This window comes from Rhinolophus ferrumequinum, chromosome 2 (assembly GCF_004115265.2).
Source record: "Rhinolophus ferrumequinum isolate MPI-CBG mRhiFer1 chromosome 2, mRhiFer1_v1.p, whole genome shotgun sequence".
In the NCBI taxonomy this organism is placed as follows: domain Eukaryota; kingdom Metazoa; phylum Chordata; class Mammalia; order Chiroptera; family Rhinolophidae; genus Rhinolophus; species Rhinolophus ferrumequinum.
The window spans coordinates 39,649,580-39,721,668 of NC_046285.1; the positions used below are offsets into that span (position 1 = coordinate 39,649,580).

The window sequence follows — 72,089 nt, forward strand, 5'->3', positions numbered from 1 at the left end:
AGGGGAAATATCTGCCGTGCCATTCTCCAAAAATATTGCTTTATTATATTATTTTTTCTTTCACAAAACAACAGATAGTTCCTCAAGGTTTAATGCAGTGTCCAATTTCCTCTATTTAGCTATGAAGGACCATCGAAATTCCAGCCTTATTTCTTCTGATTATATAACACACAATTCCTGTTCCATCAAGCTAGAATTCTGTCTCTCCCCAAACCACCTTGCCTTTGTTCATGCTGCACGTCCAGTTTGTATCTCTGCCTTTCCTCATGGATCCAAACCTATCATTCAAGGCCCAGCTCAAGATCCACCTCCTTCATAAAGCCTTCAACAATTCCAACCACTGCAATTTTTCCCATTTTTGGATTTTTCCTAGATTCATAGACAGTTTCAAGACTGACTGATTTAAAAATGTTCTCTTAAGTTGTCATCTTAACTGGATTTCCCTAATTTAGATTGCTAATAACTTTTAGGCACTTTTCACATACACACACGTACCACTTCCATACATACTCAACGTTCTTAATGAAGATTTTTGATTATTTATAAATTGCTTAAGCGTGGATATACAGAGAAAACACACCTAAAACTTATAATATGTAAATTCACAACTATCACAAACTACGTAGAAAAGGAAGGTAGGACAGAAATTAATCAGGACAAACCCCTTCTTTGCTTCAATTACTTTTAACCTCTTTTTCTATATTTTGCAAACCGGCTGTAACTACCAAACAGCCCTGTCTTGATTTTTATCTCCTCTTCTTTTTACTGCCTGCCCCCTAGTGGAAGATACTGATAAATGATCAAATTAGCCAAAGAAAAAAAAGTGGAGGATTTCTTTTCAGTAACTCATAATCTCAATAACAGGGACTGTTATAAAAGGTAGAATATTGATTGGAATAGAAAAATATAATTTGAACACACAAAAAAAACTATAAGATAATTGGCTAAAATAAGGAGGAAGAAGTGGTGTGGAGTGAAGGGAATGCGGAGAAAGGAGAGCAGGGTGGGGAATTTACTCTGCAATAGACGACTTAGGATGTTTTAATTTTTCCCCTCAGGTATTTTCTGAATGAACTTTGTCTACCAACTACCACATTGCTTGAATTTATAAGCAAATGAGTAAAGAAAACAGTAAGAAGAATTTTTTAAATGCTATGTTTCCCATTGAGGTCATTAGCTCCCTTGCTCCTTTGTGAATTTATCTTGTATATTAAAGTGAGTTATTTCTGTTTGGCAGTATTAATAACAATGCAGTACTAGTAGTAAAGACGTAAATTCATGTCCCAAGTGATTTGTTTCTCATTATTCTAAATGACTTCATGGTGAATTTAGCATGCCAAATCACTGCACATAATGTAATCTGCTTTTATATATCTTGATTCTAAATATTTAGATAACTTTATATGCAAGCACAGACTTCAGAGGTTTGGTATATGTAGTATCCCCTAGTTGTGTTTAGAAATAGTTTTAAAATTTAAAACTTTACACTGCTAAAATTCAAAATTATCAATTATGTTTTACTCTTTCTTGGAGTGAAATCTTTATTTAATGTACAGTTGGCATACAATATTATATTAGTTTCAGGTGTACAAAATACTGATTCAACATTTACATATCTTACAATATGTTTACCACACTGTGTAGTAACTGTCTGTCACCGTGCAAAGTTCACAAACTAACATTGACTTTACTATGTTTTAACCTTGATTTTTTTTTTCCTTTACTGAAAAGTCATAGTACAACTTGACATGCATGACTCCTTGCCTAGCTGGCTTCCCTGACAAGTTGGGCCCTGCACGGGTTTCTGTAAGAGCTTTCAACAACAAGGCCTCAACTATTGAAAGATTCAGATCATATGATTTTTTAAATGAGCAGTCCACTAAGTTTATAACCAAGCATTGGCTTAACTTTTTTTTCAGTGGAGTTATAAATAATAGTGCTCTTCTGTGAAAAGTGTAATGGCTAAATATAGAGGAAAATTGCCGGTTCAAATGTTTAGTGATGCTTCCAGAGGTGATGGGGTGTGACTGCCATTTACTAGTGGTGCTGGACAAATCATTTCACCTCTCTAAGCCTCAGTTTCTACCTTCATAAAGAAATGTCTTCCGTGTCTACTTCACTGACTTGCTGTGCAGATCTAAGGGAAAAAAATATGTGAAAATTCTGCATAGAAAATACAGTCATGTAGTATGGTAATTTTGTGTCTGCTCACCAGTAGGATTATCGTGTGGAAAACAGATTATTTTTCTGGAGAGGTAGGCAATATTTTCAAGTCATTCATATAAGGAAAAAGAAACCCTTTTATTCTTTCAATTACAAAATTATAAAATTTAAAACCAACTACACTATTTCCTTGCCACTGCTCCCATCTACTAAAAGTGAAACCTGAAAACTCCCTCCCACATCGACTCCTACCAACCTTCTGTAGTGAAACCAGGACACCCCCACAATAGTCTAAATTATCTACAGCACCTACAGCAACCTAGATGTTGAAGAGTGTGTCTTCTAGCACAGAAAGTGTCTTTTATAGCCTACACATCTTAAAAATAAATACAGATATACATCACAGATGCACCACTAAACCATGAGTATGTTATATTTTAACAAGCACCTGGTCACAGAAAGTGGTAGAAAGCTATAAACTCCCCTAATTTATACTGTTCACAATATTGACCTAAATGAATTGGGATCATTATTTAAATTTTTTCCATAAGTGGAGAAGAAGAGAAAGAGAACCCAAATTATTTGGATTGTGACCAGAAATTATGTAATTTATTCTGCCTCATTCAAAAAAGGGGGAGGAGGGAATAAGGAAGTGGGCAGTGCGGCAAATCATAGAGATGTGTATACTGTAGTAGGATACAAAGCAAAATAAGTAAGACAAAGAGGAAAATAAGGATAATAAAGTGAAACAAATCTGGGAGTAGCCCCTTTCCCCATATCTATGATTGCATTTATGTCATATTACTCAATACAAAAGGTAAAAAAAGCTCAGGAAAAGCTGAGATTAAGTTTCTCACCAGTCATTCTCCTGTCACTCTCCCAAAGAGAATTCGAACTTACCAGCCACTAAGAAAACAGTCAAAATCAGTAGTAACTGTAGATCAGAAGTTTTCCAAGTGCAGAGCATTTCTGTTCTATTGTTTTCTGCCCTTCACTCAGTACTTCTCCTCCACACAGGTATAAAAGGAGCTGTGGACATGGTGAGGCTCTCTCTGGTTGATTTCTCCGTGCTGAATCCTCTTAGCCCATCATCAGTGGACACTCCTTTCCTCCTAGCGCCTTCCTTCGACTCTCTGTGTTTTAGCCTGATTAGTAACTTGGAGCAGAAGAAACTCTCCTCTGGAGCTTGACACAGCAATAGATTTCCTGTATGAAGCACTGAAGCAAAGACGGAGGAAGCAGAGTGATTATCTTTCAGCTCATTGGTCCTTCTCTCACTTCTGCTGTAGACAGATAAACTTTACAGTAACGCATTGAACGTGCCCATGATAAAAGGATTTGTCTAAACTTGGACGAAATACAAACCAGGATATTTATCTATTTTTGGTCTATCCCTTTAAACTTCACAGTCATGATCATTTTTAGAAGTTTTCTCCAGGTTGAAGAAAGAGGTGAACAGCCTCAGTAATAAAGTTTGTAATAAGATATTTTCCCTTGAAAATTCTTGCATGAAATTACTGTCTATAATATTTACAACTCTAGAAGCATCAATAAGTGTATTACTTTCCTATTGCTACTATAACAAATTACCACAAACTGATTAGCTAAAAACAGCACAGATGCATCTTGGAATTCTAGAGGTCAGAAGTGCACCATGGGGCTAAAATCAAAGCATCGGCAGGGCTGTGTTCTTTCTGGATACATGGAGAGAATCTGTTCATTGATTGTTCCAGCTTCTAGAGGCCGCAGCATTCCTTGGCTTGTAGTGACATCATTCCTACCCCCTGTTCCATTGTCACAGTTTTTGATTGTAACCCTTCTATTTCCCTCTTACAAATACCCTTCTGATTATGAGGCCGGACGATTAAGTTCTCAAACTTTCCACTGTGTAAGTGCATACTGGACCACCAAGATAATTTATCACCCCATCTCAAATTCCTTAACTTAGCCACATCTGCAAAGTCCCTTTTTTCCTGTAAGATTACTATGTACACAAGTTTCAGAGGTTAAGTCATGACATCTTGGGGGGCCATTACTCTATCACAATTTGGTACTTATGTCCATTCATTTTCACTTTTGAAGAGCTAGACTGACCATTTCAACCGAATTGCAAATAAACACTTCTCTTTAGTTGTCACAGAACTGGAATTGAGACCTCAAAAAAAACAAACCCTCTGCCTTAATGCGCTAGTTCATGTAGATTATGTCTGGGAGAAAAGAAATGCTCTATGTGCTAAGAATTTCCTACCCCAATGCAAAACTCTCCAGGAAGGGATAGAAAACATTGAAAACAGGAAAAAGACTAAACAACATGCATTTTTTTCTTTTAAGTTAGCAGTTTCATCTTTCCTCTTGCCAAATAGTAACCCACACAGATTTCCCCCCTTCCGCTTCTCCAGCTTTCCTTCCGGTGAATCAATCTGATTAACACAGTAAAATCAGATGCTTGCGGGCTTCAAGATATGGAATATCTGAAGACATAAGCTATATGACAACGGTGGACTACAGAAAAAAACAACTTCACTGCCCTCTAATATTTTACCAGGTGTCAGAAAATCAGTGATGAAATGTTATTTGAAATGTAACTTTCTGGCTTCTACCACATTAGTGTTAAGGAACATAGTAGTTAAGACCATGAGTTTTGATAACAGGCCTTGGATTGAGTCTCTCCTGGGCAATTACGAGTCCGATGATACCAGGCAAGTTTCTTAATCAAGGCAGTAAATGTTTTTTTCCATTTATATTATACTTACATGAGCATCATCTTGTGTCATCAAAAATGTTTGGTGGTCATTTATTTTAATGCCTGTTCCATGACACAGCCAAAACCAAAGCACAGAAGGGCTACATGGCCTGCTTACTGTCTCAGAGTGACTTGGTGATACAGCTGGGAGTCACACTCCTGTTTCGTGTTTGCTCGTTCTGTGTTCTTTCCACTCAACTCCTCTGGTTTGAAATTTCGGGCAACAGCTTTCATAGACACACTCCCATGCACTCACTCATCTCAGGCCAGACCACAATTTACAATCAGCAGTTTAAGAGTCAAATGAGTGGTGTCAAACACCATAGAATTCTCGAAATAAATTTGGCAGGATGAGACTTTCTCTCCTCACTCTGTTATCCCCTTCACCCCAAACCACACTCCCCAAACTCTCAATTCCCACCTTTACCTCTTATGGAGAGCGGGGGTTTGAAAGAACAATAATGGGACTGCATGTTTGTTAGCATAATCATCCATCGAAGATATGCCATGAAAGCCAATATAATAAGAGAAAAATGTGCTTGTCTAGTAAATGCACATCTCTGAAAAAAATCTAAAGGACCCAGATTCTCCTTAGCTATGCCCCTTGGGCACCAGAACTCAAAAACGAAAGCAGAAGATCAAGACAAGACCAAGAGAAATGTGCAGCTCAAACCAGAAATCTAACACTTTTACTCCACCAGTCTTCCAACTAATAGTCATCAATACTACCAGATAAGAATCAGTGTACACCAAAGGTTAAAAAAAAAAGAAAGAAAGAAAGAAAAAAAACAGAAGAAGAATCAGTGTACACGAGAGATTAACAGAACAATGTGCTGATTAATGTGTTGTGGTGGCCAAAACAAAAAGGCTTAGTAAGCTTTAATAAGTCAGAGCTGCTTTAAGACATAATGCCCCCAAATTTGCATTGTTGGTTTACTCACAAATTGATTTATCGGTCTATAAATGCTTTTGAAGTAAATTTTTCCAGTCAGGTGTATTTCTTTGTATCCAATGTCATAGTCAGACTTAGCCACAACCTGAAACCACTTAGAAGACATTGCTATCTTGCTGTTGGTACCCCTCCACATTATACAGATGCTTTGCGTGGATTTTAAATACTTACTGCACAGGCACTAACGACCTTTTTATTCCGGACCTCTTGTTCTCATCGTCTGATCTTTCACTGCCTGGATTTGAATCTTGACTTCCTAGAACTCAAGTACATGCTTGTTTCTCATACCTTAGCTAAATTCTCTGGATGTGTATTTTGCAAAAATTGCCCAATACCTACTTGCCTTATAATGTTTCCTCCCTGTGAGCTCTCTGACTTAGACATGTGGCCTCGCTTACCCTTCCATAGCGTGCACACACGTGCATACTCACACAAACACACTACTAAACAATTGTCCCAAGTCCCTCAATCTACCCTGTCCTACTGCTGCCCAAGTATTAACGTTACAGTTTCACCCAGGTGAAAGAACAATGCTTAACAGCGTGAAGAATTTCAAGGAACTCACATTCCACAGCACTCTACTCTTTATTTGACTTCCTCTCTGCCCTCATGACACAATGAGTGGAGATATGAGTCTAATGAATTACTGCAGAGGCACTTTAATTCAATGACTGCATAAAATGGCTGCTCATTCCGGCCATATCCTATTTACCTATTCTCTAATTCACGTCTCTACAAACTTCACAGACCCACGTTCTAAAGACTCATCTGAAATCTTGGATCTCCTTCCATGCACAATCACTAAATGTACTAATGAGTAATTTAAAAGAGCCTCACAAAATGCATATTTCTATTTTTTACGTTCTACTACATGATTAATAATTACCTTGAAATTTTTCACTTCCGGTATGCAGTTGATTCTACGTCACCACCAGAATTCTCCTTTCAAAGTTAGACAAAATATATATCAGATGAGAGTTAATCATTATTTTTCAATATAAATTCTCAGATTGTGCAAAAAGAAAAATTTAGAAACAGATGTTGAAAATAAAATGACACATAAAAAGTAAAACCAGGGCAAGAAATTAGTAACCACATTTTATATTTTGTTACCGGTAAATATCAATTTTAAACCTCTGGTTATATCTATAGTAAATAGTCAAGGCTTTAGCTTAACACTCAGGCCCTTCTAAGCACTTTATAAATATGGCCTCATTTAATCATCTCAAGAAACCTATGAAGTAAATATCATTATCACCATTTTACAGCTGAGGACACTGAAGCCAGAGAGGTTCAGTAAATTGTCCAGTCACACAGCTAGTAAGTGATGGAGACAGGAGTCAAGTCCAAGAAATCTTACTCCAAAGTCTATCTCTTATGTAGCTAATTACTTTTTTTTAAACTCTCTGTCTTGTCTCCACACTCCTCTTCCTTCTCCACACTCTTCTTCCACACTCCTCATCCTTCTTAAATCATTCATCTATTCACTCACTCTTTCTTCCAGTTGAGAGCTCTTACAACTTCATAGCTTGTCTGTTTTGAAGAGAGACAGAGAGACAAAGAGAGAAAGATGAAAGTGAACTTTATGCTCCTCTAATCATGTTTGCATTAAGATTACTCTCTGCTGCCCCCTGGAGATAATTTGGAGAAGCCAAAGTTAATGTTTTCATAAATTCATTTAGCATATTCAGTAACTGCTGCACTTTGAGAATTTGGTTGCAATGTATGCTAACATGCTAAACATTGCACATTTATTTGTATCTTTTGAAAACTAGTTAAATATAACAAATGACTACCTGGTGAATAGTATAGATATTACATCCTAAAGAAATATTACTGAATAGAAGAATAATGAATCTTCTGGGATGTCAGGATGGCTTACTAAAAACAGTAAAGATGGATGGATGGATGGATGGATGGATGGATGGATGGATGGATGGATGGATGGATGGATGGATGGATGGTTGGGTGGGTGGGTGGATGGATGGATGATAGATTCAATGCCTCATTTCAGAGAAATTTGAAGTAGATTGTCATAGGTTGGGTTCCCTGAGAAACAAACCCTGAAATGGAGTTTAGTGTGAAGGATGATTATTAAGGAGTAGCCTTGGACCATCTCTTGTATAAATGGTGTGAGCAAAGGGAGAAGTCAAACTATAAAGTAGGCCTGCAACAGGCTCAGGGAACCCCACGGGGAGCACTGGAGCGTGAACTGCCCTTTAGAGATGTCCTCTGTTGAGCTGAAATGACCCTGTCTTAATATTCCTGCATCTATCGATTATTAAGTATAGCTCAGGGAAGGAGCATGACCTGGGTGAGGCAGTCCATAGAGGGGCTGGCTTCTGAACTGTGGACACCACCATCAACACTGGAGCAATCAAGTCTTTCATTGAAGATGATCGAGTGGTACCTCGCAGCATCTGTGATGTAGATAAACATGGGAAAATAAGCTCCTCTAATTCTGGTCTCAAGTACGTACAGTGGTATTCCAGTCAACCAACTGTCTTTCATTCCCAAGAAACCAAATTAATAAATAAAAATCTTGTTGAAAATTTAAACTTGGAGGAGATTCGCATTGAGATACACGTGAAATGAGGGATCCCTGCTTCCACTCCAGCAACTCACCCACACTACACCTCTTCCCACATCCCCCTACCCCACCTCCCCAGAGAGAAACTGGATATGGGAAGTGGGGAGGAGTGCTGGCCAGAGAAGAAACCCTTTCCTGTGGCATTAGAAAGAGGAAGGACAACTGGGAGTCTCACTACACACATTTCCTCTCCCTCTAAACTTATGATCAACTTCTCAATCAGTGTTTGAGCCTCTTCATTCCCCTTATACACCCCTCTGATTATTTGGTGATAATTTTAGCAACTTCAGTAATAAATGACCATTCTCTCTCTCTTCCTTTCTCTCTCCCTTTCTCTCTCTCTCTCTCTCTCTCTCTCTCTCTCTCTCTCACACACACACACACACACACACACACACACACACACACAGATTTTAGAGGCAGTGATGTTATCTTCATCTATAGTGACAACTGGAAAGGGAAAGTCCAGAAAAATACAGAAATGAATTGAAAAGAATAAAAAGCCAAGTTATGTACGTTGGCTAAAAACTAACATCCAGGCAAAGTATTCTGAAAAAGACAGGTATCATCAGATTTTCAAAATGCCCTAATTACTAGAGTCAAAAGCTGTCAGGAAATATTAAAAAGCAACAGCCAAATGAGATCACCTTAAATGTTTCGGACAGTATGAAATTAATAAATAGATTGTTTCTGTGTGACTTTCTAGTAAAAGAATATGAAACGTGCAAATTGAATCAGTCATATCTGCCAGGCATTTCATGCACTTTTTCATGGATGTTTTTCAGGGCAATGACAAATGTTCTTTTGAACCATCATGGTTTTACTCTATCAGTGGCTTAAAATTTTGTTGCCAAATTACATGTTTGACTATGCTATCTCTTTTTTATAAGATGATGTACATTTTCAATAATTAACTGGAAAGTAGTTTAAGTTCATTGAACTCTAGTTAAATTTGGATGTTTAAGAATGTTACACACTTTTTCCTAGTTTGAGAGTAGCTGTTAAGACTATGGTCCCTAAAGTTCAACTTCCTGGGTTCAAACTTCAATTCTGCCACTTAGTTTTTGGATACTATATATGTTTTTTTCTGTTCTAGAATGTTTAATTGATTCTTTTTTCAAATCTCCTGTCATTTTTATAATTTCTAGTTTTCCACCAAAACTTTTGACTTTGTCTTTTGTCTCCTTAAACACAAAAAGGATATTTTAAAGTCTGTCTGATAATTCCAATATTTAGAGTAGCTGTGGATAAATCCCCGTTATTTATTGTTTCTATTGATTCTTTCTGTGAAGTCCGGTTTCCTCATGTGCCAGGCATTCTTTTGTTTGTTTGGCTGTTTGTTTGTTTGTTTTTGAATTGTAAAAATAGTTTGAGGCCTGTATTTTATCTTTCTCCAGAGAGGATTTTCATTTACTTCTGCTGGGAATCTGTGAACATTGCAATCTGGGGTTGTCTTAATTCAATTTTAAGGACAGGTTTCCTAGGCCACCAGGTGCCTGGAAGCTAGGTGTGGTCTATAAGTTTGGACAATTAAGTTGGAGAACTCATCCTAGAAAAAGTGCTACATACCTAATTGCTGAATATCACTACAGTCACCACCACCCCCTTGGGAAGCTATACACTGACACCAGCACCTAGTCCACCCTTCAAAGCAATTTTGGAACTCTTTTTCTGGAATGGCCATCAGAGCTGTCATCGTATTACCCTTGATGTCCTGAATGTCATCAAAATGTCTTCCTTTCAATATTTCCTTTATTTTCAGGTAAAGAAAGAAGTCACTGGGAGCCAGATCAGGTGACTAGGGAGGGTGTTCCAATACAGTTATTTGTTTACTGGCTAAAAACTCCCTCACAGACAGTGCCATGTGAGCTGGTGCATTGTCGTGATGCAAAAGCCATGAATCGTTGGCGAAAAGTTCAGGTCATCTAACTTTTTCACCCAGCCTTTTCAGCACTTCCAAATAGTAAACTAGGTTAACTGTTTGTCCAGTTGGTACAAATTCATAACGAACAATCCGTCTGATATTAAAAAAGGTTAGCAACATCATTGCAACAAGTTCGCGAACTTAATTATCAGACCTTGTATGTGAGGAATGGTTTTATTTTCTGCCCCCATTCCCGTCGCTCCCCGCCCCAAGAAGCTGTCAAAATACTACTTAACCTTTCATCCATCTCTTCTAAATCAACAAATATCCCCAGGGTTCAAGAAGTTCCAAGTGCCAGCCTGGCCGATCTGTATTTCTTTCTTTTTCTGGATGTTGGCCAGGTAATTCTCCATTATCTTGTGAGTTCTCTGATACTTTCCAGCAGACATTATTATATACTTCTAGCTTTTCTATTTGTGTTCAGTGGGAAGGTTGGTTTAAATTTCTGTCTGCGATTCTATGATTTAGAAGTCCCTTCCATTGATTCATCATTACGTTTCCTCATCTCTTACAATCCATCAGCAAATCTTTTGATTCCTCCTTTAAAATACTTCCTAAACTTGAGCATTTCACCAATGTTCACTGTATTGGATTAGCCAAAAAAGTTATGAATTCAAAAACATGTTTTTTTTTTAAGTAAATCACTATGTCATTTAACTTGTGAGCAGCAGCAAAAAGATAAACAAATACTAGAAGCTGAAAAATCCTTGCATTTGGTAGTTGCTCCATTTTATAACAACTTTCTTCCATCTGTTCTATTAAAATTCTTGTTTATTTTAGTCATGTGTAGCATTGACTATGTTAGTGAAACATAAAAGCTCAGATATTCTGTACATTAAATTTAAGAATTTTAAAAGTCAGAAGTCCTGCATTAAGATATTTTTTCTTGAGATAGTTTATGCTGCTTTAATATCTATCTAAATTAGGTTTCTGTGACTATTTTCCTATTGATAATCTTTCTTTCATGTATGCTTTAATTCTTCTTACTTGTTTAATATGCTGCCAATGATTTTGGCGTGGTTTAATATGATATGGAAAGTGTGTCTAGGGGAATTTTTTAAAGAATACTGTTATGATTATTTCACCTTTGGAAAAGAAAGAGGGTTATGAGACTGTTGAAAATGTTTAGATGATCGATTCTCTGTATCAAGAAAAGGAAGTAGATAAGATCATTTTTTGATTTAGTGTTTCTATATTTTACTTGGCTGAACACGATAAAGCAATCAAATCTATAAGACGTGGTGCCCCACTTCTAACAAAAAACGGTTATGAGCTCCTACTGGTGATGTAGCAATCTTGGGGAGAATGAACCAGGGATGAGCGTGTACCACAGGCTAACCTATAAACCCTAATTCTTCAAAATCAGAACTCCGAAAACCAACGGCAGTGGGAACACAGGCAGCCATGCCTCCATTTTCAAAAGTAAATCATTATCACTATTGTGGGACACCTCCATCCAAAGGGAGGACACCCCAACCAATAGAATGTCTTGGGAGACACTTTTGGGAGAAGGGATGTGGGCAGCAATGTGAAGGAAAGATTGCCTTCATCTTTGTCCATTGTACATGGGCTAGATAATCTCTGTTTTAAACTAATGCATTTTATGACTGCTTACATTTGGTTTGCCAATATGAGATGATCAGGAAAAGAGAGAGATAAACTGTTACTACCGCTAAAAAAGTTAAGCTTTCCCAGAAATATGTCATCAGGTATTTAACTTCATATTTATCTTTGGCCCATTTGGAAGCAAATAACAACTTAACTCCTTGACCCCTGGGATATCACTATTAATAAATAAGATAATACACAAACTGGAACTAGCTTGTTGGATGTGACATGCTAAAATACCTCCCAGGTTTTTTTTTTGCCTTATTTACAGTCTTTCATTCCACTATGATGCTTCTTCCAAAAGATATTCCCTTTATTCAAGTAAAAATATTAGATGCTTCTTCCAAAAGATATTCCCTTTATTCAAGTAAAAATATTAGATGCTTCTTCCAAAAGATATTCCCTTTATTCAAGTAAAAATATTAGGTAACTCAATTATGCTCTCTATACACCAATTTGTATCTCTATTAATTGGGATTATTTAAACACAATAACTTTAAAAGGCCATCAAAATAATGGCAAAGAGATGCATTATATAAAATTTGCTTTCTATGATAAGAAATAAAAAATGACTGAGGGGTCAAACTATATTTGTACATACTTATTATAAAAGGAATATCTTCTCAGCAAAAACAATTTAAACAATACTACAAAATGATATTTTTAAAAAGTAAAAATATTCCTCCAAGGGCTCCAATTTCCACCTGCCTCCCCATTCCCACACTCCATTTGTGGTAATGTCCCTGCCCCCCAAAGATGTCCATGTCCTAACCCTTAGAATGTGTGAATACAGTACCTTGTATGGCAAAAGGGACTTGGCCAATGTGATTACGTCAATGAGCTTGAAATGGTGAGAGTATTTTGGATTATTTGGGGCCAATATAAGTGTCCTTATAAAGGAATGAGGGAGGGAGGAGACTCAGAGTCAGAGAGAGAGCTGGAAGATGCTACACAGCTGTCTTTGAAAATGGAGGAAGAAGCCATGAACCAAGGAATGCAGATTGCCTCTAGAAGCTGGAAAAGGCAAGTAAGAAGTTTCTCCTCTAGAGCTTCCGGAAGGAACACAGCATTGCAAATACCTTGAGTTTGAGCCCAGTTAAAGCCATTTTGGACTTCTGATCTCCAGAATTGTAGGACAGTAAATTTGTGTTGTTATAAGCCACAAGACTGTGGTACTTTGTTACAGCAGCAATAGGAAATCAATACACCATTTAACCACTGCTGTACTTGTGTAGTCTTCCACAATATGTACAAAGGCCTGTTATGATTTTCTTTTATTATTCATCCACCTTTATGAGGCCAACCCCTTATATTTGTGGGACTCAGGTGAGAGTGCAGATGGAAGCCCACATATCATATGTCTAAATATTTTTCAGTTAACAAGGTAACAAATTGTTAAGTAAAATGTGTTCTATCCTCCTACCTTAACAAATACAACTTCAAAACAAAAAATTTTAATGTGAATCTGGTTTGTGTAAGACCAAATGTTGGCAAAATATCAAAGATGACCAATTTAATTACTATTACATAAGTGTGGGTATTCTCTTGATGGTCCATCTAAGTTTGGAAGAGTCTTACATAATTCATAAGCTATTACATAATTATGCCATAACTCCTTTTCTTTGTTCTACACAATTCAGTTTCCCCTTCAGTGAACTGACTATTCATATGCTTTGCTTAGCCTTTTCTCTTTCTATTTGGGTTAACTATATTTTGGGGTAATATACTCAAGTTCCTTGTATTCTTGGTATTTATCCCCTCAGGTGCCTCCTGCTTCCAATAAATAATTTGAAAGAAAAAGTTAAAAGGCTACATACTTTTAAAGTTTGTCTCAAAGACAACATGTAGAATTATCTGATGGATTTGAACTTTTGTTGTCTTACGTTGGTTTTGTTTTTTACCAATATAAGAATGCTAACATTTTATTGGTTTGTTTAAACGATTCACACTTATTGTATTGCTGTGATACTAGGTCTTATTTCAACCATCTTATTTCCAGTTATCTATTTGCCATACTTTTTAAGTTTATTTACTTATCCTAGTCTAATTCTCCCATTAGAAGAATTCTATTTTCCTATTCTATTTTAAAAGATCTACCTCTTATATTTATTCTTATGATGGATAGCCCAGCTTATTAGGATTCATATTTATGATTATTTTTCATCAGAAAGTTTTAAAGTTTATCAATATCTAAATCTTCTCTCTACCAGAAAACCAAGAATACCTAAGCTTACTATCATATCCCTACAGTCCTGCACACCTCCACCCACACCCACCCCATAATGATTTTATCTCCAACAGTGCTACTTAAATGTGGTCCATGTCTCAGCAATGGTCCACAAACTGATATTAGTTTGTGGAAAGAGAGAGAGAGAGAGAGAGAGAGAGAGAGAGAGAGAGAGAGAGAGAGAGAGAGAAACTTTGTGCCAGTGTAAATCAACCGAATTACTAAGTGCACAGTTTAGTACAGCTGACTTTTTTTTTCTTAGCAAGATTTTCTCAATAAAAGCAGCAGTGTATTGATTTACATTCCTGCATAAACTCCTTATCTCATCTAAATGGATAACAAACTATTCTTGGACTGGCACTTGAGTAGCATCAGGCTAGAGTTTTAGTTCTAGATAGTTAGAATATGCTTTTGTATGTCATTGCTTATTTAGTCAACAATAAAATTAACTAAGCTTGATGTTTATTTTCTTCAATGCTTTAAAAATACTAATTTATCCTTTTCTTTCATCCCGTGCTGCTGCTCAGAAAATTTAGTCTGACTTTTATTGCTTTGTAGTTTACCTGCATGTACCCTCTGGAAACTTTCAGCATTTGTTTTTGATCTTAGTGCTCTAAAATGTTAAGTTAATGTGTCTAGGTGTAGTTTTCTCATCTATTCTGTTGTATGACCCCTTTCAAACTGACGTTTTATATCTTCCATTCTGGAAATTTTCAATAATTATGTTTTCAAGTCTAACTTTCCTTCATTAATTTTACAATTACTCCAATAATGTTGGAGTGGGGGATCCATCTATCCCCCCACAACTTCTTACTTTGTTTTATTTTCCAACTTATTACCTTTTCCTAAAGTTTTCCTAGAATATTCTCCAACCTGATTTTCCAGCTCACTATTTTGTTCTTTGGCTGTATTCACTCTGCTATTCAATTATTAAACTCATCCATTGAGATCTTTACTTCAACAATACTGTATTGATATTCAACATCTCCAGTTGGTTCTTCTTTGAAGCTTTCTGTTTCGTATTTCCCATATTCTCCATTATGACTCTGAGGATATTTACTGCTTTTAAATTCTTTGTCCATCATGTCCATTCACTCCAATTACTTCTATAAAGATGTTTTGTTTGTTTTGTCTTTTTTTATGTTTCTAGATTCGTAATGTGAGCTTGTGAGCTCATATTACCATGGTAAAATCAGTTACCTTTGCAAATAACGGATACTGGGGGAGAAGAGTGAAAATCTGGGCCCTAGCTGTAATAGTTTAGGTAGTAGCGGGACACGAGTATATCACAGCACGAAGACCACGTGGCATTGCACTTTGGGCTCAACCACTCCTTCTGTGACCTCCACCTACGAGATCCTTCCTGCCTACCGGGTGAACTACCTCGTATCTATCCCAGGCATTACTCCTTTCTAAAACTAATCACAAAAAAATCTTTTACAATTTGTTTCCAGCCACAGGGGGTGAGTGAGGAGGTTGGTGGGAATGTTCACGTCCCCATTTGCACTCAACTCCAGCTAAATACCCCACGACTCACCTAGTCGACCTAGGATCTGCTATTCATACCAATTCAATCACTAACATTCATTGAATTGCCCTCTAGAGGCCCTTTACTTCATTACAGGAAGATGCAGCAGCCTTGATTAGAATCTCCTTCAGCATGAAGAGTTCTAGTTTTGCTTCTTCCACTAAAATGACTAAAGCAGGTTTGTCCCACTTTTCTCAAAAATCTCCACAGAAACCATTTTTATGTAGGGCAGAACCTCGAATATAACTTTCCTACAAGTATATAATCTCATAATATAAATATAAATGAGAAACTTCTCATTAAAATATTTTATTTCCTTCCATCACCATATATTTGATCCCCTTTCCCTTTTAATCTATGTGCAGAAAAGAGTTATCATAGCCGGCCTGCAACTGCTATCCTTAAAAAGGCTTGCTAACAAGAGTGGCCCCTGGCTGGCATCTGGAACTTGATTAGAAAACTTTCTCTAAACGATAACATTGGCTCATGTACTTATACTGTTTGTACAAAACAATGTAGCTTATGCTGAACACCTCCTTTTCTTCTGAGAATCTGGAATTTCAGTGATTGTAGTCAGTCACACAGGTACTGTGTGCCGACATGCCAGCCCACAATAAAAACTCTGGAGCCTAGGCTCAGGCAAGTACTCCTGACAGACATTCCTCACATGTTGCTAGAGCTCGTTGCTGGCAGAATTAAGTGCATCCTGTTCGGTTCCACTGGGAGACGACTCAGAAGCTTGTGAGTGGTTTTCTCCAGACGTCACCTGAGTGCTTTTCCCTTTACCAGTTTTGCTTTGTACGTATTCCTTCCTTCAGGGGGATAAACAGCCATGGTATGACCATCCGCTGAGTCCTGTGAGTGCTAGTGAATCACCAAATTTGGGGAGTAGTCTTGGAGACCCCTGACACAATCTACCTGTGAGCATATTAAACAAGCTGAATATATCTCAACATCTCTGCCTCTGGAATGCCTTCTCATCTATGCTGGGTGCCAGAGAGCCCACCTTTCACTTCCAATAAGGCAATGAAGATATAAATTAGAGTCATATGACAAAGTAAACTTGCCTATCTAAATAACCTTGCCTAATGAGTAATAAGAATTAAAATAGTAATGAAGTTGTCAGTGACAACAGCAAAATCCATGCTTTTTTCCTACAAAAAGTACTGCATAAAAACACAAGTTCAAGAGCGTTCAAAAATATTTTAATAGAACATGTATAGCAGAGAGATCAAATACAGTTACAAATGATAAAAACTGACTACATAAAACAATTGTTTTTCTCTCTATTGAGAAAAACCACCTTGAGGGAAGTGAAGCTCTATACTACACCTCCTCCAAACCCAAATTATTCTAAGAACTCACCTCCTACACATGAGCACTGTCTGATATTTAATCTCCAGATCTCTTTAGAGAAATCTGTTAGTACAGCAGGCACAACCGAAAAAAAAAAAAGAAAAGAAAATCTCAAAAAGCTCCTCTGAAGAAAAAAAAAACCCTGAAGTTAGAGATATTCTCTAAAATTATATTATTGAAATATAAAGTGAAACTAATGAGCTCCCAAAGAAGAGTATCATAGGAAATATATCTGTTTGTTTGTTTGTTTTCAGTTTCCAAAGAAAATGTATAAGGACAACTTGTTTTTAGTATACGTGCTGTCGAAGCGAGCACAGGAAAAGTTGTTTTTATGTTGCAGCTTTCCGTGTTAGAAAAAAGACTTCATCTTTATATGTGATATGGCTTTCTTGGCGTCTGCCATCTTCATAGAATTTGACTGGAATTTCCTCATCTTGCAATTGAATGGGAATTTTTTTTCTCTCTCTCCATATGCATGAACTTCACTTCCAGGGGCCCCAGTTTACATAATTTTTGAAATCCCACTCATCCTCATTTAGTTAGTATTTCATATCAGAGGCCCCAAACTGTGTACATGAGCTCTCTTCTTTATCTGTCTTCAGATCTGATGCTCTCCTCATGACTAAGATGTAAAGCACTGATCTCAATGGATGAGCTCATCATGTCTCTTTACTTCTATGGGTTGCAATTTTCACTTTTTTACATGCGTTTCTGGCTACTCCAAACCCGTGCTGTTTCTTGAATGATGCTAAAATACTAAATTTTAAGAAAAACAATTTATAATCTAATTAGAAATTACACAGAGACGTCATATATCATGTTGCATGTGCCATAAATTTGTGTTGACATGTTAGGTGATATCTAAAATAAATTTTTTAAATGAGCTGTTGTACAGAAAACTTGAGAAAATATAAATGCACTTTAAATGTAAGGCATTCATTCTACAGTAGTTATTATAATTCAAGCAACTGAAGTTACATGTGGTAATTTCTCCTGTGTTACTCTCATTCATAAAATGCCTCTTCCTCTTTCTTTCTCCCAATATTTTCTTCCTAATAGAAGAGTTTAAGGTCCCAATTAAATGGTACCATGACTTTCTCATATTTTATTCCTGGCACCCAGATCAATCCTGGCATAGCAGGCCTCAATAAATGTTATTTACTGTTGTTAAAAGAAGGGGAGAAGTGTAGTATAAAAGAGTCTTCTGTGAATTAAACACAGACCTAATCCATTACCTCTGTCCGCATCTAGAAGTAACCTTTCCTAGGATCTGGCTTCTGTCAGAGCATTCAAACCCTCTCTAGCATAGGATGAGAGTTTATCTGTGTATACTGTGTTTGCTGACTCTCTGATGTCCTTGGTTCTGGCTCCCTATTCATACGCCTACGTTTGCTTTCTTCATGTCTTAGATGGATTCCAGAAACTTGATAACTATAGAATTTGGCTATAAATTGAGATCACTCTGGACCTAATGGCCATTCATTATAGAGACAGACATTACTGAAGGAACAATTGAGATGATCATGCCCTAATGGTAAGATCCCACCACTGTTTTACCTGTGTTCTTCTATGCTCATTAGATGAACATGACAGATTATAACTACGACATTTAGGTCAGACAGATTTTAGCAACAAAAGCTGATTCTGAAGAATGTGTATAAAGAATTTTCCCAAGTCATACTGAATAGTAAAATCTTAACTTTGTGGTGAACTGCCTCCTGAGCTGTCAAACAAAAGGCATTTTTTTCTCAGGAGAAGGACCATAAACACAAATGGAACTCTGCTAATTCTCACAATGTAATCAGATTATTGGATTTCACCAAAGATCATGAATAACCAGCCACTGGAAGAAGAAACATCTTGAGTAGAAGGGAAACTCTTGACCTTCCTGAAGTCCAGCTGTTACATTAAGGGAGGATAGTATTTTAGCCTGCTTAACCTGCAGCCATGGCACTCTGTGCTCCAAAGCTTTACCATGACTCCTCTATTATAGGGTTGAAATTTACTTCCACTATCCTGCATGGTAGTCTGGTAGCTCTGGACTTACACAAGGAACCACACCACATCTTACAACACTGTATTAATCAGGACTGTTGGTTGCAGTCAAATCCAAGTCAAACCAGTTTTAGTAAAAACAAGGAGAGTAACATTGACTTGTGTGATTGGAGAGTAGAGACACAGAGAAGATGATATTCAATATAGGCGATCAGCCCCCCACCCTCACCTCTCAATATTGTTTTTGTATGTTACATTCACTTTCTTAAAGCACGGTAGGCGTCTTCCATGTAGATAGGAAGAACATCTATTGTGAGTGCTGGACTCACATTCCGGCATCATACATGGCAAGAGCCTCAATGACAGATCCAGCTGCCCATTCAGTTTTAACATAACGACTGGCTTGGTTGGGGTCACTTGCACATTATTCAAATAGTCATTATTGTCATAATACATACAAAGTATGGCCAAATCACACCTCCTGTGATCAGAAGAGTGGAGTTCTGTTATTGATAGCCTCAACAGAACCACATAGAGTGGGAACAGATGGTTCCTGTCTATGTAAGGGATGCTGAACAGCTAAGAACATTTGTTTACTTCAAATGTCTATATGCAAAGTAAAGTTTGATAGGAATAGCTAGAGTCACTGGCAGCATCTATCCTTGCTTCCTCCATTCTGGCTCCATTGGCCCCCTTGCTGTTCTTAAACAAGCCATTCATACACCCCACCTCAGAGCCTTTGCACTTCTACCTGGAATGCTTCCCCAGATAATCACATAGTTATTCCCTCATCTCCTGCAAGTCTGTGCTCAAATATCACCCTCTCGGCGAGGACCACACTAAAATGGCAACAGCCTACACCTCTACACACACACACACACACACACACACACACACACACACACACACACACACACCCTACTTCCCTACCCAGCTTTAGTTTTTTCCTAAGCATTTATCATTATTTAATATACTTGGTATTTTATTTATGTATTGTCTCAAGACAATAACATGAGGACAGAAACCTTTTTCTACTTCATTTCCTCACTCATATATCTCCAGCCCCAAGTACAGTGCCCGACATGTAATCGGTGCTCATGAAATACTTGATGAATAAACTACTGATGGACCCTAGCAGGGGTGCCTTATCACTCTCAGTGTTAGCTAATGTACTCACACAGTACAGCATTATACAGAAGAGGGAAAGGAAGTACAGAACAGAACAAGTACACGAATACAATCCTCATTTATTGATCTCCCCTGGCTATCACAGTTTAGCAAAGTACATCCTGACCTCAGTGCTGTGGAACTCGACCAAAGGAAAGGTAGGTTTTCCACAGTTCTCTGAGAGGAGTGCTAAGATGCCCTTAGATCCATTCAAGACCTACCTCTGGCCTTGTTATGTTTGCACAATCTGCAGGACTAAGTAGCTGCTTGGTTTCCTAATCCACACTCCCTTTCCTCACCAGGACTTAAATCCTATTTTTAATCTCAGCCCTAACACCTTACCTAGCCAGGAGGCTACATCCTGACTCCCAATCCAAAGCCACTGGCTAGAGTCCTACTTCACTTAGACAGACCACCTGGAACCAAGATGCTGCCAACAAATCAGAATATTGCCAGAACACAGAGAGTACTGTTGCAACATCCCATCCCCTAGACTGGAACACCTTCAAAAATGATGGGGCCTAATTTTCCTAGACTTGGACAATTCCCTGTGGACCCCATGATTTCTACTGCAGCGCTACAACAGAGTTAGTTCCCCTAAGCTAATTCCTCCTGTTTTTCCCTTTCACTTGTAGGTTTCACTGCTATGTATGCCCCATCTTTGACCCTCTGCCTGCCCTGGAAATTAGGGAAGAGTTTGATCACGGTTACCCAGGGAAAGCATAGTGTATTATTTACTCTAAACTATCTTTCTGAAGTTTTATATGCCTTGTTTACATAGACATATAAAAATATAGAGTGAAGGGGGGAAAAGGATGATTAAATAAATTAAGTGGTTTTCCTTGTCATATTTATGTCCAGTGGATTACTTGTTTGGCCCCCACAACAAACTATGGATGACAAAATAATTTACTTTGCAAAAACTGCTCTGTCAAATTTTTCTGGATTCAGACTATGTAGGATTATGAGTACTGTGGTATCTACTAACCCCTGAACACCTCTAAAATCCCTCTAAGAATTAACAAAAGTCCTTTATGCTCTGGTTTATTTCCAAACTGGGGACCCCAAGGTTTAGAAATGAAATGGCACATTCAAAGCACTTTCAAAGTTCACAGTTGTCTGGAAATGGACCCACATACACCTGGCAATTTGTTACAAATAGTATTATCAATCAATGAAGAAAAGATGAATTATTTAATAAATATCGTTGAAACAACTGGCTAACCATTTGGAAAAAAATTAAGCTGAATTTTTAATGGATTCTTTTCATTAAATCCCAGGTGTATTAAATATTTAACTGTTATAAAAAACCCAGTATACTATGAGATGAAAAGATTGGATAATTTCTTTATAAGCTTAGAAGAATTATCTAAACATAACTCAAAGCTTAGAAGACATAAAAGACTGTTCAGTTTGGTCACGTACAAATTAAAAATCTGTACAGTGAAAAGCACTATTAAAAAGTCAAAAGATAAACAAGTTGGGTAAAATATTTGGAAAAGATGACAGACAAGTGATCAATGTTCTCAATAATTAAAGTTATTATAAGTCATTTTTAAAGATGAATAACCTAATAGAGATCATGTTTACAAAAAAAGAAATACAATGGACAAACAAAATGCCAAAATATGTTCACCCTCCCTAATAATCAGGAAAATATGAATTAAAACAAGAAATAAGATTTTTCATCTGTTAGATTGGCAAGATTATGCAACATTGATAACACCCTAGTTTTATAATGTCTGTTTTGGTACTGTAATACTTTGTTATTAGGGAGTAATTTGGTACAATTTCTTTAGATGGTAATTTTTGAAAAGAGATATGAAAAATGTAAGTGCACATATCCTATGACCCATCAAGTCCCCTTCAAGGAATTTACCCCACTCCCACAAGTGTGCAAAATTATCTACTTATGAGTACTCACTTTAGAATTGTTTGTAATAACAAAAATAATTAAAAAATAATAATCAATAAGAATAATAAATGGAATAATATGCTTCCATTAAAAACATATTGTATGCATTGATATAGAAAGACTTCCAAATATACTGTTAAAAGGGGGGAAAGGGCTGTAAAACAGTTTACAATAAAGAGTTTTATCTTGGGGGAGTGAGAGAAGGGGATGAGGGGAAGTCTCAAAGCCTGATGCAAAGATCAAAAATTAGGCGGCCAGCAGCAGGTCAGGCTATTAGCAAAGTCATTGGTCCTGTTCGTTAATTTTTGTATGACATTCATTCAAGAATTGCCCTGATTAATCACTGAACAACCTGGGGGATCGCTCAAGATGTCTTGCTGAATTAAGCTTGCTCTGCTGTTTGGTGCTGATGTTTCAGACCTATAGTCTTTTAAACGGGAATATCGTTTATTCATTTTATCATGATACTTCTTATCTCCCATTCTCGTGCTGATGGGTTTGAATTGCTTTGAGAACAAACTTTCGAAATAAGTTGTCCTTATGTAACCTCCATGAAACAACTCTAACACCTGTGCAAAACTGTTTTTGCTTTTATCCTATAAGAAATCTCTAAAATTTAATGACATTTCCTGCAGCTATAGAGAAGGCTGAAAATATAAGCTGTCCTTCCAAAAATATAAGCTGTCCCTCCGCGAAATCCAGGTGCTGTTTCAACAATATTTCTCAGCAGCCCTTTCTGCAAGTGTTTTTTCTAGTTATACGTTCGTCAGTGTCAACGATCTGGGAGACAACCAGAAACTGAAGAGTAAACGGTCCTGGAATTCACCAGCGCTTCACTGCTTCCCCTTCGTTTGACACTTAAGGGCGACATAGGCGGATGTGTCTTTTCACCTCAAAAAACTATTAAACAGCCTCCCCACATACAAGTCAAAGGCACAATCGTCCAGGCCAGAATGTGAAAAGCACCCAGAGGGTTTTTTCCTAGCCGCGAAAAGCCTGCCTCCAGCTCACTAGAAACAAAGAGCTTAGGCGGGAACGAGACCAAAGGAGACTACAATTCCCAGTAGGCGTAGAGGGAGCCGGGTCACGCAGGCGCAGCCCACACACTGGGACGAGGGTCCTGCTGCGGGGCTTCTGGGAGAGAAAAATGGCAGCACGTGGGTTGCTGTCAGGCATGGGCTGCCTCTTTGAGATGCCCGCAGCGCTGGGGCTTGTGAGCCGACCCTACAGCACGTCCCAGACCTTCGCGGAGGTTCTACGGCTGCCCAAAACGCAACTAACGAAGCTCGTGTTCCCGTTACAGGAACTCCAGCGGCACCTCCTCCCGGAATCGAGGCCAGTCCTTCACCTGAAGACCTTCGACCCGAGCCTGGAGGACATCGCGAGGGCGGAGAGTTTCTTCACCGCCACCACCCGGAACCGCATCGAGTACCTAAGTTCCGCGGAGCACCTTGACCACGCCCCGGACCTCCTCCGCCCTGAGGTAGGAGCGCTGCTGCCAGCGGCTTCTGACGGCCTTGGCAGGGGTTTTGCTGCCACCTATTTCTCCATGCAAAAGGAAATAGATTTTATGTGGACGCACAAAATTAGTTCAACTAAATATGCAAATCTAGTTTTAGTTATTTTGGTAATGACTGTAGAAGACTTCGAAAGGTTTTAAAACCCAAACAAAGCGTTCATAAAATTACCTGTTTAACTTTTTCCTATTTAATTGAAGTAGGAAAAACAAAGGGAAGAATATGACAAGTATAATAGTTTCACAAATGAGGTGATTCTTATCAGTGTTATTTTCACGCAACCTAAATTTCCTATCGTGTAAAAAATATACCTAGATGGCAATAACGTAGAAGACTTACAAAAACAACTTCGGTGAAATTCCGTGAGTGTGCATTTTATGCATGTCATTAAGTTTAATAATGTTTTGTTCTAAGTCTGCTAAAAGAAAACTCAGATCTCTTTACATACAGTAAGTTCTCAACATCCTGGATGGATTCTTGGAAACTTTGTTAAGCAAAACAACGTATAATGAATTCAATTTTACTGTAGTCTGATATATAAATAAGAGTTAAGTTCCTGTGGCATATTTCTAGTCACAAAAGTATCACCAAACTTATAAATACCCCAAACACTTCTAATACTAAACATTAAGATAAATGCGAGCTACACATACATTTAAGAAAGATTAATAAAAACAAGTAAGATAATTATTTTCCAACCTGTGTATTCCAGTTCTGGGTAACATGGGAAGAGCCTCTCTCCAGAGCTCAGGGCCCAATGTGGGAACCAGCGCTCCACAGGGCGCCATTCCCTTGCAGGGAGCACTCACATCCACACTCACTCATCATGGGACGATATAGACATGCCAGTTCACTGAACTTGCACATCTTTGGGATGTGGGAGGACACCAGAGTACCTGGAGAAAAGCCATGCAGACATGGGTAGACGGTGCAAACTCCACACCGACAGTGGCCCTGGCTGCAAATTGATTTTTTTTTTTCCCCTCATTAACGTCATAGCAAAACAAAGTTGAACGGAACAGTGTTATTCAAGAACCTGCTGTACTTGTAGTATCTGTACCACTGCACTGAAACTTTTCTTCTAATAAATACATTTAGAACTGGTGTAATAATTTAAGAGCATATAAGTCATTTAATAATTTTGAGATAACATTGCTTTTCGATTTAAACTTCTAAATTACTGGATTTTTTGTGCAATTCATTTTTTAAAATTTCAGTTTTATTATCGTTGGATTTAATCTGGCAGAGGATTTGAAATTTATGCAGTACTCAGATCAATTCGTTTTGAAGGATTGACCCGTTTTGCACAATATATAGCATCCCTGGCCCTGCCCACTAAGTGCCGTATAATCATATTGATAACCAAAAATGCCCTTACTAGTATTTCCAAAACACCCTCCCTAGAGGGTGGTACCACCCTCATTTGGAACCACTGATTGTTATTGTTCCCCCTTCAATAAATACCATGTTAAAAAGCAAAGCCGTGGGTATTAATGGTTAGTATCAGGAATATTTTGTTGCTTTCTGTACTATAGAGGACTAAAGGAGAAAAACTTAATTGGAAAGAGAAGTCAAGAGAAAGGAATAACTTCTTAATAACAGTGGCATTACAGAGTACTCTGAAAGTTTGTCGGGAAATGTGGTTCAAAATGTGTACTTTAAAGCCAGTTTTGTTGAAATGCTTCTGGTTTTTAACTTCTAAAAGCTTTGTAAATACGGAATGCTTAGTAAATGTTGCAGATGTTCTTGAATAGCATAGTGTAATTAAAAGCACAGGTTCTGTATAGAAATGCCCTGAGTTCAAGTTCCAGCTCCTTCACTTTCTAGCTATATAATTTTGGGCCAGTTATTTTACTTCTCTCTCTCTGCCTCTACTTTTATCATCTGCTAAATGGAGATAATAACATTGCTTACCTCGTAGGGATGTTGTAAAAGTTAAATAAGAAAATATACGGTAAGTGCTTAGAACAGCACCTGGCACATTGAAATCGTTCAGTAGATAGTAGCTATATATTAGAATTTATATAAACCACTTTTTATGACTAAGGCAAGACCGAATAGTTTGATAGATTTTTGCGGCTAATACATCATATAATAAATATATATGTAAACTAGTACTCAGCTATCTTTGTTCTTGTATAAGGTGTGTTTTATAGGCAGAAGCAATGTTGGAAAATCCTCTCTAATAAAGGCTTTATTTTCATTGGCTCCAGAGGTTGAAGTCAGAATCTCCAAAAAACCGGTATGTTGAAATTTAAAATCTGTCTGAACCACCTCTGAATTGACTAAGATGAATAGTAAATGTAGGGAGGTACAAGAAATCATAATTGCTAAGTTCGTAGAAAAGCGATTTCTTTCAAACAGCTAGTAAAGTAAGACATTTTATTAATGCCTGTGTATTTCTCTGAAGAAAAGGAAGTACGTCTGGATTTATTTCAGTAGTCTTGCCAGATTCTTGAGGAAATTTTCCCTGGTCCAATATTTTCCAGAGTTATTCTGTCATCATTCTATATTTGCTTCTATGAGAATGATCATCTAGTTCTACACTAATTTCAGAGGAAATGGTGTGTTTTTCCCTCCTATAATCTTTTATACCTTGCTAACTCATACATATACATCAATCAGGCAATCCCCAGTTTACCCAGGGCCAAATTATGTCCTTATTTTCCCAGCCAATCTGCTATAGTAGCTTTCTGTCATTTTCTAATTTCCTATACTCCTTCTCAGAGATGCGGATTCTACCAATATGTAAGATATCCTCTTGTCAAAACTCACCCCCAGTTCCTCTCACCTTATTATCTCTCCATGGCAAAAAGTTCCCACTAACCCAATGCTTACCGCCCCATTTCCTTGCATTGGAACTCTTCCATGAAGCTTCACTAGTCATCTCTTGCTCCCACTTCTTCATATAGTTGACTCCGTGGCTCTATCAGTGATGATTGGTGTCATTTGTTAACGGTCTTATCTTTACTCCTGCCTGACTTCACCAAATAACCCAGCTAAACCCTCACTTCTAGGTAGGGTGGTTCCCTTACTGCTCAGAGAAGACAACGGAAGAAATGTATTTTTGACATTCCTAATCTGTGATTCTAAAATCATTTTCCTATAGAGAGACACATACCTGACTGGGAACCTAAGCACCATTTATAAAATCTTTCCTCTTAAAATACTTGTACTAAGTTCCAAACAATAGACTTTTTAAATTGTTTATGTTAATCTTTCCTTTTCTGATTAATAAATGTCCACAGACATAAAATCATGAATATATGACTTGTCATCTATATATTAACTTCAGTTGCACAGATATTTTATAGTGTTGTACGTGCTTTTTCAAACATGGTTATTGAAAGCACTAAAACCACTCTAATGAAACGTGCAGAACATCTTGATTTTAGGGTAGCAATAGTCTAGGCATAATAAACTATCAGGCTTTGCCTCTAGGCTTTATGAAAACCTGTATGACTGACAATACGCACTGAATTTAACCTATCTGTACCATAATTCATTTCTCTTTAAAGTAGAGATATATTACTCATCAGAGAATATTGACTAGTGTAGTCACACTGTTTAGAATAAGGGAACTTTTTTACTGAGAGAGAGCTAATGAAATAGGAAAGACTCTGAACTATTTTCCTACATATTTCTAAGATGGAATCTAAAGTTCTTCTTAACTCATATAGATTCTCTTAAAATTATGAATTGGCGGGAAGAAGTAATATCTAAGCTTGTCTCCAGTCACTTCCCTTCTATCTTTTCCTGTATCGTCATCGGCATAGCTGGGATTATATATAGTATACTTAGAAATGTTAACAAATATGTGTTGGTTGAATAGAAAATATTTTAAGTCATGAAAGATACAAAGAACATATTTTAAGGAGGCTTTTGTTTTTCCATTTACTTTATCAGGGGCACACAAAGAAAATGAATTTTTTCAAAGTTGGAAAACATTTTACATTGGTGGACATGCCAGGTTATGGCTACAGAGCACCTGAAGATTTTGTTAACATGGTAGAAACCTATCTAAAAGAACGAAAAAAGTAAGGAAAACATTTTCTTGCAATAATGATACATTTAACCCAAAGTATATTTTCATTAATATGAAAATAACATGATGACCACTTCAGTTTTATCAAGTGACTTCTTTTAGAAAGTCCATTTTATTATCATAATATTCTGAAATACAATATTTAGGACCAAGGTATATACTGCTTGCTTAGTTTTTTTCCTGTAACTTAGTTTAATTTTAAATTCAAGTATTTCCATAAACTGAGACTATAAATAGTACTTCAGCAGTTTATTAATTTTTGTATACCAAACTCTTAGCTGTCTAATTTTGAAAATGAAAATTGTTGGTTAATGTGGTATTTACCAGGTTTAAGTAAACTTTTTAAAACTCTGATCATTCTTCAAATACTTCTGACACCACATCCTCTGTAAATGTTACCTCTTTGTCTCCATAGATAGTCAAATGGCAGTCGTATATTTCAAGCATTGCATGATGTATAGAAAAATTAATGTAAAACTTCTCAAGTGTCAAAAAGTGTTTACAAATATCTTATAGTTTTACATAGAAACTAACATGAAATATTTACATTAGGAAATGCAAAAGAGAATGTATCTGGTTTGTATTATCTATTAATTTTAAAATAATATTTGAAAATTTAGACATTTTTATGATAACATAGTTAATTGGGTTCATGTCTCTTTCTTCCACTAGAGTTCAAGCTCTTAGATGAACTGAGCTTGAATACTCATCTTTGTATTCAGTCCCAGGCATAGTGTCACGTTCAGTACATGCTACTGAAATAAATTAGTGTTTAGTGAATTTATTTAGGTCTTGGACTATAGGATGCACTTCCTGCTGAACTGAGAATTTCTTTCGCCTAAAGAACTTTTTAAATTTTGTATTGAAAATTAGTCAAAGGAAAGTTTATTAGCATAGTGAAGTTTATTAGTAAAGTTTATTAGTATAGTATAGTGAATGAATTTTATACTGTCATTAACCTTTATTTCTGCATTCTTATAGTTTGATGAGAACATTTTTGTTAGTGGATAGTGTTGTTGGAATTCAAAAAGCAGACAATATTGCCATAGAAATGTGTGAAGAATTTGCATTACCTTATGTGGTAAGTATTTCTTTTGAATGAGTTAGAAATACCAGTTCTGTATATGTGTGTCTGTCTTTTAATGAACAAGCAAGGCTTGCTTTCTCAAGTGATAAAGGAGTACCTTCTGAATAATCTTTTTGATTATCAGCCATTAATAAAATAAGTTCTGTGTAACGTATTTTCTCTTTTCCTTTCTCAGCTTTAAGTTTTGAAAATTATAGTCAAAATAAAGGTTTTTTTAAGCTGTTCATTTAGTGTTCGTAAGTGCTTTTCTGTATGATTTTTTTAAATAGCAATGTAAACATTTGTCTAAAACATGTTTTAGTAGCACTTTAACATCAGCTTGGTATATAGTATTTATCAGTATGTAAATAAAACTGCAACTGACAAATTTGCTAAACTAATTTGTAATTTAAGAACCATTACAAGAACATAGCAGGCTCCAGCATATACAAGTTGATTTTTCATATTCTTAAAGAAAAACAAAATTTCATCTGGGAATATCTTACCAGTGTTCTTTCCGTTATTTGCCCTAGAATAGAATACTTATTAGTAGGTTGGTATCCACATTTATTTTGCTTTGTGAGTTTTCCAGATAAAATAGCACTCCGAAAGTTCCTTTCTAAGGAAAAGTGAAGAACCCATTGGTTATAATTTGATTTCAAAAAAAGGTTAAAAAACCATTAAAATGTTAACAGTGGAGTTTAATGCAAATCAAACGATGTTACTAGTTAGCAGCTTTTTTGTGTTCTTGGAGTTATGGAGTTCTTGGATTTGCAAAAGGCCTGTGAAGATAACCTATAGTTATGAGTAACCAAAAGGTTAATAAACATAGTCTACATGGTTTAAAAAAAAAGTGTAAATAATGCCAAACTGGTTTTATCAAGTGATAGTGTTCTTGATTTGGTATCATAGGTACCAGTTTGTGAAATCATATATTTTCCTCAGTTTTAACTTTAAAGAAATACTATTTTCTTCTTTGAAAAAGAGGTTGTGATAGAGGAATTATGTCTCCTTTTAAATACCAGCATATTTTCCTTTATGAGTAAAGACTCCGATTTGGAGGGATTCACGGGTCATTAGAAACCTCACACTTTTTGCTTCTCACTCCTTCTTCCACTAACATTTATGTAACTGGAGAACAAATGATTCGTCAAGGAATTTAAATTTATAGAAATTCCCCAGGAAAACCCGATAGATCAAGGTTTTACTTTTTAATTGCTTTTGTAATCAACCATGCTTTGACCTCCCAGTAGTATGTAATTGTCTTTGAATGAGTAAATTATTCAAAGTAATTGTTTACTAGTAAGCCTAGTAAATTCTAGGCTTACTTGGAATCTAACTACATTTAACTTGGTATGGTGGATACAACCTACAAGTTACCTGACTTCTAATTTTTCCTTTAGATTATTACATGTAAGATGGAACCATTTTGTAGGTCAAAAATGATGCTAACTTGGCAATTTTATATGGATCGACCTAGTGATACTCATTTATATATCCTAGACCACAAGATATGTGGTGATCATATGAAACACTTGGCTTATGGCAATTGCAAATATGGCTTCAGGGTCTTTTTCACTGGTCTTGAATCCATGATATTATAGTGCTGTGTAGTTAAAGCACTGTTAAACAGCAAACACATAGTGTATGCTTTATACATACATACGTTAACTCACTTAATCTTCACAGTAACTCTTTTAGCAGGATTTGCTTTTTTTTAATAGCTGAGGAAACAAGTACACACAGATTAAGAAACTTGCCCAGGTCATCTACTTGTTATTGAAAATTTGTACTAAAGTGTGTACAACTGTATATTAAGAAATACTTTATTTCTCATGCTTAAATATTTGTTTTCTTGCAGATGGTATTAACGAAAATTGACAAATCTTCCAAGGGACATCTTTTAAAACAAGTGCTTCAGATCCAGAAATTTGTTGCCACTAAAACGCAAGGATGTTTTCCTCAGTTGTTTCCTGTGAGGTAAGAGGTGAATTATTTTTACAACTCTGTGTACTCACAGCCTTTAGTATTTAATCGGTGTTTCTTAAATTGAGATATCACTTAAAATTAAAGAGCTTGGAAGACTATGTCCTTTGCCATGATTTAATGGTACAACCGATCAGCACTTTTTTTCCTTCTTTCTGTTCTTTCTTCCTTCTACAGATTTTGCTGGATTTTCCTGGTAGGTTTCTTCATTCTCTTTCTACTTCAGCCTAGCTCACCACTGGACCATAGCAGAAGTGAAAACGTTTTACTTTTTAGAGTCAGCTATACAACAGCCACAATAAAGGGATACTACCATCCCTTTCTCAGTTTCAGAGAAAAAAAACTTATCTTTATAGTAGAAAGCTCATTCAGGTTATGAGGGATAAAAATATTCCTTTAAAAGACCATAGGTAAAGAAGAAATGCTTCATACAAATTAGAATTAAGCACTGGTAGCAGACGGAATGGTTATTTCCTGAGCTGGCAATTTTGCGATCTTAGATGTGGTTTAGCGATAAAACATGAGTTTGTACTTTCAGTGTATACCTTGGGCACAAGTGCCCTGTACTACTGCAGAGTTCCAGAGCCACTCACCGATGACTTTCCTATTCTAACCTCTTTGTGAAAGGCACTATGGTAGTTGCTATGAGAAAATAATGAAACAAGTACCACTTAGTTGTATATGAAACTGTCCTCTACACGGTCATTGTAGGTCCTGCCAATCCAGATCACATTTAAATTGTTTGTCATTATGAACATGCCTCTCAAAATCCCTCTTCATTCATTCCTACAAAATGCTCTTCTCCTTTCATGTACGTTCAAGTATTTATCTTCTTCATTTGTCTGTGCCCCATATATACAATGGAGACTCCTAGGGGCAGGAATGAAATCCTAATTCTTCTTAGACCCCTATGTATTGTCATAGAAAAATAGCTGTTTCCGTTAACTACTTAATAATAAGGAAGTGAGACTTCCGCTGAAAAGACAACACAAAGAGAAGATGGGCAAGTTATGCCTTAACAGCAGCCTTTATTGAAAAAAAATTTTAAGTTTTAGTTGACTGTAAGCTGAGTTTGAATTAACAGTATAATGGGGCTGGGGGAAAACTGACAATGTTTTCGAGCTACATTAATAGAATTATAGTGTTCAAACAAGGGAATGATCAAGCAATAGTCCCACACTGCTGTAAGCCATATGCCACCAGACTAATCAACTTAGATTCTGGCTCAACATTAAGAACAACTAGACCTACCTGAAAACATATGGTCTTAGAAGAGGTTATATCACTAGATCATTCAAAACACTTAAGTGATCCTCACAGTAAACATTCCTATTTCACAGATACAGTTACAAGTCGGAGAAGTGAAGTGAATTGCAGAGAAGTACTGGCTATAATAGAAAGAGCATGGGCCTTAGAATCAGACAGCCATGGTTTTACTTGGTTCCTTTACTTCTTGGCTATAGATTTTAAAGCAACTTATTTCATTTTCTGAGTCTGTTTTCTCACTAGTAAAAATGTGACTGTTAGAAGGATAAAATAAAATGTATCGTGATGGAGATACATACATTAGCCATATAATAAATGTTAGTTTCCTTCCTTGCCAAAGGTTAGACAGTAAATGGTAGGGTCAGGCCAAAAACCCAGATTATCAGATTCCCAGTATTTTTTAGAGGCATTTCCTTCTTTAGAAATGCCAGCATTCTCTGCTGCCTAACTCTGGAATCACTCAGCACTTTAAAGTCTAAGATTGAGACACCGGAGCCTGCTGACTTTCAAGAATATCAGTATTTGCTATATTATTGACCACATGCAGAAATTGACAGGCTGTACTCTGTAGGTTTCAAAACCTAATTCAAAGAGTAGAGTTACATGTACTCCTTGATTTTACTATCATGACCAAATCCCAGTCCATCCCTCCAGATGGAACTTGGCCTATTCACAGAATAATTATTACAAAATGAGTCATATTTTACTTCCTACTCTTCCTGTGTGATCTTGATAGGAGAAAGGTGGAGTTGTGGGTAGACATGTAGTCTAGGGAGGTTTGACTTTTAAGCTTATAGGCAAAAGTGAAGTACTAACCTACATGTTTGAACTCTGTCCCAGCTGAGTAGAGAAGTATAAGTGCTGAAGTGCCCCTAAAGATTGGTGCTGGGATCAGTCTGCTTTTATAAATGGTATGAGAGAAATATGTAAGTAGGCACAGTAGAATTGCTTCTATGGTTTTATATAGAGTAAAATTTCAAGAAAATGAGAACTGAGTCTGAGAACAAAGAAAATCATGAATTGACAGAAATGTTGCAAATCAGTTCAATGTGTCCTAGTTAGGGTGTGGATTATCTAATTTGTATCTCTTCATTAAACTAGGAGGTCTGCCAATTAAGTTCCTGAACTTGTTGCAACAATGTTGCTAACCTTTTTTGATATCAGAGGGATTATTCGTTATGAATTTGTAACAACTGGACAAACAGTTAACCAGGTTTACTATTTGGAAGTGCTGAAAAGGCTGCGTGAAGAAGTTAGACGACTTGAACTTTTCGCCAATAATTCATGGCTCTTGCATCACAACAATGCACCAGCTCATGCAGCACTGTCTGTGAGGGAGTTTTTAGCCAGTCAGCAAATAACTGTATTGGAACACCCTCCCTACTCTCCAGATCTGGCCCCCAATGACTTCTTTCTTTACTCGAAGATAAGAGAAATATTGAAAGGAAGACATTTTGTTGACATTCAGGACACCATAGGTAATAAGACAACAGCTCTGATGGCCACTCCAGAAAAAGAGTTCCAAAATTGCTTTGAAGGGTGAACTAGGCATTGCCATCAGTGCATAGTTTCCCAAGGGGAGTACTTCGAAGGTGACCGTAGGGATATTCAGCAATGAGGTATGTAGCACTTTTTCTAGGGTGAGTTTATGAACTTAATTGTCAGACCTCATATTTGTACGAATTATAGGTTGTCTCAAGTAGGCAGTTTTGGTCAAAGTCTAAAATGCTGTACTTTATCAAGCAGGGAATTACCAATACAGGTGAAAATATTTCACCTGTTTTATACATAGATATATACCATACTGTATCCATAAAAGCCATAGTGTATCCGTAAAAGTCCATATATCCTGAGGAAACATGTGGTCACTTCCATGCTGACGAATGAATGAGTATGGACAGATATAGTAAGACATATAGATAATAATTGACAAAAATAATGGTGATGATGATTTTTTAAAATCATGGGAAAAAAACATCTAAATTATCAAGGTGATTGAATCTTTGTCACACACACACAAAAAAATCCACCAAGCTAAAGAGATAAAAACTTACAGTCTGGGAAATAAAAAGCAAATATTCCAATGGCATTTTTCACAGAAATAGAACAAACAATCCTATAATTTGTATGGAATCACAAAAGACCCAAAATAGCCAAAGCAATCTTGAGAAAGAAGAACAAAGCTAGAGGCATCACACTCCCTGATTTCAAAGTATATTACAAAGCTATAGTATTCAAAACAGTATGGTATTGGCATAAAAACAGACACAAAGATCAACAGAACAGAATAAGGAGCCTAGAAATAAACCCACGCATATATGGTCAATTAATTTACAACAAAGGACCCAGGAATATACAATAGTGAAAGGACAGTCTCTTCAGCAAATGGTGTTGGACAGCACATACAAAAGAATGAAATTAAACCACTATATTTCACCATGCACAAAAATTAACTCACAAAATAAAGACTTGGATGTAAGACCCAAAACCATAAAACTCCTAGAAGAAAACATAGGTGGTAAGCTCCTTGACGTTGGTCTTGGTGATGATTTTTTGCATCTGACACCAAAACCAAAGGCAGCAAAAGCAAAAATAAACAAATGGGACTACATCAAGCTAAAAAGCTGCACAGCAAAGGAAATCAACAAAATGAAAAGGCAGCTTACTAAATGGTAAAAAATATTTGCAAATCATGTATCTGATAAGGAGTTAATATCCAAAATACACAAATAACTCATTACAACTCAATAACAAAAAAAATCCAATTAAATGGGCAGAAGATCTGAATTGACATTTTTCCAAAGAAGATTCCGATGGCTAACAGATACATGAAAAGATCACTAATCATCAGGGACATGCAAATCAAAACCATAATGAGATACTACATTGTGCCTGTTAGAAGGGCTATTACCCCCCCCCAAAAAAAAAATCAAATAACAAGTGTTGGCAAAGATGTGGAGAAAAGGGAACCCTAATGCACTGTTGGTGGGAATATAAATTGGTGCAACCACTAGGGAAAACTGTGAAGTTTCCTCAAAAACTTAAAAATAGAACTACCATTGATGAAGCAATTCCAGTCTGGATATTTAGCCAATGAAAATGAAAACATTAATTCAAAAAGATATGCGCACCCCCATGTTCGCTGCAGCATTATTTTCAATAGCCAAGATATGAAAAAACCTAAATGTCCATCAATGCATGAATGGATAAAGATGATGTGATATATGTACACAATGGAATTCTATTCAGTCATAAAAAAGAATGAAATCCTGCCATTTGCAACAGCATGGATGGTCCTTGAAAGCATTATGCTAAGAGAAATAAGTCAGAGAAAGACAAATACTATATGATCTCACTAATATGTGAAATTTAGAAAAATAACAAAAAAAACTAGGCTCGTACAGTGAAGAGATTGGTGATTGCCAGAGGTGAAGGGTGGGGGTGAAAAAAATAGGTGAAAGGGTCAAAAGGTACAAACTTCCAGTTCTAAGCCATGGGGATGTAACATACAGCATGGTAAATATAGTTAATACTGTATTGCATATTTGAAAGTTACTAAGAATAGATCTTAAAAGTTTTCATCACAGGAAAAAAAAAATTTTAATTGTACAGTGATGGATGTTAACTAGACTTATTGTGATTGTTTTGCAGTATATACAAATATTGAATCATATTGTTGTAAAGTGGAAACTAATATAGGTCAGTTATACCTCTATAAACACACAAACAAAAACAACTTTAGGAAATAAAAAGCAAAATAGTAGATATGGTGAAATTTTTAGAATCATGAAGGAAATAGGTCCAGTAATGTGGACCATCAGATTTAAAATACCACAAGAGGCTGGGAAAGAGAAGAGATAGGACAAATTAAGATCTTCTGTTTCATACATGGAACTCATAGAGTTTGTAAACAGTTTTTTAAATTAGATGAATTCAGATCTGTTACTACCTCTGAAGTAAGGGAAAAAATATTTTTCTTTTCTTTTCACAGTGCTGTGACCTATTCTGGAATCCATCTGTTGAGATGCTTTATAGCAAATATAACAGGAAATCTTAAGACTAATGGCTAATGGCGCCTAGTTTAGCTGAAAACTCAAATTTTTTTTATGCCAACTTGGGTTAAACACCTAAAATTCAACATTGTTTTAAATGTTGTGCATCTTTAATTTGTAGAGGATCACTTCGGCTTTCAAACCTACATCTACCAAAGCAAGAATGAATTTGGGCCTGGGGGGAAAAGGTTTAAAAATGATTTAGTTAAGCCGTTCATTAGAACAGATACTAGGAGTTTTTTCTATTTTAACAAACTGACAAACAAGCAGCATATAGAAGCCCATCAAATGAAAATCTACTTACTACTGTGTAGTGAAGGGTTTGCCATGTTATTTATTGGGCTTTGTCTTTTAAAGAAAATGTCTGTTACGTATCTTTTTTAAATATTAAAATGGAGTAGATAAAAAAGGAGCTACTTTTCTGTTAAGCCTGATATGTAGGTTAAAGATAAAGGCTCCTATGTATGCCTGTGATTTATCTTTTTTTCTGAGTCCTTTTCTGAATATTTTTTAAAAATACATTCTTGATAAAATTTCAGTCAGTCCATGTTGGAAACATCAAAAAAAATTCAGGCTGGGATCAGTCACCTTCAGGTGAACACAGGATTCAGAATCATAAGCCCAGAATTCAAGTTACAGTTCTATTATTATTATTGTGTTGAATCTTTTTTATGTGTTGGACCTTAGGCAAATTACTTGATTTCTCTGAGTTTCATTTGTAATTGTAACCTCACAATCTTAAGAATTAAAGTGTTGTTATATGTGAAAAGGACAGCTGCATATTTGTAAAGTGAAACTAACCCAAGAATACAGTAAAATTCACAGGTAGATTTATCACAGAAAAAAATCTTGTCATGGAGGAAGTAACATTTTCTCTAGGGGAAGACAAAAAAAAACAAAAAATCTAGTTTTAAGTGAGAAAACTGATTTGCAAAGGGTAAGAAAAAGTTGATGGTACTTAGAATTGGTACATTAAGATTCAGAATGGAAAGATAAAGCCTTACTTTGAACTAAATGGAAAAATGTTTTTGAAGATGCTACTGACCTATTCATGTTAGTGGTTTAGCTTTTCAAAGTGAGGCTGAATATTAAAATGTTATAAGCAGTAGCGCTAGATTAAAACATTAAGGCTGTAAAACAACTTTGTGGCTTTTTTAGAAAATTCAATTCTGAATATATTTTCAGTTGCTTTATAGTTGATAGAGCTGGTTTATCTTAACCAGCAGCATTTCAAACTAAAAAAGACTTCTTATATAGGCATTCATAAAGTAAAATATATGGTAACAATAGAATTCTTTCTTAAAAGTCATCTGTCTACCAGTGTTCTTTTACTGTTTGTGTTGGTTCTCCTAGAAACATAGCCCAACACAAAGGCATGCATGTAGTTTATCTGGGAAGTGATCCCAGGGAACAGGCGTGATGCAGAAATGAGACAGAAGGAAGGAAAGCGAATCAAGGATTCATTGAGTTGGACACCACTTAAGTACTAGTGCTTGATCTTGAGGGATCTTCTGAGGAGCCTTAGGAAATGTGCCTCTGAATTATCTTTGAAGGAGGGAGGGGGCAACCCCACACCTCTTCCAAGTTGTACATGGCCAAGGGCCAAGCAATCCCTGTAGGTTGTCAGAAGCCAGGAGGCAGGAAGTGAGAGATCCCTGAACAGGAGAGAAGGTAAAGTTGTTCAGTCTTGCTCCAAATGGGTTGCAATGGCAGCAGCTGAAGAAGCCCAACAGGATTTGAAGTGACACATGGGAAGTGTCACCACCCTTCTCTTACAAATGGCCTTGAGTGTTCAAATGCGACCAGAAGTTATTAAATTGGTGTCCACTATGATGACACTATGTACAGTTTTTAATCTAATTTACTAGATAAATTATGGTTTTGTATATTTTAGATTGCACTTTTTAAATTTTAAAACATTTAAGTTTGGAAAATTAACTGATACATACTACTACATTTCTTATAAATTTTGTGGACACGTGAAGCTTTTTACCATCTTTCCCATTATTGTAAGCGGCACGAGATGAGAATACACTCCAAAGGAACATTAATGAAATAGAAAAAAATGCTAGGCTTATAGTGCCATCAGGGCTTTATAGTCTTCCCTCCTTAGACAAATCACTGAACAAACCACTCTGGTTTTTCCAATGAGGGGTAATGTCCAGTCTCTTTCAACTGTAGAAGTTTATGATTCTTGAACAATGCCACTTTGGGTGGAGGAATCTAAGCCCAAGGAGCTCAGTGGAGTCATGTGCAAAAAAAATGCAGAAGCAAAACTGGACCTTAAGTCTTAGAATCTGATAGCTATTTCTAGACTTGTCATGAATGAGATCTCCTTGGTACTATCCATGTTTTAAGGCACTAACTACTACCACTTGGTAGGAAGCTAGGAGAAATAAAAACAAGGAAGTCACTTGAGATTAAGAACTCTGAATTAAATCGAGATGTTTAGCCTTCAGGAAAGGAACCTAAACAAGTGTTTATCTAACTACGTTTTGGGTTACTTGCATCAAAATCACCTGGGATCCTTGTTAAAAATGCAGACTTCTGGGTCCATCCCCTGGCCACGTTTATCAATGTCTTTGGAAGGGACTGGGAATCTATATTTTTCAACTCACTAGGTGATACTCAGTCTAAACTTGAAGAACCACTAGTATAGGGAAGGGGGAAAGGGCAGAAAGCAGACAAAATGAACAAAGCCAGCTAAAGAATGGAAAGGAAATAAGAGAAAAGGTAGGATGGCTGAAGAAAAGGATGTACTATATACTGGGGCACCGTTTTTTTTCTACGAATCTAAATGTAACATAAAAACTTAACGCTACAACCTACTTAACAAATAGTTCATTAACCTAATTCTAGTAAGCTAGAACATTTGAAATAGAACCTCAAACTTCGTATCATTTGAAAAAACATAGGATTTACCCTCGGAGCAATTGTACAAGCAACACACAAAATCAGATGATAGCATCAGCACGTTCTAAAATGTATGTTTAGCCTCATTCCTGGGTCTATTATCTCATCATCTCCTAGGTTTATTTTTTCACTTAACTTTCTCACCTACTTCTACTTTGTTATCCTGTTGTATTTCACGTATAACTGTAAGTCACCTTACGTCCTTTTTGGAATCAGTCACTCGCACCCTATAAAAAACCCAAAACCCCCCACAAATTTTTGGAGAATTCCAAAAGCATTTTAATATGGCCTTCCATGAGATAAGGTGAACAAAATAAAATGAAATAATGGTTGTGACCAGTCCCTGGTAATACAATTAGTGGCTAAACTTTTGAGTTCCTTTGATGATCAGTTCTAAAAGATAAGCAAGACAGCACAACCATGAAAGCTACAAACCTTGGTGTTCAGAAGTGGACTTACCTGCAAGAGCCAGTAAGGCCAAAGTGGCCTTTGAGGTGCTTCCTTGCTATTCCTCACCCCCACTCCCCATTTACCTGAAAGCACAGAATAGGTTTTTGGAAGCCTAATTATTCAAGGCTTAATTCCCTTGTAAGTCATAAAATTATTCAGTTTTTCAGGGACCTCCCAGCTTCAATCAAGGGATTACCTCTGCTTTTCAAGGACAGGACATGGTAGATTTTTCTGGCACACAGTCAAAGTCAAAAATTTAATGGTCAAATACTTATCGATTAAATGACACAAAGCTACTATAAATGTTTATTGAACTGAAATGAATTGCTGTACAATGTTGCACTAAATCAATGTTGCACTCCTCTGAGTCCACACGCGTATCATCCCAGATCCCAGGAGTTCCACTTAAAACAGCAGAACACTGGACTAGGTTGCTAACCACTTAAAAGTCAAACATAGGAGCATCTAAACACCCATTAAAGCAAAAATATCATCAATGTCATCTGTCTCCTTAATGGTTCCTAATATATTACGTTTGTTTATTTGCATCATTGTCCATGAATCCGTTTCATTTTCATTGCTTCCTGTAAGATTCTCATGAATTGGTTTCTCCTTAGTTTGTATAACAGGATTTGAGACTCTGCTACTCAAGAACTGCGTACTGTTAGGGCCGAGATTAGTTCTGTGAACTGTATGGTCTGAGAGTCTCTGTTTACTGGCATCTGTTGCGCTCTGAGTCCTGGCAGGGGACTGAATTTCCTTTAAAAGAGTTGACTGCAGTTTTCTCTGTGGTTTTCTCTGTCTCAGTAAAAATTTATTCTGTGATCTTCTTTGTCTCAGATGATGCTTTGAAGTTTTGCTACCTGAGCCACGAAGAAGGCAGTTGCAAATAGATGTTTTTATGCACTCTAGTTTCTTGGGCAAACTTGAAAGAGGAGAGAAAGGAAAAATCTTGAGTTTCTTAAAATACAGAAAACATTCTCAAAAACTTGTCTCCTTTTTACCAACTTCATATAGAAAATGTATAATTTATCTACAAGTCTTATGCCTATGTACAATCCCAGAATCATAACAAAAAATAAGGAAATAGGAGCTTCAACGCAAATCTATGTTTTCAGAGCACAACTCCCCTCAGGGTGTACGCAAATGTGTTTCCATTATGTTCCCCAAGTAAAATAGCTCCCACAACTGCCTAGTAAGGCAGCTGAATAGTCAGACAACTCCATACTTTTGTACCAGAACTTTTTCCTGGTAATTGCTAATCAGCCTATTCAAAATTCAATAGGAATGGAACTGGGGAGAGGATATATGACAAATAGAAAAAAAATCTGCGAGGGTGCATTAGTCCATCTCTGGATACACAACTTCATGTTGCAGCAGGAAACGAACAAGGAAAAAAAGAATAAAAGTGAAGAGGGAGTTTATATAAGAATGAGAAGACAGAGCTTCTGGCACAGACATACTGACAGCCTTAAGCTACCCAATGTGTGATTCATGTATCATCTTCAAGTGCGCTGATTATTTTAGGTGTTTTGCTTCCGGATCAGGTACATTGTCACAAGGTACATCAGTACCTTCCTTGCTAACTGCCTCACTGTGACCGTCAGATTTCAAAAGATTAGCATGGGTCTGTACTTTCTACTCCGACACCTTCCCCTCTCCCTTTTTAAACAAACACAGAACTTTGTGGAAACACATTCTAATGTTAGTAATTCATAATCTTTGTTTCAAAACTGTTCTTGCCCTAATATAAGTGATTTTTAAGTGGGGAGAGGATAGGTGTATCTCCCAACTGAAATCGAAATAGAAAGAATGAAAACAAGAATCAGGATCTGAACTGAGTTCTAGGTCTCTACCATCCTAAGCAAAATCCTTCACTTCCTCATCTGTAATAATACTGCCTACTCCCTAGTTATTGTGGACACTCAGTAAATTTGAAATGTTCTACAAACATATTGACTGGAACAGCAAAACAAAGTAGTATGAAAGAGGACTATGTTTTGTGGGGTACAGAACAAAAGGTTTAACCAAATAAACACCAGTTTGCTATCCTTCTCATTAACTTTTAATGATTATCATCTCTGCCTCATTTACCTCTGACTTGAAACCCAATCTTGAACAGAAAACTCTCTCCATCAGATCCCTTTTAGATGGCTAAGGGACCCCAATGTAAAAACCCAGCAATTCATTCCTTAGGAATATTGAACTTCTCCCACAACTTATAATCAAAACTTGTTACAAAACCCTCACTATATATCAAATTTACTAAAATGGGAGCATCTTTTCCATAAATTTTAAAACAAAATTTGACAAATTTTAGACAGTGATTCATCCATGGGAACCATTATAAAACCCTGAATAGATAGATACATGTCTATAACTATAGATAAGAAATTATGATGGAAGCGCAGAATATTTTTTGAAGGATACATGAAAAAAAACTGGTCAGAATGACTGCCTCTGTGAAGGGGAATAAGGATCTTTATAGCCATTTGTGCTGGAATTGTTACCATGGGCAGCTGTTATTTTTTTTAATAAAAACATAAAACCCTAAGTATCTAACTTCATGTGTTGTTTCAAGCAATATACTGACTGGCTCACAATCAAAGATGACCATCCTCAAGCAGTTCTATGAATGTAAGAATCACAGTGAAGGAAGAAATCAATACACAGAGAATCTAGCCCCTGTGCACAAACCTGACCCTGACCCCGGTATGCAGTGTGTGCCCCCGCAGGAGGCAGGCACCTTCTGCTTCTGCTCTCATACACTCATCCTGCTGCACTGAAGCTGTGGACGGAATGGCCGTCTTTCCTGCTAAAGCTAGAGCTCTGTGAGGATTAGGTCTGTGTTACACAGGGTTGTATCCCCAGACACTCCCGATGCTTCTGAATGAATGGATAGAATGAAGAGTATAAATCCAATTAACCAAGTTTACTCTGTTCCAGTAATAGAGCTTTGCCCAACAAAAGCAGCAAACAAAACTGCAGTTTGAGCAGATCCCACTTTTAGCCTCCCTCAGTCTACTGGACATCCCATTTTAAAGAAAGCTGACTTGAATATGTATACTTTTGCCCTAAAAGACAACAGAAAAAAGAATGTAATTTTTGTAATATACCTACCTATAACCTTGAGCTTCCACGTGTTTAAGCCGGTTACTTTTAAGAAGTTTGTTGCCCAGGAAGGAAGCCTGAGCCTTGAGTTTTTTGCTCCTGCACCACAGAATTGCCATTTGGATTTCTTCAGAAAGTTGTATGAAAGTCTCAGCTTCTTGGAGTCTTTGCACAAAACTCTTGGCACAGGGAGTTCCTATTGCTTTCTGAGAAGAACATTTGGTTGCATTTAGTTGGGACTGAGAACCTTTAAACTCAAAGCTGGCCTCCTGAAATATGGAAAAGTGAGAAAAATATATTGGATTTGTTACTGACTTGCAAATAAATGACAACAGAAATGATGACTCACAGACTATCAAAATTTTTAAAAGAAAAACTTTTTTTTTTAGCTTACTGTGTTTTCCTTTTGTCTTAAAAAACTTAATTTTTTTATCCACTGCTCTAACACAAGAGTTCTTCCGCTCTGTGCCTACAAGAGATCCCATCTATCGCTGAATTCAGCTCTGCAGAGGAAACTTAAAGTAAATATTCTAACAATATCTATTTAGCATACACATAAGAATAAAACTCCATATGATTAAATATTGATCAAAGCCTTTCTGGTGGGTAAAAATCAATGAAGAGCCCTTTTCCTCACTACTACTAAACTACAACAAATTGTTTCTTATTTCTATACCCTGAATCACCCTCCTCAGTTCATAAATGTTGCTGAAAATGTGAAAACAGGGATGATTGCTGAACGTATATCAAAAACGGTTAACTGAGCACATTTCCAATTCCAATGCAACCATCTTTTGATGTGGTCCCTTTGTCTCTTCACGCCATCTTTATGTATCAAGTCAAGTTTTAACTTTACCAGCTTTTACTATTTATGAAAATATGCCTCCTACAAAAGACTGCTTCCATCCTTCATTCAAAGCTTACCTTCCTCCTTCCAAATTTCTCACTTTCAAGAAATAAAAAAGTAGTGGAAAATATAAAAGTAGAGACCTATCAATACTTTGGTGATCAGTAAAATAAGTCTGGCCTAAAAGTGAGCTAAGTATTTTAGTGCTAATTGTTAAAAATGTGGTAGTGATTAGTCAGGGATAAGAGGGGTGCTGACCAAAACCTAAGAACAGGTAGACAGACTGCAGACGTTTCAAGGGTCACAGAGAGCCATAGTTCTTAAAACAGGGTTGACAAAACTATTTTGGAGATTGGCATAATGGCAAAGAACAAACTATGAAAAAACTGTGTTTAAATCCCAGCTATGTCCTGTATTTGCTGTGTGGCCTGAACAAGTTCTTGTCCTTTCTACGCCTCTTATTTTCTCATCTGAAATAAGAAAACAATAATAATAGCACCTATCTCATAGGACTTGTGCGAGAATTATGTGAGTTAACGTATATTAACATAAAGTGTTTCAAACAATGCCTGGCAAAGAGTAAATGCAATGTAAGTATGAATTAGCTATTATTATTATTCCTTCCTTGAAACTCATGGATGGACAAAATGTAAATGCAAACTAAAATTCTTATAAACGTTCAAGAAAGTACTCTGACTTATTAGAAATGATTGAGAATTCTTAAATAGAATGAAAAGAACCCCTGAACAAAACCAAAAAAAAAACACAACAATTTTTGAGAAAAGAGGGTAACAGAAGTAGATGAAAGAGGGTGACACTGACATACTTAGCTGTTGGTAGGTCCAGAACACACCGAATTTACAGACACTAATTAAGAAGAGGAATCATGTTAAAGCTTGAACCCTGACAGGAAGAAGGAACTGGCAGCCTCATGACAAAGGATGAGGATGAGGATGAGGATGAGGATGAGGATGGTGATGGTGATGATGAAAGTAGCTAATAACATGTAACACCAATTAAGTGCCTACCATACTCCTGATCTGCACTGAACACTTTCTATGTATTAAAATTGGCACAACCCTCTGAGGTACGTACTATTATTAGGAAACAGAAGTATGGACAGGTCAAGAAACTCACACACGGTCACACGGCTAGTACAAACCAAAGCCAGGACTCAAACCATTCTGTCTGATTGCAGAGTCCATACTCTTAAGCTACAGTACAGTCCACACCAATAATGGATCCTAGGGTCACTTTAAATTCTAGCAAAACTCTTTAGTAAAATATTTCTGAAGGCATTCTATTAAGTCAACTAACTGAATTCCCTCAAATCCCTTGGTGCTTCTATTCATTCAGAAGCACAGACTGAGAACTAAGATGGCATTAAGCTTATAGCTAGGTGTAAAGTAAATATAATGTGAGTTAGGTGCCCCTTTGTGCCTTCCATTTGTTGCGTCAGGGGAACACTCTGTCCAGGTGGCACCCGGACATTGACTCCCCGGTCAGCAGGAGTAAACTCGGGAAGGCCTTGCCAGCCCCCTTGGTTGAACAATAGCTGACCTGCCAGCGGAACGCATGAATAGGATCACGTAGGTTGCCCTGTGGCCATAGTAACCTCATGTACATTGTGAAACTGCCGAAATCATGTCCCCGGCCTTCTACCCTAGATAATTACCCTGAAACTTGTGATTCATTGTCCCCATGCTTGCTGATTGTAATCGCTATGGCCTAGCATTCTTTCCCGACTGGTAATCTGTTGGGAAAAACCTATATAATTAGTTTCCTGGGGGAGCTCTAGTCGAAACTCTCCAACGGGGATGCTCGCCGGACACACCTGAAGCCAAGACGCTGTCTTGGTTCCCCAGCACCCTGGAAACAAAGGGTGGTGCTTTTTGTCTTACTTTGCTTTATTGTCTATCTTACTTATTGCCTCACTTAATAGTGTTTTGCTGCCTCCACTCCGTCTCAGTGTACATGGTGAATGCATGTTTGACACCCAAATTCTGTGGCCACTTAAAACAGCCCCTTGCTGCTATACTAGGTTTAAAAACAAAAGATTCAATCTCTGTCCTTGGTAAGTGGCATCTACTCTGTAAGTCAGCAGAAATCATAAGCTATATCAAAATAAGCCAAACCTGAAGAGCTTTGTGTTTCAACTGTTTGCAGTAAGCCCTCACATCAAATTCTGATGACTTTTCTGTAGAGATAAAAAGATCAAATACAAAAACTTAGGCATACTATTTCAAATCAGCAAATTCTTACATGCATGACCGTATTTCCTGCCAAATTACTACAAAATAAGTAAAGGAAACAAGCAAAGAACTATGAAGCAACAACAGAAGCAAACAACTTTAAATGCTCAAGCTTAGAAAACACAGGTATTATCAAACCTCTCTAAAGATAATGTGAGCTAAATTAAAGAGATGCGGAATTTCTTTCTCTACAATCCATAATTATCTTGTAATTTCAAGTTTTTGTTTTTTTAAAAAGAGTATGTGCTATATCAAAGCATTTTACCTTTGACGATTTTCTTTACTGGCTGTCCAAGATCCACATTACTCTGTACACTGGTCTTCGTTTGTTTGGCTTTTTTGGAAATTCTAAGTAAAGTTTCTTCACTGCAGCTTGGTGATTGCTCTTTTGTTAAAAACAGTTTATTTAACAATTTACTTATGCCTTTAGCTGCAAAAGCAGTAGGCATTTTTTTCTTAAAGACCTCAAAATAGGGCAGTCCCAAAAATTCAACAATATCAGAAGGAAAGGTAAAATCTTTGAAGTAAGGCAATGGTTGAATCCTAGAGACCTCTTGAAGCAATCCAAACAATGGCTCATATAAAGAAACCAGCCTTTTTAAAACACCTTTATAGAGAACCCTAGAGAAAGAAATAGGAGCTCATGAGTTAGCCAGTAATTACAGTTTGCAGATCACATAATAACCCTAACAATTCAAAGCTGAAAATAAATGCCTATCAATCTGCCACTACAGATTAAAAAACGTTATAGAACATATTTGCAAACAGCCACATTAGTTCAGCTCTAACAGAAAAATACAAGTTCAAACAAAATGCTACTTAAAACCAAATAAAGTACTACATGGAAAGCTATCTGAAAGGATGTGCATCAAAATCGTAAGTGTGGTTTTGTTTAAGTGGTGAGATTTTATGTAGATTTCAGCTTCACATTTTTTCTATGTTTTAAAATTTCTAAAAATAAGCATGTATTGTGATCAGCAAAAATTAAAATTATTTTCATTATAGAAAAAAATAATGACTGACATTTTAAAATACTATTAGTAATTTTAACATTGTTACCTCTGACTAAGAATAAGCAGAATAAAAAACAAGATGATTGGAAATAGTATTTAAGATATCCAGGTTAAGACATCAAAGCAAGATTTTTAATCTCCAAAGACAAAACTTTTTTTTAATTTTAATTCAAATTAGAGCTAATCATCCCAATTGTGTAAAATGGACAGATTCCGAGTCCAATTATCCATCAAATAAGTTTCACAATATATACTGAGAAATGCAAGAGCAGGTCTCTTTGGTTTGCAACTATTACCAGTGTTCTTGACATCAACTAACTATGCCAGAAAAAGTAGTGATGTTTCAGGTGGGAGAAAAGAATCTAGAGCACATAATGAAGGTCACTGCCATTATGGTGGCCGGATGGATGGCTCAGTTGGTTAGAGCGTGAGCTCGCAACAGGTTGCCGGTTCAGTTCCTACATGGGATGGTGGGCTGCACCCCCTGCAACTGAAGATTGAAAATGGTGACTGGACTTGGAGCTGAGCTTTGCCCTCCGTGGCTGGATTGAGGAACAACGACTTGGAGCTGATGGGCCCTGGAGAGGCACGCTGTTCCCCAATAAAAATTTTTTTTAAAATTTCATTTATCCTTCAATGCAGCAATTCTACTTGTAAAAAAAAAAAAGAAAAGAAACCTAGAGGCAGAAAAATCAAGTGATACAGCCTGCCCAGCAACACCTTCATTTTAAATGGGCCAATTGCTGTATGATTAGCTACCATATTTTTATTCCAGTTGCTAATCTTAGGCATTCATTTGCTTAATCATTTAGTGTTGAGGTAATCTCTTGGCTTCAGATTTAAAGTCTAATCTTTTGACATAACTATCAGCAGTTAGCTTCCCAGTCCACCCCCAAATAAACTCTGATCAAATAAAGAAATGAAACTCCCGCAACATCAGCATCCCTGGGAAAATATGAAAACCAATGAGAATCCTAGGCTGAGTTAGAGATGGAAAGAAATGAAAGATTTCAAAGGTGTGTACATACGTACCATAATCTGCTCACCAGCCCAACCATCACAAGGTTTAAAATAATGAATTCTTGCAAACCTAGATGTTTCACAGTCAACCTGGATAATCAAGTTTAAGTTGGAAAACAAAACCAAAGTAATTTGGATTCTGTAAGTTACATTTATGAAAGAACTAGACTGGAAATAGAAATAATTTTCTTAAAGGAATTAAAGCCTTAAAACATTCTATTTAAGTCATGGAAATAAAACAAAAAGTAATATACATTCTGCTAGAGCTCTCATAAGTTTAGTTTCAAAAGTTTAGTTTCTAAGATTACGAATTTCTAACTGTCAGTACCCTTAGGAAAACACATACTAGAGGGAGACAAGCAATCTTTGGCAATGGTTGCATTAGGCAATTCCTGGGAGGAAGCCAAGAAGCAAAATTTTAAGAATTCTCATAAGTTATATATAATTCCTACAGACCCCATAGCTTTCACACAGAAATACTACTAAATTTGTCCAAACAATTCCAATTCGGAAGAAGGTATTTCAGTTGATTCAAGGATACAGAAATGTCTTGCAGCAACAGTCCAACAAGCGAAGTAACAATTTGCAGGCCCCCAAAATCTTCATTAACACCAGTTCCACCACTGGTTGACTGGGAATGACACATGTGTTGTTGGATACAGGCTGATTTTCACTTGACAAAAATAGAAAAGTACATGACTTTCATTATTAAATATGAAGCACTTACATAGTTTTCAAGTGCAAACTTGCTTTAAGCTCAATTCGAGGTACTTATGCCCAATAATGCTCACTGAAGTTGATCGACACTGATGTTTCAATATAATCTATCATGATCTAGATTTCAATTCAGGCCAGTCCTTCCAGGAACCAAAAAGGTAGATTACCACAAATACTAGGTGCCCCTTATTAAAACAAAATTTGTACAGCTGAAGTATAGTTACATTCCAACACCAAGCAGAAAAAAGTCCACAGGGAGAACTCTCATTATTAAATTTAGTTTCTCAGGTTTAGTTTCTAAGAATTTCTAACTGTCAGTGCCCTTAGGATAATACGTACTAGAGAAAGACAAGCAAGTTTGCAAGACACTGAGCTCCCAACCCACCACAAAGCCCATCACAAAGCAACTGAACCACTTACTTGGAAGAAAACAACTCAGACAAATCTTCAATTGAACCGTCCAAATTCATGTTTTTCAAACGTTTTAAACATTGTTCAACCTGAAAAGGGAAGACTAGCTTAAATTCCTACACATATAATAAAGATGAGGCCACTGACGTGACCAGGAAAGCAAAGAGGTCCAAAATTCCAAAGTATGGAAATACACCGAATGCCACAGAATACTTTTTTTTTTTTTTTTTTTTTTTTTTTAAGGGTAAAGAAATCCATGACCCAAAGCAATTGCTTCTGGTTAAAATTTTAAAGTTTATCCAGCTAAACAAATTTCTCAAATCAGGAGGATCTTGTAAGCCAGGCTAAGAGGTCTGGTCTTTATTCAGGATACAATGGAGAACCATTAAAAACCAAAGCTGTGTTTTAGGATGATTAATCTGATTTTGGTTTATAGACTATGCCAGAGTGTAGTAAAGATTGGAGGAGGAAAGATCAGGATAGCAAGACAATTAAAATTGACAAGGTCTAAAAAAAGAAGATGCCAGAACTAAAAGAAGGGACTAGATGCAGAGAAAGTTATGACTGATCGATTGGATGGCAGAGCTACATAAAAGGAAGAAACAGAGAAAATGGAACACCAAATTTTTCTGACTGGATAATGATTCACAACTTGGAAACCAGGAGGAGAAACACGTTCAATCTGAGATAAGTTTGGTTTTGGAGTAAGACTCAGAAGGAGATCAAAACTGCCCAGAGAAGAAAACTTAGGGAAACACTGTGATCCTAGATCTTTTTTGATGAAGAAATATTCATCTCTTTAGTCTTTAGTAATGCGGGTAGAAAATGAACCAGAGAGCATGAATCTGTGAGATTAAAAACTGTCTTTCCCCTGTATACCTAGCCACCAAGCAGTGTCTAACACATAGGAAGCTACAAAAAATACTTGCAGAATTAATAAAATGAATCAATGAATATTCATATAAAGAACCCAGCTTAGGAGGATCTGCTCTATGGTGTAGTCCCTAAGATGCAGGGCCCAATGCTGTCTTAAACTCCAAAAATTACATGAAACCACTTTACACAACTTGTTATATACCCATTTACTCTATTACCGATTAGATATATACCCCACCATAAATATACCACCACTTTGTTCTTTTTATGATTTTAGGGTTTTGATTATGACTAGGAAATTATTTCCTAATCCAACACTTTGTCTTGATCAAATCACTGTATCTTTGAACTAGGCAAAGGCAATGTAATTTATTATAGATTGTATATAATGAAAACTTTTCATAAAAATTACCAACTGGAAAGAAGACTGGGAATTACCAACTGGGAAGGAATTAAACATAGTTCTTTTCTAAACAAATTGTTTTTTGAAATGCTTTCCAAAAGAAAAAAGAAATTGAAACCCCACATGCAACTGAACTGAAGACCTATCAGTCACAAGTATTTACTGAATTTCCACAAATAACAAAATATTAAGTGGTAATGTGATCTCCATCAAGTAAACATGTTGAGTTTTAAACAAGGGCTCCTTACCTGTTTGAGGGCCAAATGGGGCTTGTGGCGGCCCATTCTGTTGTGATTGCTGTAAAGGACTGCACATAACACATCTGTTTCTGTATCTAAGGTTTGGCTCTTCAGTGACAGTGTAACAAGACAGCATTCTTTCATTACAGCTGCAATGCAAAGGTCTGAAGCAGAGAAGTTCAATACGACTTAAAATGTATTTCTACGTTAAGTATATTATATAAAAATACACTGAAAGAAGCATCCTTCCTTATTTGTTTTAAAGGAATCAAGAACAAATGAACATAATCAGCCTCAACTATAAGGACATAATTAACTATTCTAAGTATGTAAGAAGTTGGAAAGTGGTGACATGATATAAGTCTGGAAATCAAGAGAATGTTAAACAAGTATGTATATCTTCACATCACATTTCACCATGATTTTAATCTTTCATATGAATAATTTGCGGTCATTTGGTATACACGTATACCTTAAGTACCCTGAAGGTTCGGCACCTGTTGTATACTTCTCTAAATCCCCATTTTGTTAATGCACATAGGCAAGGCAGAATGGATACATTCATACTCTTCAAAGTCAAAGATACTGTACTTGGGTACCATTTTAAGATAATACATTAAGAGAAACCAACTAGAAATTACATTACTTGACGGAAGTCAGACTGAACACAGGATGAAGAGCATGAGATAACAGTTTCCAAGTCGTAAAAACTAAGAAGTAAAAGATGGAGTTAAAGTGTTTTGTGTGGCTCTGAGGAAAGAACTATCCTCCTAGATGGAAGTAACACAACGGCAGATTTCTACACAACATGGAGAACTTTCTTTTGTCCGAACTATCTGAAGCCAGAATGGACTGCTTTGGGAATGGGGGAGTGAGTTGGTGAATTTCTGACTAGAGGAAGAAGATAACCTGTAAACTGCATAGGATGGTTGGATGGGGAAGAGGATGTGATTAGATAGGTTATAAGTATTTAATGTTAATAACTATCATTTAAGTGATTACCTTATCAGGCACTATTCCAAATGCTTTACCTATAACATTAACTCTTTCATTCCTCAAAATAGCCCTATGAAGCAGGTACTCTTTTTATCCCCATTTGAAAATGAGCTGAGGGACAGAAAGGTTAGAGAATTTTCAAGCAAAGGAAGAGCCAGGATTCAAACCCAGGCGATCTGACTCCTGAGCCAGGCTCCTAAGAGCGGCAATACCATCCTACACACTGGTAAAACACATTACTAGTTTAAAAGCACTCTCCCCTAAATAACATCAGTTAGATCCTTACAAGCGGTGATGGGTAGGGAGGCCTAGCCCCATTTTACAAATGAGGACCCAGAGGCCCCGAAGGATCGCGGCTGAAATCCAGAGTGCCTCAGTGTCTCCCCCCAGCTCTTCAGAGGCAGGGGGGAGGGCGGGGGGGTGGGGAGGAGCGGGGGGGTGGCGGGGGGGTTGGCGGGGGGAACTGACAAGGTAAACGGGGCTCCTGGCGGCCTGGGTGAGCACAGGCTTCCCCAGCAGCACTTTTCCCTGATGCTAGCTGCGGCCGCCTTCCTCCCCGACCTCGGCGTGGGGCTGGGCTTGGGGCCCTGCTCGCTCCAGCCAGGCCCTGCGGTAGGCACATGGGTTCAAGGAAGGGCTGCGAAGCCACAGTCCCTCCAAGATTCCTTGGCACACTCAGGAGCCCAAGCCCCTCTCCCTCGGCCAGTACCGCGCCCCTTCCCAGAGCCCCGCGGGCTCAGGAAGTCCCGCCCCCGCGCACATGCGCCGGCCCCGGCCTGACACCGCTTCCGAAACGTGTGCCGCAGTCGCGGGGCGCTTCACTCACCCAGGGCCGCGGTGGGGTTCTGTACTGTGACTGCGCTGCGGTTCCCCGCCTTAGGGATCCTCACGCGGTTCCAAGGCTCCGGGCCCGGCGGCACCACAGCCATCTTGCGAGGCGGGGGAGGGACTGGGAAAAGCGGAAGTGGGCGAGACCAGGGAACCAACGAAGTGGGGAGGTGAGACGAAGTCTGAGGATGGAAGAGCGCAAGGGGTGGGCCTGGGCGGGGCCCGGAGGCGGGGCGGGGCCAGGGGGCGGGTCCTTCACGGAATCGGGGTCGAGTACAGTGAACTGCGGAGGACCCGCATGGTCGCCCTCCCCTGATTACCAAAACTGGACGTGTGTCAGAATCACTTGGGAAAGTTTTTTGGGAAAAGCTCCACGCGGGTACTACTCAATCAGAATTTCAGATGGGGCGAGGAATCTGAATTTTATTTATGTTTCCCCACAGGGTATTCTGAAACACAACCAGTACTTACAGGCATTTTATAGTCATTTTACAGATACTGAAAATGAGGCCCAGCGTTGAGTTGGTGCGTGCACCCCCAATTCTGCCTCAGACTTGACAGGAAAAAGAAATAAAACAAAGACGCGTATGCAGAGTGTGGAATTTGTAACACAGGTGTGATTTAATTTGAGATAGTCAAGGACGTTTCCACTATGGTGGGGACAGAGTCCCAGAGAGCAGTTTCCAGGCTCTCGGCCTCACGTGGAAAGGTGCTGGCTCGGGTAGTAGATGGCCGTCAGCTGTCACCAGTTAGCCATTAGCCACTAATATAACTGCTGTGGCTGAGCTAGCAAGTGCGGGTTGCAGTTAGCGAGTGGGGTCGGTTGGCAGAGGAGCTGATGGCAGATTGTATATTATGTGGCTCCTGTTTCCTGTGTCTCCAACCCAACCACCAGCGAGACTATAGTCGTAGGACTCCCCTATCTATGGCTCCGTGGGTGTTCCTTTTTGGCGTCACCATATCCTGCGTTCTTAGGCGGGGAGCGGGACCAGAGACCCCCGCATGACCCCCCTCTTGACAATCTTCAACAGAAGCAAAACCGTGCTAGCACATGGAAGAAACTTGGAAGTCTGCTGACTTTCTCTCAGTCCCACTCTTAGTGTCCTAGAGAAGACGATCCCAAGCTCTGCTGATCCTCACCTCATTATTGTCTTTCTAATAGTTCATTTATTATCGGCCACACTGCTGCCACCTTTCTTAAATACTTAAGGCTCCTCCAGTGGTACATTGGAGAGGCAGTGAGTTTTGAAGACACATTGCCAAGGTTCTAATTATGACTCTGCCCATTTACTGATTCTCATCTCAAGAAAGTTACTTAACTCCTCCAAACCTTGGCATCCCTATAAGTAAAATGAAGATAGTAATAGTCTACCTCACAGAGTTGTCAAGTGCTTTAGAACTGTGCCTGGCATACAAACATTTACTCTTACCAGAATTGATATTGTTGATATTATTTCTAATGTTTAGTATAAGTAGCATTGCCTTATTGAAACACTTCCCATGCTCTCTCTGTGTGCCTTGCACTCACTAATTCCTCTACCTGGACCATCCTCCTGAAACACATTCTCCCTTCCTCAGCTCTGGTGTCATCACCTCTGGGTAATTCTTTCTGAACGTTCCACCCCCACTCCTTAAGTTAATACAGAGACCCCCACTATGTACTACAAGAGTGCTCTCTGTTGGCCTCTGTATTAGCTTCTTGTTGCTGCTGTAACAAATCATTCCACATGTAGTCATAGCAACACAGTTATATTACATTTCTGAAGGCCAGAAGTCCAAAATCAATCTCACTGGACTGATTGCCATCAGGGCTGCTTCTTTCTGGAGGCTCTAGTAGAGAATTAACTTCCTTGCTGTTTTTAGCTTTTAGAGGCCTCCTGCATTTCTTAGCTCATGTCTCCATCCTCTATTTTCAAAATCAGTAACATAGCATTTTCCAGTCTCCCTCTATCTTCTCTTTCTCCCACCCTCCCTGTCTCCCTCTTAAAAGGATACTGGTGATTACATTGAGCCCACTAAAATAACCCAGGTTAATGTCCCCATCTCAGAATCTCAATCACATCTACAAAATCAGTTGTGCATGTAAGGTAGTTTTAACATATTCATAGATTCTGGGAATTAAGATACGGACATTATTGGGTGGGGGCATCTTTCAGCCTACCAAACACTCTCGCAGAATTTACCTCAGTGTGTATTTGTGTATTTATATGTGGCTTCCAATAGCATGTGAGCTTACTGAAGGCAGTACTACTAATATAGCTTACTGATCTTTATATCTCAGTGCTTCTCTCAGAGCCTGGCATGTAGCAGGACCTCAATAAATTTTAACAGCTTTATTGAAATATAATTGATATACAAAGAATGGTACACATTGTGTACAATGTCATGAGTTTATCAATATTTACTGGCTGAAGAAGAGACTAGACGATGTTTGAATAGAGTTTTTGAAAGATGAATAGGATTTTCCCAGGCAGATAAAGGAAGGACATTCTTGGCAAAGAGGTGTTATTCATCATGGGTTGGAAGAATCACTAGTGCTGGATCAGAATTGCTGGAGCATAATGTCTGCTGGGGGATGAAGCTGGGAGTAGTGGTGTAAGATCATTGGCAGAATTTGGATTTTATCCTGAAGAATAGTGGTTCCCGAACCTAGCTGATCTTAATTATCTGGATAGCTTTTAAAAAGTAGAATTTTTCAGGTACCACTTTGGAAGTTCATATTCATTAGGTCTAAGTAGGCCTCCAATCTGTGTTTTTTAAAAGTTCCTTGTGATGCTGGTCAGAGTTGGGGAGCACCTGCCAAAGGTGATAAAGGAATCACTGATTCTCAGGCAGGTAATTTCCATCACTTTGTGTTACCATGGACTCAAAAGATCTGCTTGCCTGCGCTCATCCAAGCCAAAAAAAGACACGAGCAGGAGTTTGCCGCAAAGAAAGTGAAGGTTTATTTAAGGAGTTGTTGCCAAGCCCGGAGACACAAGTGAGCTACTGCTCTCAAACACCTGACTCCCGGATGGCCTCTCGCAGCCAGGTTATATAGGGGAAAATCATTGACCATCGTTACTGTGGGAGCTGGGGTCGTGGGCCCTACTGATTGGCCAGGGCTAAGGCAAGGAGCAGTAGATCACGGCTTCAGGTCCTGCTGTCAGTCATGGCAATGTTCGGTCTGGTTTCCAAGGGATGCGGTCCATGGGGTGGTTCTGCTTTCATGAGTCTGGAGCTACAACATAACTGAAGCCGAAGTGTTGTTTTTGTTTGACTAAAAACCTTATTCTAGTTTGAGATTTGGTTATGGTATCTTGGTCATGGGTGATAGAGCTGAAGCTTTATTTTTAAGTGAGTCTGATGCTGACCAGACCTAATGTCCTAAGGGCTTAATGACTAAAAGGAGTGGATATACAGCATATGAACAGGTAGGAGGATCTGGGGGAAAGAATGCAAGTGCGTTACAGTTCTACCCAGCAAAACAACGCTACCTTGGATTAAAGAAGAATGCACGCTAAAGAAATGAAGTTCTTGTGCAGTTACACTCGCATCAGAGGAAGACCTCACTGGAGAACAGATTTAAAGGACATGAAGCTGGAGGAAAGGGAGTCTATTACAAAACTGAGGCAAGACATGAGAGCCTGAATTCAAACACTGGCACTGAAGATGGACAGTATGACTTATTTAGATGTCTACTATTTAGATATTTCAGTGTCTAGTATGATATCCAGATTTTTGCCTTGAGTTTGAGAAATTGCATTCAAAAGAAGACTGGATTTAGGCAGGTATAGTGAGGTAACTTTTGACATACTGAGTTTGAGATTGCCCATGGGCTGTCCACAAGAATATATCCAATTCACCAGATAAATAAATAAATGGGGCTATAGCTCAGAGGGTGATTGCAAAAGGAGGAAGTAGAGATGGTGAATATAGGATATTTTTAGAAGCTTCGATGAGAAGGGAAGACAGGGTTTATGTGTTAACAGCAAGGTGCAGGATGAAGCAGAATACTGTTTTGTTCTGATTTTAAGCATAGAGTATTGGTCAGGGTTCCACCAGTTAAACATAACTAGTAGGAGATGTTATTTTATATATATAAACATCTATCTATCTATCTATCTATCTATCTATCTATCTATCTATCTATCTATCTATATAAACATACAGAGGGTGCCAAAAAAAATGTATACACATTTTAAGAAAGGAAAAAACTATTAAAATTGTAATGCTCAATATATACTGATAATGAAACATGAATACAAGTCATGTGTATATATGTTTTTGGCATTCCCAGTGTATATAAATATAAATATAAATAAATTTGTAAGGAATTTGAAAGAAATTGGCTTACTTGATTGTCAGGGCTGGATAGTCAAGTCTGAAATCCATAGGGCAGACCATCAGGAAGGACAGGCTGGGAACTCTCAGGTAGGAGCTGAAGCTGCAGCCCACAAGTGGAATTTCTTCGTTCTCCTTCCTTTCTTCAGAAAAAACAGATCTGTTCTTAAGGCCTTTTAAACTGATTGGATCAGAGTCACCCAAATTACCCAGGATAATCTCCTTTACATAAAGTCAATGAATTGGAGCTGATAATCCCATGTACAGAATACCTTTACAGCAACACCTAGAGGTACTGTCCAATAGACAATGAGTAAAAAGTGTGGTGTCCCATGTTACTGGGCTTTCGACAAAATCTTACATGAAAAGTTAGCAGTTTAATTAAATAACTGGGTACTATAACCCAGCCAAGTTGACACATAAAACTGATCGTCACAGACAAGAAATTATTTGACCACACATACAGGCTAAGGGAAAGGAGCCGAGAGATAAAGGGGAGGGAATTGATGGAGCAAGACCCATTATTCATTCAAAAAAGTTTTTGAGCATCAGCTATTTGTGGGTACCGTGCCAGTTCCCAGAGGAGTAAGCAGTGATGGGATCAAGTGCTGAGGTCGAGGGGTTGACTTAAAAATCGGAAAGCCTTTGTTCTCAGAGCTAGGAAGAAAAATAAAGATAGCTTTAGGTATGAATATGTTTTAGGTGGAATAATGGATAGATGAGAGAGCCACGGAAAGAGAGCTTCTGTGTTGTCAGTGGAGGAGGATCTGTGATCATTGCCAAGAGTGGAGGGCAGCGTTCTGAGTGAGCAGTGGATATTTGAAATCAGAGCTTCCCTGGACTGGGGGGTGTGGAAGAGGCATGGACTATATACATTAGAGAGAAGGTAAGGTATTAGGACCACGCTTTAAAATTTGCTGGTCTGCAAAGAAAGACTGTCACAGACACAAATGACCATTAAATATATAAAAGCTTGTCCATCCCATCAGTAATCCAGTAAGTGTATATTAAAGTAATTTGAGGTACTGTCAAATAGACAGAGTAAAAAGCGTGGTGTTCCATGTTACTGGACTTGAGACAAAATTTTAGATAAGAAGTTATCCTTTGTTGTTGTCATCCTGAAAATAGAAACTATTATATTTACACAGTTAATAAATTGTTTTCTAATATTTTGGCAGTGGAATTCTTTTTCCCCCACAAAATCTTATTTAGAAATCAAATATATAAAATGAGTAAAAGTGGACTTGCAGTGCATAAGGATGCATGGTAGAATGTAAGGTTCTCCCATGAAGACATCCTACCCAGGCCCCTACAGGTGGACACTTCCTAGGAACAGTTTGGAGCCCACTGTTGTAAATAAATAAATATGTATTGATGTGAGCATTTTTTGATGATACAGTAAAGCATTTTTAAAAGCAGTTTAGAAAACTGTATGTATAATGTGATTCCATGAGAAAAAAAAAAAAAAACATATCTGCACATTGAGAAAAAGATCTGGAAGGATCTAAATGTGTTAACAATGATTTATCTTTCCAGCAGTAGGATGGATCTTTTTTTCTTCTATGAGATTATTTGTATTTTCTATTTAAAGGAAAGAAATAAATGTGTTGCTATTTTAATTAAAAAAATATGTTTAATGCCACAATATTATGTAACAGTCTTAGGAGTGTGTGTTTGTACCAATATATTTAGAGACAAATGTTTTTGGACCATCCCCTATGGCCTCTCTGCTTCAATCCCACCCTTCTCTACTTTGCTCTGTGATGATGCTGTGGCAGGAACTGCAAAACCACACCGTCGTTGCCAGCTGGTAGTTATACCAATATAGACCACTAGAGGGAGATTGGAAAGTAGGACAGGAGAGAAGGAACTTGTTCCTTCCTGTTTGCTCTCTTCCTACAACGTTGCCTGGCAACAGCTCTTCGTCCCAGGTAATGGCAGTTGGTTGTAGTCCCTGACTCCTTTTGACACTCTCGCAGAACTAGTTGACCCCTCAGAGGTACTAGCAGCTACTGGATGGTGTTCTGCCCTCAAAGACCTATGTGGATCCTAATTCTGTAGATCCCTTTCCAAAAGTCTAAATTGTGATAACCCCAAACTCTGTCCGTTGTTTCCCCCGCTCCAGGAATTGCTTTCAGCAGTTATCTGCTTTCAGCAGTTATCTCTGTCTTACCTCAGTGTTGCATGTTTGCTTTTCAGTTCTTAAACATTATGTAATCAATTCTTTATAGTAAATGTTCTTTGGTGAGATACTTAGTATGATTCTGTTTTACTAATAGACTCTGACTGATGATACTTGGAATGAGAAGTAATCCTAGGAAACAGCCCCTCAAAATGGGATTCTGAGATTGGTTTGGCCATATCCTTACCTTTGAACACAGCAATGATCTCTGTTCCAAGGGGAAATGGGATATAAGAAATCATGGTATGCTGTGACATCATGCTTAATCCCTGACGTTGATTGTCATGAAATGCCTTCTGGAGACCAGAGGAGCCCTAAGGAGACCAGATAACTACTAAAGTAGCAATGTTGCTTCTGAGTGCACTGGAGAGCCTACAAAAAAGACAAGCTCAGACCTTTAACTCTGAGCTCAAGTCATGGAGGGTCAGAGAGCTTCTGTGGTCGCTCTAAAAGACTTACTTATTCTTACAGCTTCAGGGCTGACTTTGACCCAAAATTTAATTCTGAGGGTTGCAGAATTCCAACCTAAATTGAATTCATAAACTCACAAGTCTTGTATGTGAAAGTCAGGACGTTGGTTGGTAAGAAGGTCTCAGAGACTTAGGATAGGAATTATCTAGTTTGGCTTGGGAAAAATTGGGAATCTTGGAGCATAGCCTGCCTTCTTGTTACTAAGGAGACTTATATGAAGACCCTCTAATAAGCTCAAGACCCACCCTACCACTTCTTATCACCTCTAGAGCTATAATTTAAGTCAGATCTCTGTTTGCTCCAGGGGTGGGGGGGGGGGCGTACAAAGTCTGACCTGGAAGGAGATAGTTTATACTACGAAATGTTGCTAATTTTTATTGACAGAAACTGAAGTAATCACGGATCTTAATGTTATTATACTAAAGATGATGGAATACAAAAAACGATTAGACCAAATCTATCGATATGGGTCATCATATGAGTTACTAGAAATGTTTACTTTATTGATTGACACTTGAACTCAGCTATAGCCTATAATCAATGAAGGTAAGATGCTAGAATTTTCCTCGTATGATGTAGAAGGAATCCAAAGTCTCAGGGAGGTTGGAATGGTGGAGTGAATATATAATCTGCGATCTGCACACCCATCCACCACCCACCCCCACTGTGCCCTCTGAGAGGTCACACCCTCCACTGAGGTACTGAAAAATACATTAATCAGAGGCTACCTGTATCCTCACGAAGTTCTGTGATGCCTGTCTTTTGTAGGTTAGGGTGATGATAGGAGATTCTGCTATTCAAATTGGCTCCCTGATTTTAGTGGAGATGATGGGATCCCAGTATGACAAAAGCCACGTGACAGCAATAACCACGAGAGACAAGGTTGGTGCATTTACTATAACGGGGAAAGGGACAAAATGGTAACTGTTTTGAATAGCAGGGGTCCTTAGTAGTGGCTAATTGATCACGGTGTCTGTGGGAACTGAATAGATTGCAGACTATTAAAATATTTCTTCATCTATATAGCAGGGGTCAGAAACCTAACTTGAGCACCCAAATGGAGAGACATGACTTCTTCTGCAATTTTCAGACTTAAACAAGTTGAACAACACAGACTCCTCTGATAGATGAGAGAGTCGGTACAAAGATGCTCATCACTATCATTTATTGTAACAACATTTGGGGAACACATAAATGTGGATGTATCGGTTATCTGTTGCTGATTAACCATTAACAACTTAGTGACTCAAAACAACAATCATTTTATTGTTTCCAGTTCTGTGGGTCAGAAGTTTAGGAAGGGCTCTGCAGAGATGGATTGTTCCTTCTCCACAGGGTGTTGGCCAGGGGCTTGACTAGATCTAGAGGACCCAAGATGGCCTCACTCACAAGTCGGCACTCCCTCTGGGATGGCTCAAATGGCTGGAGGTGAGCTGGGATGGCTGGCTCTCTCTCTTCTTGTGGCATTAGCTGGGCTCACACATGTCTAGGGCCTTTGTTCTCCTCCATATAGATTCTCTCTTCACATGGTATCTCTTCCTCTAGAACTATCTCCCCATGTAGACTCTCTCCACTAGAATAACCTGGACTTCCTTACATGGCACCTGGATCCACTCTGAGCAAAAGCAGATGTTACAAGGCTTCTTAGAACCTGGGTTCAGAAGTCCCTGAATGCCACTTCCATCACATTCTGATGGCCTAAACAAATCATGGCAGTCCAGATTCAAAAAATGGGGAAACAGACTCCAGATCATGTTGGAAAAAGCAGTAAACACATATTGCAAAGAGGTGTGGACACAGGGAGACATGATTCATTCATTAGGGGCCATTTTTAACAACCTACCACAGTCTAGTAAGAAACGTTTCTTTAAAAAATTATGGTACATCCCATAGGATGAAAAACAGGGTAGGCAAAACTTCTATAACACACAGAACCGAAAAATATATAATGCTTCAAGCACAATAAATGTTTATTCTCATCCACATTGTGTTCAATGCATAATTATTCACAATTTTAGGCTCCATCCATCCTGTGACTTTGTATTTCCCTTGTCATCTTCATCTTGCTATAAGAATGGGGAACAGAAAGCATAAAGGAAATGCACCTGCCTCTTAAAAGCAGTGGCTCAGGAATAGCACATATCCCTTCACTCATATTCCACTGGCTACACCTAACTGCAAAGGAGGCCTGGAAATGTACTCTCTAGTGCATGCCTAAGAAGAAAGAAATGGATTTTGGTGAACATCTAGAAAACTCTGCCACAATCATATTTTAAAATTATGTATTAGCACATTAGATTAAGTTAATAAAAGACATTAAATTAAGTTAATAAAAGACATTATCAAATTTTATATACAGTATTACTCCAAGTTGGGGAAGGGGCAAAAAGAAATGTGTATCTAGAGTGAAAATGATGCCATGATATTAATAATAGTTATTTCTGATTGGTGAGAATACAGAGCAGTTTTATTTTCTCTTTTCATTTTCAGAATTGTGTTCAATGAACTCTAACATAATAAATAGTTCTTTTAAATGTTAAAACTTCTAAATTATAAACACAAATCTCTCTTTCAGCAAGAATCATTGCTGACAACCAATCTTCTACTAAATCAACTCCTAGAAACTCTCTATTGTCTGAGGTATTTAGAAGCCAGCACACAATTTTAATACAGACAATCCCTAATTTAGAAAAGCCATTTCTAAGTCCATTATTTGAAGCTGAATGCATTCTCCTTTAAATTCTTATAGGAGGATGATACGTAAAGGATGATGATTAGAATCCAGAACCAGCCCAACAAACCCACTTTACTCCAACCATACATGACATCCTTGCCATTGGTTCTGCAGAGACCAACTATGGACCCCAGGATTGTTAGAGAAAAGTGCTCTCCACAATCAAGATTAAGATAGCAGGAGCACATCTTTCCTCAGCTTGTGTTACCCTTATCCCCAAAAAGCTCTGGCAGCCAGAGTGAGAGCTTGTACCCTGCTATATCTCCAGAAGCAGTTTCCCTACCATATGGAAAGTGGGAGCTGGGACTCTCTCGGCAATGAGCCCCTGACGTGATGTGAGAGAGGAGGTGGAGTTCTAGGCCTGGAGCAGGGGTTCCCATGTGGCATAGTCTCATGAGACCCAGGATTCTGAGGGATGCGTAGTGGTAGCATGTTAGATTAGGAGGATTAGGAGGAAAATGCTAGGGAGTCCTAGAAGGGGAAAGAGATGTTTTCCCCACTCACTTTTCCCTTCACTGAAGTAGTGATCTTGAATACTTTCGTTCCTCTCCATCCCAAGTCCTCCATCATCGCAATTGTCCTCCAGTGACCTTCACATCCACTTCACTTCAGTTATGCCTTCTTAAATCATGTCCCTAATCTTGTTGTCATCCAAATTGTTCCATCTCTGGAATCATAAATTCAGGCCTTTTCCTTTTTGACAAATAGTTTCCTATCTTTTCAACTTTCTTACTCATTCCTCCTTATAAATCTAATCTTGAATCTCACTCAATCAGCAGTCCTTAACCCCCTAGTCTTGCCCCGTCAGTACCCCTCTGCCTTTACCCTTATTTACATACAGCTGGGATTCTCCCAGGCCATCACTTGCCAATGTTCTCAATCCCCTCACCCCATTATACTTTCATCCCATTTGCCTGGCAAATGCCCAGCCCTATATTAATTCTACTCTCCGAATGTTCTCTGATTACAGAAAAAAAAATCAAAACACACAAAAAACAGAAGTCCTCAGAAAAGAACTCTCTCAACTTCCTAACACGAAATCTGCACACTTCCTTGTCCCCTCACCCCTTCCTCTCTTCCATTCCTCCAGTTACAAAGGATAAGGTGATCCACCCCTCACCTAAGACAAATCCCTCCAACTGTGTTCTGTGTCCCAAATCCTTCTGCCTTCTCATACACTTCATTCAATAAATGAATCCCCTACTCTTGAACATCAACAATATACCCTTCTCTATTGGTCTTTTCCCATCAGCATTTAAACATAAACAAGTCTCTTCCCTTTGGGAAAGAATGAACTCCTCCATCCACTTCAGGGTTTCTCCACTTGTCCTATCTCTCTCTCTCTCTCTCTCTCTCTCTCTCTCTCTCTCGAGAGAGAGAGAGAGAGAGAGAGAGAGAGAGAGAGAGAGAGAGAGAGAGGGAAAGTCCACAGCCAGACTCTTGAAAGTCTAATTCCTTCTTCACCACCTATTCAATCTTCAACCCACTGCAGTTTGGTTTCTAACTTATTACTAAAATGATTATAGCAGTCAGTGTGGCAGTAGGAAGCAGAATCCATCGCAAATGGTTCAAAAGAAGCGGTTGCTTACAGTGATGTGGGCAATAAACATGTGATGGTGAAGCACCCAAAGACGAGGAACAGTGGGAAGCCGTTATCGTTCCTGGGACTAACGACACAGAGATGGAACTAGAATAGTGAGAACTAGAACCAGGGAGAACAGGATACCTGCTGGGACCTACTTCCCAAGACCAGACACCAAAGCATGAAGGGAAATGGGGGAAAATACCTCGCCCTCTTCTGCCTTCTGATCTGCCATTGCCTCCCATTGGCCAAGCCCATTTGGAAGCCCGAGGGCAAAGGAGCCCAAGTGATAACGTCTACAGGGCTCAGCCTTCAGGAGCACAAAGAAGGGGAGAGAATGGTGGATAAACAGAATAATCAGCACGTTCACCCACAACTTCCTTTTCATAAAATCGAGAGTCTTGCTTTGACACTGTTGGTCACTGCCTCCGTGAAACAATTTCTTCCTGTGGCATCTGTGACACTATATTCTGCTGCTTTTTCTTCTCTCTTGGCATGCTCCTGCTCGGTCTCCTTTGCCAGTTCCTCTTCCTCTGTCCAGTCCTTATATATTGGTGTTCTCTACCTATTCCCATGGCTGTGTCCCTAAATTGAAAACTCACAAATCTCTATCTCAGCTCAGACTTCTTTCCTTGTTTTGACTTCTGAGTAGATAACTAGAGCACGTATTTCTGCATCTTCACCTGGTGACCCTGAAGTACCTCATAGTCAACATGTCCCAAGTTGAATTCAGCTCCCACTCTTCTCCCTGATAACTTGCACCTCTTTCTGTGTCTCACTGAATTACATTTCTATCCACCAAGTTAACCAGTCAACCATGCAAGCCATTCTCTTTGCTGCTGATTGAATGGCTTTTCTAAAATGAAAAATATGATCATTTTATTTCTTTGCTGTCAATGGCTTATTAATTTCATGATAAAGCCTGAACTTCTTAACGTGGCTTACAAAGCTTGTTTCAAAGATTGCAAGCTGTGCAACAAACCCATATTCTCCTCTTATTCCTGGTGCACTGCTGGGGTACTCTTCCCAGCCTCTTCTGAATTAAGGGTGACCATATGTATGACTGAGTTCTAGCCAATAGATGCCATTCCCAGACTAGTGCTTTAAAGAAGCACCTGTGTCTCTTCCACACTCTCTCTTTCTTCTTCAGAAGTTAGGATGAAGCCCTAGGGGCTGGCAAAGCCATAAGGTAGAATCATTGTCTGGAGAAAAGCCATTGCACACCAGGAACACCTGTGTGGATTATTAGGTGAGCTAGGAATATATTTCTATCAAAAATTGATGTGCAAAGAGGTTCAACAACTAGCCTAAGGTCACATGGTAAGTATTCAGTGGAGCCCAGATTTGAATCCAGACTACCTCATACCAGCAGTCAAATAACCTCTGTGTATTGTTTTTCTTATTACACATTAACAGTTTTTATTCTATTGCTTAATTGTCTGTCTTTATCCAGTAAAAAGTTTTCAGAAAAAGGATTACATGCCCTTGTTAATTGTTGCCTTCTAGTGTCTAGCAGAGTATCTGACATATACTAAGGGCACAATAAATATTTATCAAATGAATAGTATTGGTGACTGAAGGAAAAGTTAGAGACAGAGAGGAGAAATACAATGATTTATTCCTACTCTCTTGTTTCCTGCTTCTGGTCAGGAGAGAGAAGAGTATTTTGAGGAGGAAAGCACAAATCTTTCCATATGTAAATGACAGAAGTCGATCAAGAACTGTTAGTATATGAACAGTTAGTAATTCTCACATTTCAAAAGTCATGAAAAGGTCAGAGTCATTTTCATGGTGCTATCTGTCTATAATTTATTTCCCTAAGAAAAAATATTCCCTTACAAGAAATTTCCAAATTTCTGCCATGTAGAATAATTTTTATGTCCAAATCCTATTCATCCTTTAGTTCCTAGTTCAGATGCCTCTCATTTCACCTACTGTCAAGCTAAAACTAATCTCTTCCATCTCTGAACTCCCGTCTCATTTTATCTCCACCTCTTTTATGATACTGACCAGTCTATCTTGTTCTTGAGACACATGTGCTCAGTTCTGTAAGCACCACCCTCCTGCTGGGCGCTCAGTAAATACTGCTTGAATAAATACTGAATGAATTAATTCATGAATAAAAAAGCCTTCTAATAAGATCCAAGTACTAGCCTGGCATTAAGAATTTCTTAATTCAAAAAACATGATAGCATCACTTCATGGAGTAGGTAGATACCTGACCACTGCACTATATACCTGAAGCTAAAGTTGAATAATATTGAATGTCAACTACAATTATATGTATATAGTCATATATATATATATATATATATATATATATATATATATATATATAATAGTCACAGGACGTGGAGCATAGCATAGGGAATATAGTCAGTGGTATAGTAACAGCTATATACGATGTCAGAGGGGAAATAGATGGGGGGTGATCACTTTGTGAGGGGTGTAAATGTCTGACTATTACATTGCTTTGTACACCTGAAACTAATAAATAAATTTTTAAAAACATGATACTTCTAGAAGTCACTGGAACACATTTGAAAGCTCAGTCATATACTTATGTGCATAATGTATTAATAACCCATGCACAATCTCCAAAAATTTTCCTTGATTCTAAAAAAGTATCCTGACATAGATTTTAATTAAAAATCCTGCTTTTACCTGACTATACTTGTTGAGAATTTTGGCATTTTTAGGGCTTTTTCTTTAAAAAGCATATATTCTTTCAAAATGTAACTTGCATGCAAAAGTCTTAGGAGACAGCCTCTGACTTGCGTTGAGGGACTTTCAGAAGATATAAAACTAACATGTTTCATTTGAGTTCCTGAAGTGAATTTTGGTTTGGATTTTGAGCTGAGTGTATAGGTATAAACCCCAGTTTACGATCTGGAGTATATAAGAATTAAAATTGTGCTGGTCAAACGCTGATTTTCACTTTTTGGAAATATTTAGAGGTGACCCCTTACAAGAATTTTATAATGATCTCAAGATACATAAAATGATGTTTAAAGAAAGGGAAGAGTTTAGAGAGAACAATGAGAAACGCATTACCAGCCAACCAAATGGGGATGGAATTAAACCTCCCCATTATTGAGAAATCAGACTCTTATAGAACAATCTTTCAAACTCCATTCATTTAAAATAGATTCACATTTTCATTTAACTTAATAGCTCTAAGTGTAATTATTCTCTGTGGGTGGACCTTTGCAGGGGCACCTTAACAGTATTCAGGAAATGAGTCCTCAGTTATGGCTTGTTCAATACCCACCTTTTCCACCAGAGGGCGGCAAGAGGCTGTACCCCAATTACTCTGTAAATCGCTCATTTTGGCTTCAGTTAACAAGCCAAGCAGAGGAACCTAATCTACATTCCAACCCGCCAGTGGAATCCCAGCTCCACAACCTCAGACAGAATGGAGACAAATCTACTTGTCCCTGGCAGAGGAGATTCAGATAAACAAATGTCCCGCAATCAAAGTAGATGCACATGATTTCATGGCTCAGCCCCTGAGGCAGGGAAGCAGGTCAGAGGACCTGAAGGCCTAGCTTTGGTCAGAGGTGGCATAACCTAGGTTTATTTTCAAGGAGCAAGTCAGCTGACCCTGGGAATGGTTAGACTTTTTAAAAAACTGAGAATCAGATAATTGGATGAATTCATATTCTTTTCTACATTAAAGATCAAATGCCCAGAACCGGCCCTGGAGAAAATGGAATCATTATTTCTACTCTTTGACAGCCTTGAGGCGAAATTTCCAAGTCAAATTTATAAGGTGTATTTGGATTGCTTGTTTTGCAATCCCTTTGCAAAAGGGATTTGGTTGCTTATTTTGCTTTCTTCTCTCTTACCAGTTACCTCCTGAGAGCTGGGCATGGATTAGTAAGATCCCTCTGCTGTGGCTGCCAGCAAGTCTGTGCCTGATTTGGAGAGTTTCTGAAAAGGTACCAGGGCCTCTAGTGGAACTTAACACCCTAGTACTATGCCAGGGGACTGAGCCAAGCCACATTTCAGTGTCTGCTGCTGAACCAAGCTCTGAGCAGCGGCCATCTTTTCTGCCCAAGAAGTTGTTACTGGAATCTTTCAAGTGTTTGCTTTTGTGACTAAACTGGTCAAGAAAAATGTTTTTAAAATTGGGGTTCACTCAGAAAGGAGATGGTCTCTGTACACCAAACATTTCCAAGAGATCCATCATCTGTGCACCCAGATCCACTCACAGAAACATATATACACACATGTACACATGCCAAAAAAAGTTCTCAGTTAGGTGAATCATGCTTGTAAAAGCTTTCTTTTTTACACCAGCATTTATTGCTGTCTGTTCTCATAAAATCTACTATGGGAGATGCTGGCATAGCAAGAATTTTGCCTCAGGAGTATATAAGAAAACATGATCAGGGCAGTAAGCAGACGTATTTAAACAGTGACAAGGTAGTCAAGTGTGACAAAGCCAATACATGGAGTCTCATCTAACTCAGGTCAATTCTAGGATAAAAATTAAGAATATTGATATTAGCATTGAAAATCTCACCCTGTAAGTATGCAGGCATCATGAGAAAAGAAATGTTTAGTTCCTTGTCCTAACAAGAAATTATTTCCTTCCTCATTCTGTCCTAAGTGTCTAGAACAGTTCAGATGCTCAATTAATATTTGTCAAATGAAGAAAATGCTTAAGAAATCTGGGGCCAAAGGGTCATGTTAAATGCATGTTCAACACCAGTCATATCCAGAGGGACAAGCTGCTTCTTCAAGGAAGAACTAAATAAATGGAAGATTCCCATCTCACACTCTCTCTTGGGTAGGGTTGCCAGATTGTGCAAACAAAAATACAGGGAGCTCAGTTAAATTTGAATTTCAGATAAATGAATTTAGCATAGCACATACTTTTAAAAAATTCATTATTTATCCAAAATTCAAAATTAACTGGGTGTCCTGTATTTTATCTGGCAACCATAATCTGCAGCACACACTTTTTCAGATACAGGGTGGGAGAATAGTGCAACTTCTAAATTGTGGCCTTTCTCTCTAGACATACAAGTTGTATCCTTTTAACTTCAATGTATGAATGCCATCATAGTATGATGATGACAGTGAATTCTATTTAATCCCTTTAGATGTGTCATCAAAAATACCAGTATTTGGAAATGTTCCCTGAACTCAACGTTTTGAAAACGGCTAGGATATAGTTTCTGGTAATCGGTCTTCGTTGATCAGAATGAAGGGTCTGCCCTGTACCCTTCTTCATCCCCTATACTTTGGGAAATAATTTCTGCACAGATACCTTTGTTTAGAAGGTTGAAACTAGGCTTAGGAGGTATTGTGTTTCCTAAGTAATTTCCAGCCAATTATCAATGTCTTAATCATCAAGTGGCTCTAACACCCAGTTCTGGAGATGGGACAGGGATTCAAAATGCAATAGTGTGTGTGTGGAGGCGGGGGAGTACTGAATTAAGTGATGAGAACATGAATTCGGCTTTCCCAACATGAATACAGCGTAGAAAAAGTGATCCCCAGACTTCTGTTCACAAACATCCAGTTTTAGTCCTGGACCAGAGCCAGTCTTCCCTGATAACCCATACCTAGCGGTAATTCTGAACAAGCGATCAGTTCCAGTCTCAGCGGGACCTGGTCTGCCTTGACCCAGAGCTCAGCCCTTGTACTTCGTGGGTCTGCTTAGCAGGAAAGCACAGTGGATCACCCTGGATGCCATGGGTGGAGATTCGGGTGGGGGCAGAGGTGGGAGGAATGGCAGAGAGCAGAGGAATCTAGCTAGTAACCGGAAGGGGATACGAACAGATACTTTTCCATAAGAAAAATCTTTCTTCAAATGACCTCAAAGCTTTAGTTACAGAATTTTGTAAAGGCAATGCTCTTGCCTTTTATAAGCATTATTGCTTTTTATTGAACCATGGTACAAATGAGTACCATTGAGTAAAATGAGACCAATTAAATGGATGAAAATAAAACTTACCTTTCTGGAAACCTCCATTATGTTATATATCATTTAAGACTTTTCACAAATTAACACCAACCCATCTTTCTAACCTCATCTCCTGCCACTTCTTTCTAGGACTGCCATGCTCTACCCCAGAGTTTCTGAACCTCAGCTCTATTGACATGTTGAATGGGGTAATTCTTTGTGGTAAGGGGCTGTCCTGTGCATTGTAGGATATTTAGCACCATCCCTGACTTCTACCCACTAGATGCCAGTAGCACCTCTCCAAGCTTGTGAAGATCAAAAAGTGTCCAGAGACATTACCAAATGTCCCATGGGGGATAAAATCACCCCAGTAAGGACCACCAGGGGATAACCCCTCTCAATTGAGAACCACTGCTCGAGCCCATGAGACAACTTGCCTTTCTATGTTTACATACACTCCCCCACCATACACCTTTTCTTCTGTTCCCTTTACCCGAAACACCCTACTTTCCCACTTTCTCATTGACAAACTCATACTTATTCTTGAAAGCCTAAATCACATGCTACCTATCTATAGAGTTTTCTTTACAATCCATGCCAACTTAATTTCCTTTCCCTCCTCTGGATGCCAGAGGCACTGCGCACATCTTTATTTGTACTAATAGTGTTCACCACATGAACTTGCAATTACTTTTTCCTCCCAAAAGACTTGAGTTCCCCAAGAGCAAGGTCTGTGTATCCACACTACCCTACCTAGCACGGTCTTGTGTGTGTCTGTGTGTGTGTGTGTGTGTGTGTGTGTGTGTGTATCCCAACAAATATGCACAACACTCAAATAAATGTTTTATAGAACCATAAGCCAAAATCCTAAGTTACACTATTTACTATATATTTCCTAAAAGAATGTGTAGATTTTCATACTTATCAAGTAGATGAAATTAGACTAAACCCCACTAGACTTATATGATTCAGCAAATCTGGATTACTTGCTACTTTTCCAAACATGCTTGGTACTTTCTCATCTTTATATCATTGTTGAAATTGTTTTCTTCACCTGGAAAGTTCTATTCTCATTTCTCCTTATCAAAATCCTCTGCAAACACCACCTCTATTTTCACAACCCTACACAAACACACACACACACACACACACACACACACAAAACTGTGATCTCTTCCTTCTATAAGCATCGGTGCCTTTTTTCTCTTCTCTACTCTAGATCTCTTCATTCTCTGTCTTACCCCAATGTCTTCTCTTAAAGTTGGTTTCCACTCTTTAAAGGCAAATACTCTTATCTTCCTCTTTTTACATCTGCAGCTCCTTATCAAGTGACTTGCACATACTTAGACACCAAACAAGAATTTGTTGAATTGAATAGAAAAATCAGAGGTTGTTTTAAAAACACTCAGTTAATATCCAGATAAAAAATGTGAGTAAATTCGGGAAGGAAGGGGATTGACACTATCAGAGTGAAGCTTTAGAAAGATTGATTCTTCTGGGTTGGAAAAGAAGGGAGATGCATTATCAGGCAACCACAATAGCCCAAGGGCAAGGTAAAATCATTGCTTTGATAATAGCAAAGATGGCAAGAACCATTTCAAAATGACACCTTACAGGATTTGGTACATAACTGGAAATGGGGGAAGGGAGAGAGAGGAATAGGAATAAATAATATCATTCAGATCCTGATTCTGGATATTGGAATGATGACAGTATCACTCACCAAAATATCAAGATTTGGGGGACAAGGTAATGAGCTCAGCAGTTGAAGTGTTAGTGAGCCACCCCAATAAAAATATCACAGAGACAGATATTTTAGAAAGATGAGAGTGAGGCTTAGAGAAGCAGGGGAACCCAGAGATAGGGTTTGGGACTTAGTCATACAGCTGAGGCCGAGGGGCAATATGGGATGTCCGAGGGGTGGGATCTGTGATGTGGGAAGAGAAGAGGGGCTAGAAGGGGAAGCAAGCAGGGGAGAAGGGCAGGGGGGTGCACAATGCCAAAAGCAATAACGTTCCAAGGACTTAAATGATGCTGAAGTGGGTGAGAAAGAGGGTTGGACATGGGCCCATGGATTCTTCGATTTGGAGGTCTGTTGACTTTTGAGAGATAAGTGCTGTGTGGAGGGGTGGCATTGGGGCTGTGGGGAGGCTGAAAGCCAGACTGCTAGAAGGTGAGGTGTGAAGGCGCAGTGAGAATGTCATGCTTGAGATAGAAGAAACTGACTTCCTCAACAACTATGTTGGTACGAAGAAGGCGCTCCGTACCACCATGGCTTGAGGGGGTGATAGGAGAGTTGAAAAGGGTTATATTTGTCTTTACGTTGTATGAGACTGGAACGTGTTTGTTGACAGAGGGAAAGGACCTGGAAAATAGGAGATATTGAAGCTATGAGAGAGAGAAAACTTAATAAAGTCTTGAAGGAGGTAGGATGGCTTTGGAAGGAGCTAGAACCTGTCCTTCTGAGAGAGAAGGAAAGAAAGGGGGAGGAGTGAAGAAGCACATAACTCAGGTGACGAGGAGAGGGAAGGGGCCTCACCTCCAGACATTGTCATCTGCTACAGCAGGAGGGTAGATTGTGTGCCAAGGCCCAGTTTGTGAAGCGGGAGTTACGAGGATGATCCTGAGACAAATGTTCTCCCCTTTAAGACCCAGCTCAAATGTTCCCTTCTCTGACTCACCCAGGTGGAGGCTGAACTTATGG

The 72,089-nt window shown here is 38.1% G+C and overlaps 2 protein-coding genes across 7 annotated transcripts; one reads left to right on the forward strand and one right to left on the reverse strand.

Moving 5' to 3' along the window:
• Positions 1–23,256: 23,256 nt before the first annotated feature.
• On the forward strand, positions 23,257–51,355 carry GTPBP8 (GTP binding protein 8 (putative)). Of its 2 annotated transcripts, none has more exons than XM_033129084.1 (6): positions 23,257–23,651; positions 25,829–25,927; positions 27,592–27,722; positions 28,712–28,811; positions 30,658–30,776; positions 50,618–51,355. In XM_033129084.1, the coding sequence occupies exons 1-6, from the start codon at positions 23,316–23,318 to the stop codon at positions 50,706–50,708; spliced, it is 876 nt and encodes a 291-aa protein (XP_032984975.1). In that variant the 5' UTR covers positions 23,257–23,315; the 3' UTR covers positions 50,709–51,355. The 2 variants fall into 2 exon arrangements, with proteins under 2 accessions (XP_032984975.1, XP_032984984.1); XM_033129093.1 differs by lacking the exon at positions 50,618–51,355 and adding an exon at positions 36,040–38,152.
• On the reverse strand, positions 39,758–52,354 carry NEPRO (nucleolus and neural progenitor protein). 5 transcript variants are annotated; one of them, XM_033129033.1, is made up of 9 exons: positions 52,175–52,354; positions 50,362–50,516; positions 48,844–48,923; positions 48,248–48,379; positions 47,719–47,796; positions 45,939–46,294; positions 45,557–45,618; positions 42,584–42,843; positions 39,758–40,388 (listed from the first exon to the last, which is right to left on the reverse strand). In XM_033129033.1, exons 1-9 carry the CDS (start codon positions 52,275–52,277, stop codon positions 39,929–39,931), a joined length of 1,686 nt encoding a protein of 561 aa, XP_032984924.1. In that variant the 5' UTR covers positions 52,278–52,354; the 3' UTR covers positions 39,758–39,928. The 5 variants fall into 5 exon arrangements, with proteins under 5 accessions (XP_032984924.1, XP_032984934.1, XP_032984944.1 ...); XM_033129043.1 differs by lacking the exon at positions 52,175–52,354 and adding an exon at positions 51,635–51,741; XM_033129053.1 differs by lacking the exon at positions 52,175–52,354 and adding an exon at positions 51,355–51,485.
• Between the last annotated feature and the right edge of the window lie 19,735 nt (positions 52,355–72,089).

Excerpts from the sequence above, each read along its gene's own strand:
- GTPBP8 (XM_033129084.1), top strand. The coding sequence starts at position 23,316 with ATGGCAGCACGTGGGTTGCTGTCAGGCATGGGCTGCCTCTTTGAGATG. Across the intron at positions 23,652-25,828 it reads CGGACCTCCTCCGCCCTGAG|GTGTGTTTTATAGGCAGAAG; the intron begins GTAGGAGCGCTG and ends TTCTTGTATAAG. Across the intron at positions 27,723-28,711 it reads TATCTAAAAGAACGAAAAAA|TTTGATGAGAACATTTTTGT; the intron begins GTAAGGAAAACA and ends GCATTCTTATAG.
- NEPRO (XM_033129033.1), bottom strand. The coding sequence starts at position 52,277 with ATGGCTGTGGTGCCGCCGGGCCCGGAGCCTTGGAACCGCGTGAGGATC. Across the intron at positions 48,924-50,361 it reads CCCATTTGGCCCTCAAACAG|GTTGAACAATGTTTAAAACG; the intron begins GTAAGGAGCCCT and ends TTCCCTTTTCAG. Across the intron at positions 40,389-42,583 it reads GTGGAAGCTCAAGGTTATAG|TTTGCCCAAGAAACTAGAGT; the intron begins GTAGGTATATTA and ends TCCTCTTTCAAG.